This window comes from Eretmochelys imbricata, chromosome 3, assembly GCF_965152235.1.
Source record: "Eretmochelys imbricata isolate rEreImb1 chromosome 3, rEreImb1.hap1, whole genome shotgun sequence".
In the NCBI taxonomy this organism is placed as follows: Eukaryota; Metazoa; Chordata; order Testudines; family Cheloniidae; genus Eretmochelys; species Eretmochelys imbricata.
The window spans coordinates 140,729,537-140,801,625 of NC_135574.1; the positions used below are offsets into that span (position 1 = coordinate 140,729,537).

At 42.2% G+C, this 72,089-nt stretch overlaps 2 protein-coding genes across 3 annotated transcripts; one reads left to right on the forward strand and one right to left on the reverse strand.

Annotated features, from left to right (window-relative positions):
- Positions 1 to 21,710: 21,710 nt before the first annotated feature.
- Positions 21,711 to 31,899, forward strand: COX20 (cytochrome c oxidase assembly factor COX20). Of its 2 annotated transcripts, XM_077813487.1 has the most exons (5): positions 21,711 to 21,913; positions 26,475 to 26,519; positions 29,286 to 29,400; positions 29,544 to 29,607; positions 30,318 to 31,899. In XM_077813487.1, the coding sequence occupies exons 1-5, from the start codon at positions 21,881 to 21,883 to the stop codon at positions 30,457 to 30,459; spliced, it is 399 nt and encodes a 132-aa protein (XP_077669613.1). In that variant the 5' UTR covers positions 21,711 to 21,880; the 3' UTR covers positions 30,460 to 31,899. The 2 variants fall into 2 exon arrangements, with proteins under 2 accessions (XP_077669613.1, XP_077669614.1); XM_077813488.1 differs by lacking the exon at positions 26,475 to 26,519 and having other exon boundaries at positions 21,720 to 21,913; positions 30,318 to 31,897.
- Positions 31,900 to 46,583: 14,684 nt separating this feature from the next.
- Positions 46,584 to 63,436, reverse strand: HNRNPU (heterogeneous nuclear ribonucleoprotein U). The gene is made up of 14 exons (XM_077813489.1): positions 62,540 to 63,436; positions 61,384 to 61,498; positions 61,179 to 61,252; positions 57,204 to 57,343; positions 55,417 to 55,516; positions 54,035 to 54,147; positions 53,331 to 53,594; positions 52,902 to 53,021; positions 52,181 to 52,309; positions 51,622 to 51,790; positions 50,854 to 51,099; positions 50,134 to 50,327; positions 48,086 to 48,157; positions 46,584 to 47,706 (listed from the first exon to the last, which is right to left on the reverse strand). Exons 1-14 carry the CDS (start codon positions 63,246 to 63,248, stop codon positions 47,653 to 47,655), a joined length of 2,499 nt encoding a protein of 832 aa, XP_077669615.1. The 5' UTR covers positions 63,249 to 63,436; the 3' UTR covers positions 46,584 to 47,652.
- Between the last annotated feature and the right edge of the window lie 8,653 nt (positions 63,437 to 72,089).

Genomic DNA, 72,089 nt, shown 5'->3' on the forward strand with positions numbered 1-72,089 from the left:
TGCATGGGATTCTTCCGTCCTAAGTGGAGGACTCTGCACTTGTCCTTGTTGAACCTCATCAGATTTCTTTTGGCCCAATCCTCTAATTTGTCTAGGGCCCTCTGTATCCTATCCCTTCCCTCCAGCGTATCTACCTCTCCTCCCAGTTTAGTGTCATCTGCAAACTTGCTGAGGGTGCAATCCACACCATCCTCCAGATCATTTATGAAGATATTGAACAAAACTGGCCCGAGGACCGATCCTTGAGGCACTCCACTTGATACTGGCTGCCAACTAGACATGGAGCCACTGATCACTAGCCGTTGAGCCCGACAATCTAGCCAACTTTCTATCCACCTTATAGTCCATTTATCCAGCCCATACTTCTTTAACTTGCTGGCAAGAATACTGTGGGAGACTGTGTCAAAAGCTTTGCTAAAGTCAAGGAACAACACGTCCACCGCTTTCCCCTCATCCACAAAGCCAGTTATCTCGTCATAGAAGGCAACTAGATCCGTCAGGCACGACTTGCCCTTGGTGAATCCATGCCGACTGTTCCTGATCACTTTCCTCTCCCCTAAGTGCTTCAGAATTGATTCCTTGAGGACCTGCTCCATGATTTTTAAATCATTGAGAAGAACTAGGGTGACCCTTAGTATTCTCTTTAATGGATATGAAAAGATATGGGGACTTTCTGAAGTATTTGGTACTGTTTAAATAAAAAGTGATTGTGCTTTTAGTAAAAAGAAAAGGAGTACTTGTGGCACCTTAGAGACTAACAAATTTATTTGAGTATAAGCATAAGGAATGCATCCGATGAAGTGAGCTGTACTCATGAAAGCTTATGCTCAAATAAATTTGTTAGTCTCTAAGGTGCCACAAGTACTCCTTTTCTTTTTGCGAATACAGACTAACATGGCTGCTACTCTGAAACCTGTGCTTTTAGTGTCTTGCTGTGGAGTCTCAATTTGCCTGAGTGTATGTGAGACCTGGGAAAGACTCCTGGTAGTATAACTGACTGGCTGAGCTGGCAGTCAGTCACCACCTGGGGCAGGAATTTAGGATATGGATGGAGGACCACTGTGCCATTGTAGGAAATTGTGAAGGGTGGATCCATCACCGTGGCTTGTTACAGAACAGTGTTGTTAATTGCAAAACATACAACTACGGAAGCCGTCCATGTGATGTCACTACTCCAAATTTCTGTTTCACTCCACAGGCACGCATTCTCCTCACATAAGCAGTTGTTCCACAATCAGAAATAAAGTGGAAGAGTTAGATATCAAAGAAAAATATTAATAATTTGCACAATATTGCTATATTGTTTAATCAGACCCCCCCACTTAAACAGTTAATATAAACAACACATAGGCTATAACCAGCACCCTAAATGATTTGAAATGAGATAAAATCCCAAACATTATTAAAAATGATTGTCCTTAAATTATATTGTCCAGTATGTCCCTAAATTGTGTAAGGAAAGGAAAAATTGTGTAAGATCCTGGGAAAAAATGCCTTTAAAACTACTAGAAACTTGGGATCAGTGACACCATACCTGAATCAAGGCTCATGTTATTTGAAAAAGTCATGAACAGTCTCTGGCTCTTTGTATGTACCATTCACAGTATTATTATCCATACTAGTTCCCAACACACTGTGGTGTTTGACCAATTGCAGCTGTCCATTCAGTAGCTTACCTTGAAGACAACATCTGCAAGGAGCACTCAAACCGACCGCAATTACCGATCTCTCATCACCGCACATTGTCATGGAGGGCTCCACACGAGGCTTGTTTTTCTGTAAAGTGGACTAAGGTAAGGATAACTGTTGGGGGTGGCAGTAGGGTATACTGAGATGTAGGTGCAGTTAATCAGTGTAGAGAACCCATGTTCAAACAACTAAGTTAATACTTGATCAGGAGCCCCTCTACATTGTCCTCCTCTTGTCAGACATAGACGCTGCCTCACATCTCCTGATAGCAGGGAGCTCCACCAGTGGGTAGCAGTTAGGCTATAAGCCATACTCTACAGTCCACCATTTGCATCATATACCTGCTCCATTACTTATAAAATGACTCCTTCCCATTGGACCTACACAAAGTCAGACCACACTGACCTCTTCCCCAGGCCAAGCCCATCTGGGGCCACTTGGCTACAAAAGCTTTTATGCAGAATGGTGAGTATTCTACAGTTCTGCAGAATTTGTCATAGAATTCACTCAATGCTGCACAAATGAGCTCTGGAATGTTGTCTTTCATTTTAATAAAATATTCTTCTTCAAGTGCTTGTTCAAGTCTATTCCAATCAGGTGTACGTGCACGGTTGTTGGAAACTTTTTCCCTTAGCAGCTCCCGTTGGGTCGGCTAGGGAGCCACCTGGAGTGGTGCTTTCCTGGTGCTCAATATATGACCTTGCTGACCTGACCCCCCTTCAGTTCCTTCTTACCATCCATGGCGGCCGTTGGAACTGTGACTTGCTTGCTTTGCAAGTGCTCCCTGAGCATAGTTACCTAGTCTAGTTCTTCTTCTTGTTTTCTTGTTTTGTAGTTGTTAGTATAGGTGTTTGTGAGCGGGATCTTTCCCTATCCCCTTACCCCTTCTTGGGCTCCAGGGCATGCTGTGAGCCCAAGGCTTTAAGTCTTGCAGTGCATGCCACAAGCCCATGCCAAATAGTGACCTCCACAACTCTTGCCTGAGGTGTCTGGGGGAGGCGCATCAGACTGAGCACTGCAAAATCTGCAGGGCTTTTAAACCTAGGACAAAAAAGTAGTGGGATTTCCATTTGAAGCAGCTGCTCATGGAATCTGCACTTCGTCCAGCGGCTTTAGACAGCCAAGGCTCGGGCCCAAGTGCTTTGGTGCGGAGTGCTCCAGAATCGGTTTGCGACTCAGGGCCGAGGAAGGAGTCTAGTATGAGAGACCCTTGGCACTGGCAATCCCCGTCACCACAATGGGGAGCAGCGGCCCGGCACTGCTTTACTTCCTTGGTGCTCCGTAAGTGACATAAGAAGACTGAGAGAGGGCGCTCGCCTCAGAGAGCTGTGGGACTGCCAGGGGACACTTCACTGCCCCTGAGGAAGGACCCAGCTCCCAGACAGCGAGAGTTGGTGCCATTGATTCCAGCACCCCAGAAGGCACCGTCGAGTCTGGCACACAGCGACTCTCCGGCAGGGCAGTGTCAGGTGGAGGTGTTGGAGCCTCCCTCCACCCCAGACACTTTTGAAGCCGCAAAAGATCTCATAGAGATGACTGCAGTTCAGCCCCCAGTTACTAGGGACAAGCCTCCGGTACTGTTGAGACCAGTACCATCCAGAGGCAAGCCCGCCACGATATGGTGCTCCAGTGACTGGACTGGCACCATGCCCAGCATCGTTCCTGATCCCAGTTGCCATAACATCATTCCCCAGCATTGAGTTCAGCAGGAACATGCCCAGCATCAGGGACACGGTGATCTATCTCCCCGGCACCAAGGACGGATCAGCACTGGTCCACAACACCTTTGCAGGAGCGGCACTGACAAGCCGTACCGGAGCCCAGCAGCCAATCGCTGGCATTGGTCCCCATCACCAGATCGCCAGCACCAATCCTCGATGAGATAATAGCAGCACCAGTCCCCTGCCTCTTCCACTCGACACCAGTGGCCAGCACATGGGGCTTTGGCTCCGCTGTGGTCATTGCCCTCAGGCTCTTCAGAGTCTGATGCAGACTTGTATTATTTGAGGCGCAGTCGACACAGGTTGGGCAGGCGCCGAAGGGATGCGGGTGGCCTAGCAGCCACAGTGGCAACCCCCACACACAATGGCCCTTTTGGACCCCCTGGGCTTACCATTAGGGCTAGGGTCCCCCTGTCCTGGCTCTAGGTCTGTGACCTCGGGATGCTGCCCTTCCCAGTCACCTAGAGATACGCCTGCCTCTCGGGGAGCTGAAGCTGCCCTCTCCAGGCCACCCCCTCAGACTGCAGAGGCGGGGCTGGAACCAGCTCAGGATGTGCCACTAGGCCACCAGGCAGTTGCCCCTGCTGAGCCAGTGATGGAGCCTGGTACAGTCCAGGAGCAACCCAGGCAGATCGAGGGCCAGGAGGACCCTGTACCACCACTTGCCACCTCATCTTCCTTCCCCAATGAGGCGGTAGCAGGGGCATCAGCTTCAGGGCCCCCGCCTATTAAGAACATAAGAACAAAAGAATGGCCATACTGGGTCAGACCAAAGGTCCATCCAGCCCAGTATCCTGTCTACCGACAGTGACCAATGCCAAGTGCCCCAGAGGAAGTGAATCTAACAGGTAATGATCGAGTGATCTCTCTCCTGCCATCCATCTCCACCCTCTGACATACAGAGGCTAGGGACACCATTCCTTACCCATCCTGGCTAATAGCCATTAATGGACTTAACCTCCATGAATTGACAACAGGGCACACCAGGACCTGCTCCATCGCACTGTTCTCATTGTGGGCCTGCAGGCGGCGGAAGTGGTCGAGGCAGTGGACCCTATGGTAGACATCCTTGCCCCAGAAGGTCCTTCCTGGGTGGGGCTACCACTAATAAAGACCATCCAAAACACTAACAACACCCTGTGGCAGACTCCAGACTCCATTCCGTCCACCACCAGGGGCGTAGAGAGGAATTACTTTGTCCCTTCCAAGGGCTACGAGCACCTCTTCTTGTACCCACATGCTTGCTCACAGGTGGTCTCGGTGGTAAACAAAAAGGAGAGTCAGGGGCAACAGGTACCGGCCCCAAGCATGGACCTCTTCAGCAGGAAGATCTATCCCGCAGGGAGCCTCCAGTTGAGGATAGCCAACCAGCAGGCTATCGTCAGCAGGTACAACTTTATTTCTTGGACTTCTATGCCTAAGTATAAGGAGTTGCTTCCAACGGAGTCAAGGGTGGAATTTTCCACCATAATCGAGGAAGGGAAGGCAACAGCGAGGACCTCCTTAAAGGCCTCCCTTGACTCAGCTGATTCAGCTGCCCATACCCTCTCCTTGGGGGTGGTAATGAGAACTTCCTGGCTCCAAGTGTTCGGGTTACCTCCAGAAGTTCAACAGACCCTGCAGGACCTTCCCTTCAAGGGCTCAGGGCTGTTCTTGGACCAGACTGACTCAAAGCTGCATAGCCTGAAAGACTCTAGGGCAACTATGAAGTCTCTGGGAATGCACATACTGGATACCCAGCTCAAGCATTTCAAGCCCCAGCCACAGCAACAGAGGCAGTACCAGCCCCGCCCAAGGCAGGATTTCTACCGCCATAGGGGCAAAAATAACAGGCGCAAGCCTTCAAACCTGCCTTCAGGGCAGGAAAAGGGCCCGACCAAGCATCACTGGGCTCCAAACAAGGTTTTTGAAGGGACGCCCAAGGAGGGCATTACCTGCTGTGATGGCGGATCCTTCCCTGTGCTTCATGAATCGTTTGTCCCACTTCTACTGTGCTTGGTTGCAAATAACGTCGGACCGTTGTGTGCTCCTCATGGTAGAAATGGGATATTCTCTCCAGTTTTGTTACTGCTCTTCCTTCCACCCCCATTCCCCATCCCTCTTCAGGGACCCTTCTCACAAGCAACTCCTTATCTAGGAGGTACAATCGCTCCTTGCCATAGGGGCAGTGGAGTAGGTAAGACATTGAACCCCATAACGCTTTATAGAAATATGCTTAGAAGTGTAAATATGACATAACTGGAATATGTTTTATGCTAGATATGCCATGTAACACATCTTTGCAAAGGTTATGTTCTACTGAATGTATTCATCCTATTCGTATTCATGTATCATTTTTATATCTGAAGTTATGAGCGTTGGCTCTATGCTTCTATTTAAAGCTATAGAAAGTACCTAAGGCAGATTTGATCAACATAGTGTGAAGGGGTTATTCAAGTAAATGGAAGTACTTGGCTAACAATGGACCTTGATAGATGCCAATCCATATCTGAGCTTTCCTGGGAATGTTTGGGCTAACATGTGGGCAATGGCTTGGCCTGCAGAGAACTGAGTCATGCATGGACATGTGACTTGCCCATGTGACTCCAAAACTCCATCTGGTAGCTTTGATTCTACACAGGGGGAGAGAGGAGTTTCCACCCACAAGAGAGAGACTACATAAGCCCCTGGAAATTCCTTCATTTTGTCTTCAGGCTCAGCCTGGCTCAAGGGATAGCCTCTCCACCCGAAAGACATGCCTGAAAGGAACTGAAACAAAAGACAGTAACTGACACTTGGAGCCAGGAAAAAAAGTGAAGTAAAAAAAACAGGGGTGTGAGTGATTGCTGGACCCAGACTAGGAGAAAGTCTAGCTTTGCGAACAGGGACCGCTAACAGGGAGTTTCAAGAAGGAGTTCTCCAGGTGAAGGAGGAGCAAATACGGGACCCTTGGGGTAAGTAGCTATCTGTAGTGTGTGTTTGTGTTTGAGGGTTACTTGCTGTGTGCTGAGCTTGATTGTCTGTTTGTTTGCTTGTTTTTGTTTTGTTTGAAGGATTGTGTGCTGTGGCTGGCAGTTGGAAGCTGTGAGCTTCTAAACAAGGTTTGAAATCTAGAAGACTTTGTTCATTGGTTGAGCCTTAGTCAGGGGGCGGGGCTATCAAGAAGGCCAGGGCTTTATAAAGCAGTGAGCAAGCGACCAGGGACTGCTAACAGGGAGTTTCGAGAGGTAGTTGGGAGGGGGGCAAGGTATACTTGCCATTCTTTAAAACCCTTAAACTAAACTATAATCTATAATCAAAACTAAACTATAATCAAAACTTCTTGATTTAAACAAAACCCCTATCATTAACCTAGGTAACTGTAGGAGAAAATGCAGTCAGAAGCCCAGCAGCAGAGTGGGGGCTATCCTGTTTATTACACTCAGTGTAGCATGTATGATTACCTGCCCTGTGGGCGGGTGGCGTATGTGTGCATTTGGTGCAAGGAGCTCCTGTCCCTCAGAGACCGTGTACGGGCTTTGGAGGCCAGGGTGGCGGAACTGGAGGAGCTAAGGGAGGCAGAGAGGTATGTTTATGAGGCTTTCCAGGACACTGTAGATTTGTCCCACCTCTGGTCAGACAGCCCCTGCGCTGTTAAGGAGGATGAAAGGCCCAGAGAAGGAGAGCAGTCAACGGGAACAGAGGGAAACCTTCCCATAGTTGGGACCCTCCTTCCAGATGATGCTGGGGTATCCTCTCGCACTGAGGTTACCTCTCCGGGGGAGGGAACTCCAGTCACTAGGAAAAGGCAAGTGTTAGTAATGGGAGATTTGATCATTAGAAACATAGATAACTGGGTTTGTGATGACCAGGAGAACCGTATGGTGACTTGCCTGCCTGGTGCAAAGGTTGCAGATCTCTTGAGGCATCTAGATAGACTTATCTGTAGTGTGGGGAGGAGCCAGTGGTCGTGGTACATGTAGGTACCAATGACATAGGGAAGGCTAGGAGAGACGTCCTGGAGGCCAAATTTAGGCTGCTAGGAAAGAGACTAAAATCCAGGACCTCTATGGTGGCATTCTCAGAAATGCTTCCAGTTCCACGCGCAGGGCCAGGCAGGCAGGCAGAGCTTCAGAGTCTCAATGCGTTGAGACAATGATGTAGAGAGGAGGGGTTTAGATTTATTAGGAACTTAACACTTAATATTAAAAAGATTGCAGAGCAGTTTTTAAACTAAGAGATGGGGGAAAGCCAATTGCTGCAGAGGCGCACGTGGATCAGACAGAGACTTCTCTTAGAGGAGAGTCTATTGAAAGAGATTCTCTAGGTTTTAGTCAGGAGGTGAGGATGGAAGAGGATAAAGTATGGGCCAGATCAGACGAGAAACATTCACATAAAGAATCTGACACCTCAGAAAAGGGCAGACAAATAAATAGTAACAAGTTTTTAAGGTGCTTGTACACAAATGCTAGAAGTCTAAATAATAAGATGGGTGAACTAGAGTGCCTCGTCTTAAAGGAGGAAATTGATATAATAGGCATCACAGAAACCTGGTGGAGTGAGGACAATCAATGGGACACAATCATTCCGGGGTACAAAATATATTGGAAGGACAGAACAGGTCGCGGCGGGGGAGGGGGCACTATATGTGAAAGAAAATGTAGAATCAAATGAAATAAAAATCTTAAATGAATCCATATGTTCCATAGAACCTCTATGGATAGAAATTCCATGCTCTAATAAGAATATAACAGTAGGGATCTATTATCGACCACCTGACCAGGACAGTGATAGTGACGATGAAATGCTAAGGGAGATTAGAGAGGCTATCAAAATAAAAAACTCAGTAATAGTGGGGGATTTCAATTATCCCCATATTGACTGGGTACATCACCTCAGGACGAAATGCAGAGACAAAATTTCTCGATACTTTAAATGACTGCTTCTTGGAGCAGTTGGTACAGGAACCCACAAGGGGAGAGGCAACAATCGATCTAGTCCTGAGTGGAGCGCAGGATCTGGTCCAAGAGGTAACTACACAGCTTGGAAATAGTGACCATAATATAATAACATTTAACATTCCTGTGGTGGGAAGAACACCGCAACAGCCCAAGACTGTGGCATTTAATTTCAGAAAGGGGAACTCTGCAAAAATGAGGAGGTTTAGTTAAACAGAAATTAAAAGGTACAGTGACTAGAGTGAAATCCCTGCAAGCTGCATGGACACTATTCAAAAACACCATAATAGAGGCTCAACTTAAATGTATACCCCAAATTAAAAAACACAGTAAACAAACTAAAAAAGAGCCACAGTGGCTTAACAACCATGTAAAAGAAGCAGTGAGAGATAAAAAGGCATCTTTTAAAAAGTTGAAGTCAAATCCTAGTGAGGTAAATAGAAAGGAGCATAAACACTGCCAAATTAAATGTAAAAATTTAATAAGAAAAGCGAAAAAGGAGTTTGAAGAACAGCTAGCCAAAAACTCAAAAGGTAATAACAAAATGTTTTTTAAGTACATCAGAAGCAGGAAGCCTGCTAAACAACCAGTGGGGCCCCTGGACGATCGAGATAAAAAAGGAGCACTTAAAGACGATAAAGTCATTGCAGAGAAACTAAACAAATTCTTTCCTTCAGTCTTCATGGCTGAGGATGTTAGGGAGATTCCCAAACCTGAGCCGTCTTTTGTAGGTGACAAATCTGAGGAATTGTCACAGACTGAAGTGTCACTAGAGGAGGTTTTGGAATTAATTGTGAAACTTAACAGTAACAAGTCACCGGAACCAGATGGCATTCATCCAAGAGCTCTGAGAGAACTCAAATGTGAAATTGCGGAACTATTAACTATGGTTTGTAACCTGTCCTTTAAATCAGCTACTGTACCCAAAGACTGGAAGATAGCTAATGTAACGCCAATATTTAAGAAGGGCTCTAGAGGTGATCCTGGTAATTACAGACCGGCAAGTCTAACGTCAGTACCGGGCGAATTAGTTGAAACAATAGTAAAGAAAAAAATTGTCAGACACATAGAAGAACATAAATCGTTGCGCAAACGTCAACATGGTTTCTGTAAAGGGAGATCATGTCTTATTAATCTATTAGAGTTCTTTGAGGGGGTCAACAAACATGTGGACAAGGGAGATCCAGTGGACATAGTGTACTTAGATTTCCAGAAAGCCTTTGACAAGGTCCGTCACCAAAGGCTCTTACATAAATTAAGTTGTCATGGGATAAGAGGGAAGATCCTTTCATGGATTGAGAACTGGGAAGACAGGGAACAAAGGGTAGGAATAAATGGTAAATTTTCAGAATGGAGAGGGGTAACTAGTGGTGTTCCCCAAGGGTCAGTCCTAGGACCAATCCTATTCAACCTATTCCTAAATGATCTGGAGAAAGGGGTAAACAGCGAGGAAGTTTGCAGATATTAAAATGCTCAAGATAGTTAAGACCAAAGCAGACTGTGAAGAACTTCAAAAAGATCTCACAAAACTAAGTGATTGGGCAACAAAATGGCAAATGAAATTTAATGTGAATAAATGTAAAGTAATGCACATTGGAAAAAAATAACCCCAATTAAATATACAATATGATGGGGGCTAATTTAGCTACAACTAATCAGGAGAAAGATCTTGAAGTCATCTCGGATAGTTCTCTGAAGACATCCATGCAGTGTGCAGCAGCAGTCAAAAAGCAAATGGATTGTTAGGAATCATTAAAAAAGCGATAGAGAATAAGATGGAGAATATCTTATTGCCCTTATATAAATCCCTGGTATGCCCACATCTTGAATACTGCACACAGATGTGGTCCCTTCATCTCAAAAAAGATATACTGGCATTAGAAAAGGTGCAGAAAAGGGCAACTAAAATGATTAGGGGTTTGGAATGGGTCCCATATGAGGAGAGATTAAAAAGGTAGGACTTTTCAGCTTGGAAGAGAGGAGACTAAGGGGGGATTTGATAGAGGTATATAAAATCATGAGTGGTGTGGAGAAAGTGAATAAGGAAAAGTCGTTTACTTGTTCCCATAATATAAGAACTATGGGCCACCAAATGAAATTAATGGGTAGCAGGTTTAAAACAAATAAAAGGAAGTTCTTCTTCACTCAGAGCACAGTCAACCTGTGGAACTCCTTGCTTGAGGAGGTTATGAAGGCTAGGACTATAACAGGGTTTAAAAGAGAACTGGATAAATTCATGGAGGTTAAGTCCATTAATGGCTATTAGTCAGGATGGGTAAGGAATGGTGTCCCTAGCCTCTGTTTGTCAGAGGGTGGAGATGGATGGCAGGAGAGAGATGACTAGATCATTACCTGTTAGATTCACTCCCTCTGGGGCACTTGGCATTGGCCACTGTCGGTAGATAGGATACTGGGCTGGATGCACCTTTGGTCTGACTCAGTATGGCCATTCTTATGTTCCTCCCATACAGCAGCTTGAAAGGGAAGAACCCTATGGATTCCTGGGGCACTTCCCTGTACCACAGGTGGGGCAGGTACTTGTCCCAGTCCTGCGGATGCTGATTCATAAAAATCCTCAGCATCATCCTCAGGGTCCCATAAAATCTCTCCACCAGCCCGTTGGACCGAGGGTGATATGCAGAGGCTCAGGTAGGCCAGACACCACATTTCTCTCACAAGCCCCGGAGCAGGGCTGATATAAAATTGGACCCCTGGTCTGTAAGGACCTCGCTGGGGACCCTCACTCTGCTGAAGATGGTCAGCAGCATGTCTACCACACTGTCTGCCTCGGTGGAGGACAGAGCCACCGCCTCTGGATAGCGGTGGTGAAATCCATCACCCACCAGGATGTATTTCTTCCCTGACTGGGCGTCGCCTTGCTGAGGGGCCCCACCATGTCCATAGCCACCTTCTGGAAAGGTTCCTCTATGATGGGCAGGGGTCTCAAGGGAGCTTCACCCTTATCCTGGGCCTTCGCCACCCTCTGGCAGGGATCACAGGACCTGCAGTACTGCTGGACTGCATCACAGACTCCAGGCCAGTAAAAGTTCTGCAGCAGCTGCTGCCCAGTGCGCTACATCCCCTGGTGTCCTGAGAAAGGGACATTGTGGGCCAGTTACAATAGCCTGCAGCAGTACTTCTGGGGGGCCTCCAGCCGCCTCCTGATTCCCCACAGTTCTACTTCCCCTTGGGGAGCCCATTCCCAGTCCAGGAATCCCTTCTCCCACAGGAATCTCTTCCTGCAGCCTTCCCCAAGGGGGTTTGCAGTGCTGTGGCCAGCAAGTTCCCTCAGCTTCTCCAAGGAGGGATCTTTCTGCGGTTTGGTCTGGAATTCAGCTTCTGGGGAAGGGAGTCGAATCTTTTCCTTCTCGCTGGCTGGGCCTGGGGTCACAGCCCCGCTGAGCCCTGTCCATGGTAGCTCCCTCCCTGCTGTGCAATCACTTCCTAGAAGCACCTCTAGACAAGGCAAACCTGGTTGGCCGCTGTCCTGCCCTGGCTGTGTCCCAATCCACTCAGCTGGGGTCTCAGCTCCCACCATGCTCAGTGCTGCCCTTTTTGTCCCAGTGGGGGTAGGCAGCGAGCTCATGCTTTGGTCACAGGATCAGAGCCAGCATGAGCTCCCTCTCCGGTGTGCAGGGGGCGGGGAGCATCTCCTCGTCCCACTCAGCCCCAGGGGCTGGTTACAGACAGGCAGGTATCCTGAACCTAACAGCTCCCCCCCCCCCCCCGCCCCCCCTGCCAGCCAGGTCATTTGCATTTTCACTGACTGCTTCAGTCTCAGACGATTGGTTCCCTGGATTCAAATTCAAATCCTCGGCTGTTATAGGAGCAGGGCCTGGATCCCCTGGGAAGTCCGCTATGCCTCTCCGCTCCACCATCGCCAGTTCATGCTGCTCCTGCTGCTTCTCCTGCTGCTCTTTCTTGGGCTCTCGCTGTCTCTCACGGTCCTCTCGCTCTTCTCACTGTCCTCCAGCTCTCTCGCACTCAGCTCCAATCCCATCCATCTCTGATCCCCTGATGGGGAACCCGATCATGAAGACCCCCGTCTGGTTGGGGACAGGAATCTTGGGGATGCCTGGTTATCGCTCCAGCTGCTCCCAGATCCTCTTGTAGCCCCATTTGGGTCAGGAATCTGCTCCTTAGAGCAGTCATCGTCCTCCAGCTGCACGATTAACTCTGTTTTGGTGAACTTTCCAATGTGTAACCCTCTCTTTTTGCACAGGTTTACAATGTCCTTCTTAACGAGATGGTGATAGGCCATCACTTCGCTGTTCCCAAGTTGTTGTGGACTCACAGGCCTGTGTGCTCTCAGCTCCCCACGGTTTCCAGGAAGAACCCCTACTGTACCAGCCCTTCTCCAGTTCACCACCTCTCTTACAGGGTCAAGCCGCAGACTCCTCTGCCCCTGGAACCGCTCACCACAGTCCCCAGGGGGACCCCATTCCTGCAACAATCCTTCTCGCTGGTCACACACTCCCAGGGGTTAAGCGTAGCTCCTTCGCCTCCTGAAACCGCTCCTCTCTGAGCCTTCAGCACGCCCAGTTCTCATTAATCCCCCTTCGTTTTACTGCTTCCTAGTCACTAACTGCAGGAAGCGCCATCCACAGGGTGCAGAACATTCCACCTCTGCCACTAGTTGTCACAGAATGTTGGGGAGTCAAGGCCCTGCACCCCGCACTTCCTGCGATTCACTGTGACTCTCAGCCAGCCAGTAAAACAGAAGGTTTATTAGACGACAGGAACACAGTCAAAACAGCTTGTAGGTACAGAAAACAGAACCCCTCAGTCAGGTCCATCTTGGGGGATAGGGAGCCCAGACCCCGGTTCTGGGCCTCCCTCAGTTTCCCCAGCCAGCTCCAAACTGAAACTCCCTCCAGCCCCTCCTCTGGCCTTTGTCTCTCTTCTTGGGCAAGGAGGCCACCGATCCCTTTGTTCTCCAACACCTTCAGTTGACACCTTGCAGGGGAGGGGTCCAGGCCATCAACTGCCAGGAGACAAGGTGTCTGCAACAATCACGGACCCTTACCCCACCACCTAGATATTTAAGAAATGCATAGGGGAAACTGAGGCACCCACACAGTATTCAGAGAAAACATCAAGACCATTCCCATTTCATCACAGCTGGAATGCTTTTCCTGCAAGGTATGTGGTTAACTTCTCCTTTATGTGAGACAGTAGCTTCTTCATTGTGACATTGGAGATGTTCATGGAGCCAGTGATTTTGTATTGGACAGGTGCAATACCGTGAAGTCTCTTCTTACCAGTAATATTTGTAATTGATACATATCAAACACAAGGTAGATATCATCATAGGCTTAGTACAACACCTAGCACAATGGGGTCCTGGCCCATGATGAGGGTTCCTAGGATCTACAATAATACAAATAAATGACAATAATAACATTATTGTACAGTAGATGATACTACAGTATTTTAAAGCAAAAAAAACTATTTTCCCATTCTGTTATTCCAAAATAGTCACATTCTTTATTTCTATGCATCTAATCAGGAGTAACAGTTATATCTATTTTTCTTCATAATGGCATGATTAATATCTCAGAAATATTATTCTGTATAATTCCTTATTTCAGTCCTCATTGTTTGAAAAGGCTTTATGAAAATATAATTTATTTTTAAAAACTGAATTCATTTTAAAATAAAAGTATATATTGCAAACTTCTCAGGGCAGAGACTTTGCCATTTGTTTTCTGTTTAACATATTTTACCTGTAGTAAAGTGCCATACATTTACAGCACTATATAAATCAGGGCTTTGGAGCAGAGCCCGGAACTGGAGCGCGGAGCAGTGGAGCTGCAGGTTTTTGCCTGGAGCTGGAGCGGAGCCAGAGCACAGAAAATCTTGACTGCTCCAGCTGTGGTTTTTTTTTCATTTTCAATCCAAAATGAATTATATTTAGCAAGAAAGCCCTAAAGGTGCCAAAAAATTTCAGATTGTATAACAATTTATATTAACATTTACTTTACATAATACGTCATAGTTATTCTCACTTCGGCCGAAATCAAGATTTAATGTACAGATACAAAATTACAAAGTTTTTTGGAGATATGTTTTATTAAAGAATCAGATAATTATCAGACATCCGGCAACACTGCAGACTGCTCCCACTCTTGTGCCAAGGTTAGGTGAGTACGTACTCGCATAGAGTAGTTAGATAGATTACTATGTGTTGATACTGCTTTTGTAAGGGCTGATCAACGAGATGAACTGAGTGCTGTGATTATGGAAAAGTGAGACACAAGATGCAACATTTAAGATATCAAAAACAGGTATATTGCAAAAAAAATAATGTTTTTGTTTATTGATATATGAAGATATTGCAAGAGATATTAACCACTTAAGCTCATTTCTCACACGGGCTCCCGTTACCGGTACATTTGTTCATTTGTACATGCTCCTGTATCACTCTGGCGGACTTATTTTATGTATCATCTGTTCAATAGTCTTTTGATAGTGTTGTTTGTAATTTTAAATTTATTGAAAAAGTTGCGTGCAGCAGGCGTATAAATATACAGTATAAACATTTTTGCATAAATTAGGAGTTATTTTGGTGATATATCCAGAGCGATTGGAAAATGTCCATCACAACATTGGGGGTGAATCCTTAAGTCATTTTAAGAAAAACGTTTCTGTGAACACGTGTCCTAAAATTCTTCCCAAGGGAGCGAGAGTCCCTTCAAGGAGGAAATGAAAAGTTAATTTCTGATTAACAGCTCAAAAATATCTAATATAAAGTAAATGAAATTATGTCTGTGTCTTAGCGTTAGTATGTGCTACCATATTATCCAAAATTATTTAAACCATAGGCATCCGAAACTTGCGGTTGGTAATTTTTATTTCATATTTCAAGAAAGGCTTGTCGTTGACTGCCCCTGGCTACAAGCGATAATATTATGTTCCAGAATAAGTTAATAATTTTTGGTTATTATTTATTATTACATTTAAAATGTATGGTTCCAAAGTTGAAAAATAAGTAATAAGTAAAATAGTTTGTATCATTCTAAACATCTAAGCAGATTAAAATTTTTAAAGTTTTCTCAGAAACAGTTAATTATACAAAATAAATTAAGAGTACCATTTTAATGCATGTTTTAGCATTAAATCATATTCCAGGGTCGTATCTGTTAAATAGTCGAAGATTTAAAAAATATTAAATAAAATTGGCCCAGTCCCCCCAGTTTACGATGCCTGTAGTTTAAATAATTTTATTTAAATGATGTTGTATGATAGGATGTTGGAAATAAACTTTAACGGGAAAGCGGATTCAAATTGCAAGCACAGTCCTTTTAGTAAAGAGAGCAAATTTTCGGAAATACATTTTTCCTTCATCAGGCTGGAAACATTATACAAGATAGAGGTTCTATCTTGTATAATGTTTCCAGCCTGATGAAGGAAAAATGTATTTCCGAAAATTTGCTCTCTTTACTAAAAGGACAGTGCTTGCAATTTGAATCCGCTTTCCCGTTAAAGTTTATTTTCAACCTTGTAACGTGTAGCCTCGTTACTTCTCAACAATTAATGTTGTAGAACAGCGATAGCACGTACTAACGCTACAGCACATACAAATTTCATTGATATATCTATATTAAAGCGTTTTTGAGATATTAATTAAAAACTTGGAAAATATTTTGAATATTTTTACCACAAAATTTCACAAGAAAAACTAACTTGCAATTTATAAATAAAAATTTATATTAATTATGTATATTAAAATACTTCTTACTTCATTAAAACTGCAAGAAACATGTTAAAATATTAAAATATACTTTAATAATAATTTTGTGTAAAAAGAAAATGCGATCATTTTTGTCCAGAAAATCCAAAATAAATTCGAAGTACCTGAAGTGGTTAAGATATCACAAGCAGGTACATTATAAAAAAATGTAATGCTTTTGTTCACTGTTTTTCGAAGATCATAACAAGAAACATTTGGATGTGGTAGCAGCACAAGAACATTTGGCCATGGCTTCAACAAAAAAATCAAATCTGCCCCCCAAGATAGATAGCCGATTTACAAAAAAGGATCTCAACAACGTCTTTACTTTTGAATTTGAAAAGCCCAAATTTGGGCTTTTGGGAAAAGCAAAACAGAAATAGGCAACATGCAAGGTGGAAAAGGAAGTGAATGGTGAGCTCAAACCATGTAGCTTCAAGACAAGTGAAGCAAGTGCCGTGAAAAGTTTCAGCCTTTGGCTGCATGTAAAACATAACCATCCTGAAAACTATGCGGCTCTGGTTACAAAAAAGGACCAGGAAGATGAGGCAAAACAGAAAGCTGATGCGGCTAAACGACGTTCATCTGGCTCTTTTAAAACTCCTGGAGAAAAGATTTTTTGCGGCGCTTCATCTGAAAAGAAACCCAAAATTGAGCAAACAAAACTTGACTCATATTTGAAGTCCTCAAAGGTTACAGTCACCATGAATGCCAATACTTTCCCTGAAGGGCTGATGGAAATGGTTTGCTTGAGTTCAACACTGCTCACTACCTTCAGGCTCAAGAACAAAGGATTCCAAAAAACTGCAGGTGAAATGGGTCGGCAGCTTGGCGTTTCAACGGGGCACGATGCGGTTTGTCATTTAGTTGTCAGCACAGCTGAGTCTGGTCGCAAAGAGCTCAAGAAAGCTTTGGAGCAAAAATTGTGCTACCTGAAAATGGATGTGGCAACCGTGGAAGCAGAAATTTCCTTGCAATCAATGCTCAGTACTATGAAAAAGGAAAAGATAAAGCTGTTGTAAAAACCTTGGCCATAATCGACACTGAAGGGCGTCACAATTCTTCATACATGAAAAGTCATGTAAAAGCTATTTTAGAAAAATTTGGGACCAGTGAAATGCAAGTGCTGCGCATCTACGTTGATAATGCAGCAAACGTGACGTGTGCCGTCAAAAATTTCAGCAAGGACAATGAAACCATTTCTACCTCCTGACAACAGGGATGTGGACAGAACTGAAGCTATTTTGCCTGATGAAGGAACTAAAGGAATGGATGAAATCGAACTCAACATGGATGCTGCTGCGCAATGGGTTAATGACCCTAGCCTCATACTTCCAACATGGCTTCATGAGACAACTCAAAAGTCGAACTGATGAGGTGTGGTATTCACACTCTTCAGTTTTGGCAATCTGGGATGGATTGAACAAAGAACATGAGAAGAAATTTCTGGCAAAAATTTGACAAGTTGTTGTCAAACTACGAACCCCAAGTATTCAAAGTGTTCTGCTTGATCTACACGGGGTAACTCAATCACTGGATACTGGGACTCGCTGGGGTTCAACATTTGCGATGATTGATCAGCTTCTCATTTTTCAATCTTACTGTGAACAAGTGGCTGCTGCTGGAAGAAGAGAACTCAAGTTAACAAAAGCTGAATGGGACGAAGAGAAGAACCTGTGAGACCTCTTGGAAAAAACAAACCAAACAACCGTGAATCTTCAAGCTGTCGATGTAACCCTGGGAGTTTTAATGAAGGAATGGCGAAAACTGTCAAAATTCTTGCAAGAAAATGGTGGGCAAATTGCAGAAGGAATTCTATCCTCCATGCAGAAACGCGAAGAGAAACTTTTTGACAATATTCATTTCCTTGCTGGAGTTTATGTTGATCCACAGTATCGGATTTTTCTTACCTCAAGGGAAATACCAAAGGCAAAGAAAGGGCTCCTTGATATTGCTCGACGACTCAAAAAACAAAATCTATTGCTACATTTGAACTTGGTGAAAGAGGTTGAAGAAAACGAAACACAATAAAAGGAGTCAACAATCGAATTTGCAGTTTTGGAAAGTTCACATCCTTCAGAAATAGCAGGCTGTTCTCAAACTTCCATCTCCACTCTGAACTTGTTCGAGCATCCATCCCTCAGATGTCTTCAACCATCACAGGGAAATGGAGATAATTCAAGCACCAATTCTTCAGAAGATGACGCCTTCAAAAAGGAATTGGATAAACAAGAAAGACGCCGGCAAGTTTCTGCAATTCATAATTGTAATGAAGCATTAGTCGAGAGAAATTTTTGGGAAGATTGTGAAGCAATGGAGTCTATTGGTAGGCTAAAAGTTAAGTCTGTTTTTGAGGCCATTCACAGCTACCCACAATGCATTCAGGCTGCCTGTAGAATTGCTTCGAGCATGCCAACAACTCAAGCTAGTGTAGAGCAACTGTTTTCAGCTTTAAAGTTAATTTTAAATTATTTGCAGCAGGCTATGAAAGATGACTTGATTGCTGCAATAATTTTTTTACAGAATGAATTATGAATGATTCTAGGTTGTATCATTGATATTTAAATTGTTTTAAAAGTCTGAATAAAAATAATGTTTTTTCAAAATTACAGTATGCACTTTTTTATTTAGTTAAAAATTAACTTGAGTCAGAGCGCGGAGCGGAGCTGGAGCAGTCACTATTCAAAAATTTGATTGCTCCAAATCCCTGATATAACTAATAATAATCACTACTTGAAAATATTTAAAACTAACGTATACCTATCAGAATTCAAACCATACTTGTCTGTCTTGAATTGATTTTTAAGAAACTTTTAACCAGTGCATTTTAGTGATATACATTCCATTAATTCTTTCTGAGCATACTCTGTGGACAACAAATTAGTGAATAGAGCAAAGAGTAGACTACACTTTTAGTCCAGTAAAGAGACTCGGCTCTCAAACACTGAAAATTTAAATCAGTGGTATTTCCTCAATGAGGGAAGATTTTTTTTAAAACTGATAAGCAATATTACAAATATTTTGTTGAAACAACACAGTTCTTCATCACCAAGAAGGAGAGGATTCTATTTTTTTAAATGTCCTAAAATGAATCTCCATACAATTGTAGTGTTATAAAATGAATCCTCCCAACAATTCATTGTCTATGAGAGTGAACCTCTATTTTCCTTAAAGCAAATCCTTCAATATTTCCATTCTGTCCCATTGGAAAACTCTGTTCTATGTCATTCAACAGGGTTAAAAAGTTTATCTCCCCAAATACTACTGTTATTGTTTTCATATGTATGTAACCCTTCTGCCCGTCAGAGTTGGCAGCAACAAGGGCCGGGTTCAGTATCTAGGGGTTCCATTCCAATAAGACAATGCAAACTGGCTCGAGCCCCCACCCAGTGACCTGGGACAAATATATACCACCCCCGCTGGGCACCTCCAAGAGGCAATACTTCCCCTCTTGCAAGCACATAGTCTGAGTGTAGCAAAAAGCTTTTTAATAACAGAGAGAAACAATGTGGCATTATGTGGGGAAACACCACCAACAGGATTCATAACACTACCCATGAGCAAAAAACCCACCCCAAGCAAATTGGGGCATGCCCTTTTCCCTTTGGTTCTTGAGTCCAGCAACCCCAAATCACCCAAAGTCCCAAAAGTCCAATGACCCAAAAGTCTCTGTCCCTGGTCAGGACAGCCACAGAGTTCAAAAGTTTATCTGCAGAGTTTTACCTCCCAACCTGGGCGGAGATGGGGGGGTGTGGGGGAAGAGAGAGGTAAGGGGCACCTTACATGATCTGAAGCTGACCACCCCACAGTTCCACTCTGCTCCACCAGCTGCCCCACAAACTGCTTCGCTCAGCTCCGCTCCCCACAAGCAGCTCCCGCCACCCCACAACTGCTCCACTCCATGTCCCACAAGCAGCTCCCACTGTCCTATGAACTGCTCCACCAGCCTGTCCACAAGGCACTCCAACCATCCCGCAAACTGCTCCACAATATATCTTCAGGCTCCCCCACTACTTAACACAACACTCACTGATTTCAGCTCTTAGTCAGTTCAGCTCTTTGGTGAATTCAGCTTGTAGTAGGGGAGCCTCAGTGCTAGTGCACCACTAGCCCAAAGTGAGCTCAGCAGCCTGTAACTGTCCTAATGGAATCAGAATTAGCTCTGGTATTCCACAGTGGAGAGAGGAGGAAGTACAGTTAGCATGTAAGGCCCTCACCAAGGGGCCCTATGCCACCAAGTATTAATACTTGTCCCCAGCCTCTCTCAATTCACAAAGTTTTGGAACCCATGACCCTTGCCTAGCGAGTGCTACTTAGTTGATGGAGAGTCTCTCCATCATAACAAAAGGCCAAGTACAGTTCCAAGCACAGTTCCCATAATCAGGGTAATAACAATTTATTCTTCCTGCCCCAATAACAGAGACACTGGAGATCCCACAGCAGCCAAAGTGACCATTTGGGCAGCTATGGCCTCATTCTAGGCGGGGTGGGTGTGCCTATGCAAATGAGATCGGCCCCTGAAGTTCTTTTCTACAACTTGCCACACCTCACCACCAGATGTCAGGGTGGAGCTCATCCTGACACTGCTTACATGTACATAATGTAATAATAGTTAAGGATGGAAAAGACCAATTACAGTATGAACCACCTCATAACCATTTCCTATTGTACATTTGCTTGTATTTTGCCTAATTTAGTTGGAAAGTCCCAACCAATAGTACTTCAGCACTTGCCTTGAAAATTCAAGTTAAGAGTCTATTCTAGTAAATCTCATTGTCAGGATGCTTTACTTCATTCTGAAGGTACATTTTCTCTTCATCATATCCCATTATTCCTAGTTGTTTCCCATTGTAACCCTAAATAATCCCTCTCCTTCCACAGTGTTCACATCATTCAGTTATTTATATAGGGTTATGCATCACTTTCCCTCTTCCTCCACTTAGTCATTGCTCAACCAGCATATTTAGCATGTTTACTCTTTTGGGTTTTAGTGCCTCTTAACACTCTTAGTAATTCAGGTTGCATTGGTGGCAATAGGAGTTGGAGCTGGTTGTTAACTTGGGGCAAGGCCTAGCTTCATCTTATGTATTGTACAGCGCACCAAGCATATTACAAGGTCGTAATTACATAAACTGCAAATTAGATAACTTTGATGGCATAACTTCTACTGCAGGGACTGGGGCTTAGAGACCCCAGAAATGGGCCTTTGAGGCTGGAAAGGAGATGTAGAAAGGGGCTGTGTCACTTTCCACTCATGCCCTTGAGAGGGGTTGGAGGCTTGTCTCTGTTGGGGCGGGTGTGTGTGTCCAGAAATACTGCTGGCCGCTGCACCCCCGTTGTGAGGCGACACTAAACACTGGCCAATATTGGCCCCTAGGTCTGTGTCCCCGCCTCAGGGAAGGGCTGATCTCCGCCTTCCATTTTATTCTCCATCTCCCCCCTCCCGCAGCTCTGTCACGTCTCTCGGGGACACCAGCCCCAGCCCAACCCGCTCCCGTGCGCGCTGCCTATGTATGTGCGGGTGAGAGACTCAGCGAGAACGTGCGCGCGCGCGGCTGTTGGGCCGGGGAAGGGGGAGCCGCGCGCGTTCGCGCGCGCGCCCCCGCGCTGCTCCGTGACCCATTTCAGTGAACAAAGGATTTTGCTGGAATCTCTCAGCGCTATACCTAAAATGGCGCCCGGCGCGCTCATCTCGGGCACCATAGAGATGAGGCGGGGCGCGGCGGCTAGAGCGGCTCCGCTGGCACTTTTCTCTCGTTCTTTACACACGGCCCGGTTCGGCCTTACTGGTAGCGTGAGGAGGGCGCTGTGAGCACACAGCCATGGCGGGGGAGGGTGAGCCCGGCTCGGAGAAGGTAAGGGGGGGGCAGAGCAGAGCGGCGCCTTCTCCTCGTGGGTTGGGCTCGTCGGGAGCCGGCACCTCCCCGGAGCAAGTGGGGGAGGGGCCTTGCCCACCCCGCTAGTGGCTGTGTCCCCCCTCGCGCCCCCTTCCTCAGCGCGAGGTGGCGGCTGCACTGGAGGGCCGAGCTCTTCTCCCTCCCCCCCTCGCCTGGGCGGGTCCCTGGGGCCCCGGGGTGGGGCGTCGGCCCCCGGCGAGTGCCTGATTCTTGCGGAGTGAGCGCAGAGACAGGCGGCGGCGCCCTGGGTGGGAGCCGCGTCCGCTCCGTCGCCGCCCCTGCCCTAGAGCCGGGACCCCCCACCATGCAGGGCTGCAGCTCAGGGAGCCCGGCCGGGTGTCACTGCGGGTCTGCCGGGGCAGGCGCCGGGAGTGACGCGCCTCGCCCAGCTCCCACTCACCGCAGGGCTGCCAAAGCTAATTTTAGATCCTCTGCCCTTGACAGGGGTCTTCTCAAGGTTGTTAAGTCAGTACGCGGGCTCGGGCCGGCCTTTCCCCGGTTGCAGCGATCGCCTCCTACCTAGGCTGTCAAAGTCCGTGATTTGGGTTTTCATAATTTTGCCCGATCATATGGCTAGGGGTTTTTAAGCATTTTTAAAAAGTTGTATCTATTTAAATGTTCACAATTGCAGGAAATTAGGGCAGGCCCAGATAATTATTTTATGATGATTGATGTTGCAATTCAAAAAGTTAAAGCTTTGTAACTGTTAAAACACAAATTGTCAACATTGCATGGTAAAATAAACACAGTAAATATCCTCAAAAAGAAAAGGAGTACCTGAAATTAAACTGTAGTTCTCAAGCAGCACTTTTCATAATTTACTTAACTGTACATTTCAGTTATTATTGATGGAATTTTTTATCAATTTTTATGTACAGTGAAATCAATGTTTACTGATGCATACCAATAAAATCTACTCTTTCTAAGCCTATTTCTTATGCATACAGTTTATATGTGAATATTCTAAAATAACCAATAATACTAAAAAGCAAAGAAGGTACATGCTGGTAAGTGTCATGTGCTCTCTTTGACCTGACTGTCTTCTCCCTTAGATCTGGGTGTGGCTCTTTGGGTGACTGGGATCCTTTGTATATTTAATATATGTCACAGTCTCTGCTGTATTAATTATTTTTTCTGTAGAACATGCACTGGTGAGATACGTTGTAAGGTAAAGAGTTCTTTGTACCAAGGCTCCAATGGAGCTGCCCTACCTTCAAGATGCTGATGAGGTACAGGGCATCCCAAGGAGCCCCTGGAATCTGCCAGGTTTGGGACAAGACCTGGAGGGATGGTAACCTATCCAAAGGATGGTGTGTGTCGGGGGAAGACATGAATGAAGATGGCCAGATCCCCTTCCCCACAGATGTTTCTATGGGATGTGATTTAGGGTTCTTCTAGATTCTGAAGACCCTGGTGATTGCCATGATGCAGTGTCAACCATTGAAAAGCAGATGGGAAAAACTCATGGGAATTTGAAGGAGCTTGAAGGTTTCCTGTGATTTTTTTTTTGTCTTCTTTTTTAATGGATGGCACCATTGTGTACACATACGCAGCATATTGTTTACCAAAAATATTTTTGTATTAAAATGCATTACATTTTTATTGAAGCTTCTTACATGCTCTTAAATTTTACTTCCAGTTAATTTTAATTGAATATAACTACTCTAGGACAAAGGTTCTAAATCTGTGGTATGCTGAAGTACTTCCTGCTGAAATACAGAGGTTGCTAGGTCATATGGTGCTGGCTTTCATTCTTCTTTCCAGCTGGTGAAGTGTACTAAAGATGCTTTCCTAATATCTCTTTTCCACTTAATCAGGTGATTTAATTGTCACAGGAATGTTATGCAATCACAGTCCGTACAATTCAGAGTGGAAGGGGAGATGGTCCATGAAACTTATTGTGTGGACCACAACTATGAAAAAAAATTGAGAATCCCTGTTCTCTGCTTTAGGACTAGTTTCAGACAATGATTACTTTAACCTGAGCTGCAGACATTGTTTAAGCAGGCAATGTATAGTTGCAGTGGACCCTGAAAACAGCTGGTCTTGTCAACCAAGGCCCTGATCTTGCTAGCTGCTCTGCAGTCAGTGGGACTCTGATAGTCACAGGCCGCCACTTGTGCAGAGCAGCTTGCAAAATTAGGGCCTAAATGAACGTTCATTAAGAGGCATCCTCACTTAAGAATAGTTGTTAAGGGGACCTTTTAGGTACAAGTCTTTTGAAAGTTTTTTCACTGCACTGTGGTAACTTCAGAAAGTTCGGCAACCAATTCAGCTATTCAGGTCTCCAGAAACATACATTTAACAACTTAAAATTACCTTTTCCTGTCCTCTTTCTGTTTTTAATTAATTATTTTAATTAACCAAAGAAATGGTGGTCTCACCTTTTCTCCTACAGTTTTGAAGACCAGTATTTTTCATGTTGATATTTTGAGAATTTTATAGGTTTTTCATTGTGTAAGGCTTTACTGTCTGTCATATACAGTGATAGGAAAAGTAACACCTTAAAAATGTTATTTCTTTCTTCCCTTATTCTTTTTCCCCTTTTCATCTGTGTTGTAATCTGTGCTTCGTACTACTAGACAGTCTATTTCAGACTGTTCAAAAATCTGTACACTAGAAAGTTAATCTATTAAATTAACATGCTTTCTCTTTACTTTAATTCTTTACTTCTCTTGCATCCCCTCCGAATCCCCATCAAGAAACAGTTTCACCAAATTATTCACAGCCTGTCTTGAATTGGTTTTTCGATGAGCAGACTTGAAAGGCGGGATTAATATCAACGGCGAGTGGCTCAACCATTTCAGATTCGCAGATGATATAGTGCTGGTAGCTGAAAATACAGCCCAGCTTGAGAGAATGCTTAAAGAATTGAACGCAAAAAGTAGTCAATTCGGATTAAAAATGAACTGGTGGAAAAGAAAATACATGAAATCATATGTTCTGCCAAGAACCCAAATAACTCTTGGAGGAAAGCAGATCCAAGAGGTTGATAAACACATTTATTTGGGCCAGGAAGTTAACATGTGCCACGATCAGAAAGGCAAACTGTCGTGCAGAAAAAAAACTGAATAGTGTGCATTCAGTGACATCAAGGACATCCTCCAAGGAAAGATCAGCAAAACAACTCGTGCGAATCTTTTTAACTTGACCGTGCTTCCAGCGATGTTATATGGCAGTGAAACACGGTCGCTGACAAAGATTGAAGAACATCAATTGTCTGTCACACAGAGGGCAATGGAACAAACATTTTTGGGCATTTCACTCTGCAGTTATGTCCCCAACGATATAAGTAGGGAGCAGTCTGGAGTGTGGGACGTTTTTGTTGAAAGCAGGCTCAGCAAAATGCGGTGGGCGGGACATATGGCCCGACTCAGCGACAACAGCTACATGGACCGCAGCTATGTCCAAGTGGTATCCGTGAGAGCAGAAATGGCCACGCAGTCAGCCTCCAAAGAGGTGGGGTGATTTCCTAACAAGGAGATATGGACAAGCATGGCGAAGGATGGCCAGAGCGAGAGAAGATTGGAAGATGTGTTGTGATCAGCTCAGTCTCAACTGATGAAGGACCAACCGTCTACGCAGTCTACGCTTTCTCTTTGCCAAGAGAAATATCTGTAAACAGACAAAGCCTCTTAGACAAATTGTTTACTTCTCTTACATACAGACCTATGTAAAGCAATAATTTTTGTATAAGAAGTTTGTGTATTTGAAAGGTTTTTACTTTTTCTGTAGCATGTCCTCATTACAGAAAATCTTGTAATGGAAATTGAATGTCTTGATCCTGTGACAAGGAGTGTGCTCCTGTGAGGTGCTGACCAGCTCCCTTTGACATCAGTGAATATTGAGGGTGCTCAATACCTTACATAATGAAGCCTTATAGGGACATTTCTGCTATCCTTACCAATACGGTTCTCTTAGTAGGCCTACTGATTTCAGTGGAACTGCTTGTGGAATAAGGTACTAAACATAACTAAGGATGACCTGAAAAATGAAATAATAAAGATTTTTCCACAGAGCATTTTGTCATGTAAACATTATGTATGGGCTTGTCTCTTTTCATATTTTTTTTGGACAAACTGATCAGCTTCCGTAACATCCATACTTTCTGGTGTTATAGTTGGAGTTGTAAGCAAATTATTTCAGTATAACAGTAGTTGAAATACTATTTTGCTGCATGATGCATACTTTCATATACATAGTGTGGATACAGTCTTTGAAAACAACAGCAACTCAAATGATTTTTCCACATATGAGCTGTTGAAATTATTCCTGATGAGAATACATGAGTAAGGGCCAACTCCTTTTTATCTCAGTTGCATGAGTAGATTTGGTCCTAAATCAACTGACACTTATGTATTTAAACTTTCTGCAAAAAATTTTGATAGTTGTGTACAAACTCTAATCTCATATGTAAGCTGGCTGTCTAATACTACTCGTAAGTGTTGCGTAAGAACCTAAATTACGTCTCTCAAAAGTAATACAATAGCATAGCATCTTCTGTACCATCTTGTCACAGGATAGTTGGTTCCTGTGGAGGCCCAGCTCCCCTGGATCAGAGCAGGTGAGTCCAGTCCACCTAATTAAAGGGGGGCTTGAATACACCTGACCCTAAAAAACGCTAGTGGGCAGGAGGTAGAAGGGTGATTGATTGAGAGAGGGTGAAGCCACAGTGGGATGGAGCTAACTCCCATGGTAGGTCTCCTGGAGCAAAGAGCCAGATCCTCAGGGAGACAGCCCTGAGGCTGCTGCCCAAAAGAGGGGGCAGAACTGGGAAGCTGTGAGAGACCTGTGAGTGAGATAGAACTGAAAGTGAGGACTGAGGGAGTAAGACTGTTTTTCTGTTAAGAAAACAAAACTCCTTGAAAGAGATGGGATGTGGCATTGTATATTTTGGAGCTGGAATGAAGCCCTGTTCAGTGATATATCTAAAGTGTTCAAGAACAGTATCATTCCAAATTAAAAAATAACTTAAAAAAAAATAAAAACGTAAAGATACTAAGTGACAACATAGCTATTGGTCATAACATATGTAAAACCTAAGGATTTAAAAGCAAGAGAATTAATAAAGACAGAAATGTACCTTCATAATGAACAAACACATTCTTTATCTGCAGGAAATGCAGATTTCATCACAACAATAGCACCCTTAACTCTGAGCCATGTGTTTTTGCGGCCTTTTATGCATATTTTTTCATCTTGATTTTGATATCTAAATAGATATTTTTGGAAGAATACTATTAAGTAGGAAATACTATCAGTTAACTATATTCAGAGCAGAGGCTCTAGAAATGCTTGTAGAGGCTTTTATAAATCTGAAATAATCTATTGCAAATTGTTAGATGTTTTTCTTTTGGTAATGTTACTTCTAATTACTGTTGGAGAATAATGTAATAGAAAAGTGAATAGCTATCAGTTTTGGGTAAATTTTATGTATATGGACCAGCATTTGAGGCTAATCAATATTCAATAATGTTTATTGCTTTGATTTTTTTCAAAGGGATCTAAGAGTAGTAGGCGCTCAATTCCCTTAGAAACCCTCGGCTACATATATAACACTTTTTTTCCCCCAAAAGAATTGTGTTAATGATTACCGACAAGAACGATATTTATTTATTTATTTTTATTTTTGGTCAGAGTAAAGGTTGTTCTGTGGTTGAAATATGCATTTCTGTAAGAACGTATGTTTTAAAAACATAATTCTTTTTGGATTTTGTAAAAGACATACTATTGTTCTTTGTGAATGTAAATGAAGGTATATAGCTTTTTACAATTTTAAATGGGATGGACTGGTCATCAGATTATTATGTTAAAGGATTGTGGTGTGAGTAGTGCTGCTGAAACAAATTGTCTCCTGCAGTGCCTGCCTGACAAAGATACACATGTTCTCTGTGTGATTTAGTCACATGTTCATGTGCAGCACAACGTAACTAAAAGCTGAATGATGGTAAAATATGCTTTAAAACATCTCGGTAAATTAAGTGTCAAAATCAGGGTTAGAACCTTGGTCTGTTGACTAAGCATATAATGCTTACTATACTAGTTCTCAAAGCCCTCCTCACTAATTTTTCGAATTTCAATGCTTCAAGATAATGCCTCTGAAAAACATAGATCTTTTTAATCTGTACATCTCCAATCACTTTACAGAGTGGGTAAATATTCTCCTTATTTTGCAGCTGGCCAATTAAAGAAATATAAAGCAACTTGTTTGAGCCTGTATGGTCTGGTGGGTAGACATGAGTCAATTAATTTAGAAACTTAGAAATTGGGGTTCTGTTTCCAGTTCTATCACAAATACCTTATATAACCTTTAGCAAGTTACTTGAGGGCAGATTTTTTTAAAAGGTATTTAGGCACCTAAAGATGAAAATTAGCCTTGGTGGGTTTGGAGGATGACAAGAATATTCTTCACCGTTTTTTTTGTTTTGTTTTTTGCCATTTTTTTTCATGAAATAATCATTCTCTACCTTTTGAATTATACAAAACATTTTACTTTTCTTTTTCCTGAACGCTTCCTCTTGCGTTAGCCCATGTCCAGAGTCTACCTATGTCTCAAATTTTGTGGGGTAATGTGACTCTCTTGGGCAGGTAGGATGCAGATATCTCAGAATTGAGCCATTTTAAGTCTTAATCTCGAAAAACACTTCCTCAGTTTGACCACCTTTTAGTTGTCATGGAGACAACCCTAATCTGAAAGATACCGTGGCGCTGTGTGTGTGTGTACACACATGCACCCTTGCGCGCACATAAACACTAAAGGGGGATCAAGTCAGCCTTGTGATAGAGTTGAGACTGACGCCTCTGCATGGAAATGTATCCTTTTTCTAGATTTTAAATTGAAGTGATGGAACTAGTTAGCAAATGTATAATCACTTTATTAGCCCCAGTCTGGTTTTCGAAGGCACTGATGATTGCTTATAATGAATGAATATTGGTAAAACTTTCAGAGTTTACTTCATATCACTGAATTACATAGTGGGCCAAATTCATCCCTGACATAATTCAGTAGCAGTCAGTGGACTAACAGGATAGATTTGGGTTTAATTTGGCTCCGTCTACTTTCACAATCTCGTGTTTTGTATGACCAGTGTATTATTTGCACAAAAACAAATATAGCTGAAAATAATAAGTCTTATGGGGTATTTAAAATAAAACCAACAACAAATTAACTGTTTTGTGCTAACGACTGAATCTATAGGGGACCACTTTTTTTTGTTTGTTGTCTGAAAATTAGAAAGAGGGATGGAGAATGCAACTCTAATGTATTATTTCTTTTTTTAAAAATTATCTGAATTAAGATAGTCATAATGTAACTATTTTTTTTTTCTAGACCTTTAAGCTCCTAGGAATCCTTGATGTCCAAAATATTCCCTGTGCACGAGAGTCAATACTCTATGGGTCACTGGGTTCTCTAGTTGTGGGCCTTGGACATTTTTTAGCAACCAGTGAGTGTTTTTTATTGTTTTCCTGTAATTTCTTCAGCAAGAGAGATTAATTTTTCTGCTTGATTTTGTTCTGCTAGTTGAGAGAAATAAAAGTAGTCTGGATAATTGTTTTCATTATCTGTTTTTTGTTTGCTGTCTTTCAGGTAGAGTTAGAAGATCTTTTGACTTTGGAATGGGAGGCTTTGTTTTGACAACGTTAGGATGCTGGTATACAAGATGTTTCTTGAATTTTGACAGACCAGAGTTGCAAATTTGTACATATATTCCTGTGCTGTCCTCTGTTACCTTTCATACTCTTCTGGGAAGACCCTTCATGACTGTAGCCATGCCTCCTTCCTCTCCTTTAAATTCATTACCAAAACTTATTTTTGCAAGGATGTTCATAAACCTTAAGCTATTGGACTTCATATTTTTAATTAAAATTAAATTAAAAAAAGCATTCTGCTACATGTGGCTTAGTCTCCCAAGAGACCATGCAGTCCTCTTGTCCTTTCCTTTCTTCATGTCTGTTTCCTTCCACTTCCAGTTAAAATTTTAACTTAGGCCATAATCTTGTGAACACTTAAAGATGTGCTTATCTTTAGGTACATAAGGAGTCCCACTGAAATCAGTGAGGACTGTTCACATGTTTAAAACTATGCAGGTGTGCAAGTGTTTGCAGGATCAGGACCAAATCCAGATCTTTAAAAGTACAAAAGAATTATATGTTTAGGAACCAATTCTGTAGCTGCTTGCACATAATTCCTTGTGGAAAGTGGCTGTAGAACCATGCCTTAGAGAATTAGCAGCTGTGCTAATATTTACATAAATGCTTGTAAAATGTCCAGTTATGATGTGTAGAATTTACAGTTCATACATTTTTAACTAGCTGAACAGTTGATTTTTTCAAATGTACTTTGTTTTTTTTCTTCCTTAAGGATATATTGCAGATACAATCATGCAAAACTAAGGATCCAGCAAAGAATTATTCAAGAAGGGATGAGAAACAAGATCTTATATGAAAGTAGTGTGTTTGATCCAGAAAGAAAACAAAACAGCAATCGAGGAAGCAATTCTTAGCTTATCACAGAGCAACCCAACGGTCAAATACAACCTGTGGCATCTTAAAATGAAAGTGCAAAGGTACGCTCTGCCTGTAAGTGTGGGATGAGAACAAAACTGATAACCCACACAATATTTTTCCTGCTGGACTCAAACTACTCAGTCTGTTAAAGTAGGCCCTAACAAATGTTAGGGTTGTGTATAGATTTAAAAATTGTGTACATTTATATACAAATCAGTTATGGCCTTCCAGTTTCTGGCCCATTGTGTTTGAAAATGATACGTTTAATTGCTGGGGCTTAATAAGTGTTTCAGAATTGTTTAGAACAATGCTGTGTAGCTTTTCTAAAATGACTAGAGGTTTTGGCATTATTTTACAATGAAAGATTAATCTAGGCTTTTAATTTTAAAATAATTTTCCCATATCTAAACAAGATCTTTATAAATTATTTAAAATGAAATGAAGTTTATATCTCTATGCTGTTTCATGTTGTTTAATGTGAAAAATTATTCCTAGTAATTACTATAATAAAAAATATTAATCTGGTTGACTGAAACAAAATGAATAATGTAAAGATCCCTCTTATCTCTGTGAAACATACAGAATAATGGGCAACTTTTACTAGTGATGTTGGCTTTAAGACTATTAATAGACACTTTTAAATTGAGGATAAAGATGGGATGTTCTTTAAACTAAAAATGAAATAATTTACTAATAACTCTTCCAGAGGGCTATTTGCTACTCTTTTGTACCTTATGTTTGGGATACTTTATCTCATAAGTCCCAGTCTTCCTCTTAGAGCACTTCTTTGCTGTAGCCTGTACTATTTACAGTTTAATAACTGGGTAGAGAGGTACCTGCTTGCCTTGATTAATTACATAAACCACTGCTGGGTCAATAGTTTATTTTAAAATATGCACAATATATTGTAAAATTGGTGTTTTGAAACTGTACCCTCAATTTACATTTTTATGACATACAGAAATGATAATAAATTTATTTAAAAAAAAACCAACACTATGAATTGTTCTGTATTACAACCCCCTGGAGATGGTATTGCATTGTTTAGCAGTATATTGTTGAAACTTCGTTCTAATTCAGGGTTTCTGTTTGTTTGTACGCTGTGCTTATCTATATTCTGCAATTAATGTCAGTGATGAGGGTGCTTTGTACCTCATAGAGTCAAGCCCGGTATTGTTCTTTATAAAGTGCATTACCCCATAGACTGCTTTTGGTCCAAAGTAGTTCATCCTTTCTAGTGAGTAAAATGCACCTTTTTTTCTTATTACCCTGTAGACTGAAAGGGGTTTGGATTTATTTGCACCTCAGGGCTATAATAACTTTATAAATCGCTTGATCCTGAGGGAAGTTTTACACAAAAACCTTCTGGATGTTAACCAGTGCACCATTTTTTTTAATGCATTCTAATTCAGGAAACGCCTTGTCTGTGCCAAAGCACTTTTTTTCTTTAAAATTATTACCCGTGATAGCATTGACAAGCTTACAGTGTCCCTTACTTAAAATTAAAAATTAAGTAAACATAGATTACTCTCCCAACAGACCAAAAAATCCTATTTTTCCTTTCCATCCTTCTCTTCACTTCCTGTGTGGTTGAATTCTCCTGTTCTGATCCTGTATGGGAAAAATAACAGTAAAATGGATTTTATTCAGGAAGAGAGCTTTTTGTTTTAAGAGATTTTTGTATAAAGTACGAAATAATCTCTGCAGGACTCAAGTAACCTTTGCTTCCTTCCTTAAATCTTCCATTGACCAGAGAATCTGTACAAACTCATAAGTCAGCTGCCATACACAACTAATCCAGTTCAGAAAGGAAAGTATTTCCCCTGTAGTGGATTCCCTCCTGCCCCACCCCCCCAGTTTCTGTCCAACCCAGTTACCACATACAGTATGGCAATTGGGAGTGACACTGGGGAATTGACAGTAGTGAATAATGCTCAGCAAACTCCTATTTTAATACATGGCTGAGTTGTTCTTCCTCATCTGACAGAATAAGAATTGTGATGGAATTACAGCCTAATTAAGGGCTGAGCATGTTTGCTGGCTGAAAGATCATAAATGAGTTAAGAAAAAGAAAACAATCACAGATTACAATTTACACCTTTCTTTGCAAAGAAATGTTTAACTCCTTCTCCACATGCACGTAAGGGCTATCAGGAATGAACACACTGTGCCATCTGGAAGGGAAACCAGCAAAAACTTCAGTAGTAAAAGTAAGCAAGTTAAGATTCAAATCAAGGAAACTTCAAGTGTAGATTGACATTCAGTTCTGTCTTATGCTATGTCAGTTTAGGGACGTTAGACCCCGATGCTACAATGTAGGGGTAAAGAGTATTACACAAGACTGGTGTGTCAGCTCACATGCCTGTGTAGTGCAGAATTGTATCTTTTTTGGACTTGCCTTGGGTAATTGGTAAACATTCAGACTAAGGTTACATATTGCTGCTGTTAGTACTGTATTTAGTTCCTTTTTATATTTGTTTTAAAATAACTGACTTCTGTGGGGTTGGGATTTTGTAAAATTTTCCTCCACTAAACTGAAAATTATGTTTTACTAGAAGATTAACAGAAAATAGGAGGGAAAAGGAAAGGGAAACAAAAGGAAAACATCAATAGTTTTTCACTATTTTTGCATATATATCTATATTCAAATTTTGGGAGGAAAGTGGTGTTAATATTCCCTGCTGCCCTTTCAGCAGTGGTGTCAGTTTTAAACTGCTCATTTTCCTCCCCCAGATTGCCAAGTAGCTTTTCAGCAGCTGTCCATGGCCCTACAGCCATGATTTTATTATTAGCTGTTGTAAAAACAAAAACTGCAAACTGTTCAATGATCTAAATTTACTCACCTGAGTCATCCCATTGAACTCAATGTGGCAACTCAAATGTACAAATCTTGGTCAGATCAACACCTTCGTTTTCATGATGGATTATTTATTTGAATTACAGTATTGCTTAATAACACTTATGCTTCAGAGTAGTAGCCGTGTTAGTCTGTATCAGCAAAAATAACAAGGAGTCCTTGTGGCACCTTAAAGACTAACAAATTTATTTGGGCATAAGCTTTTGTGGGTTAGAACCCACTTCATCAGATGCTTGGAGTGAAAATACAGGAGCAGGTATAAATACATGAAAAGATGGGAGTTGCTTTACCAAGTGTGAGGTCAATCTAACGAGAAATCAATTAACAGCAGGATATCAAGGGAGGAAAAATAACTTTTGAAGTGGTAAGAGAGTGACCCATTACAGACAGTTGATAAGGTGTGAGTAACAGTAGGGAGAAATTAGTATTGGGGAAATTAAGTTTAGGTTTTGTAATGACCCAACCAGTCTGTTATGCTGGTTGCCTTGTAGAATTTACAACCTAGATGAGATAAAGGGTGGGGGGACCAGATGTCACATACAAGCTAATAGATCATCATTGTTCAGAGTGGTTGGTTATTTTTTTTTGTTTTTGTTTTTTAAAGGGGGGTTTTGCTGGGAGGGAGTTAGCTAAATGAAGTCGGAAAAGGAAGAGGGGACACACTGAAGAGGGAAGTAAGTGGAAAAACAGGAGGAGGGAGTGAAGAAAGGAAAGGAGCATGAGTTAAGTTGCAGTGAAAAGGGGGATGGTTTGGAACAGGCAGAAGAGGGGGAAGAATATTCAGAGTGAAAACTGTAGAAAGCAGAAAGCACTCTGACATCATCTGTGTCTCAAAGTGCCTGCTGCAGCTGTTTCTGTGTCAACAATAGAAAATAAACTGAAAGTGATTGGTCACAATGTACTGCTGCTGAAAGGGCTGCTGGGCTGAGGGACAGGAAGAGAGAGGCTGGAGGTTATGGAACCTATGCCAAAATACTTAGGAAGAGTTCTTTGTAAGTTCCCTATTATATCCTAATAGGAACTATTTATCACCATGGCAATTGATTAACTTTATTTTTCCAAAAAATACATTTAAAATTAATGAGCCACGCTCTTAACAGCTAGCACTAGTAACACACATGGTGTGTGCACTAGCAGCCTACTAATCCAGACCCTATTGTGCCTTATCTATTTAAGACTATGGAGCTAGGGGTCTCTATAATGAGAGCTAGCACAGCTATCTTTGTACAAGCTGGGGAACCTATTAGTCTCTAAGGTTCCACAAGTACTCCTGTTCTTCTAGCTCTACATGTAGCTGTAGGTTTTGTGTTGTACATGAGATCTGTTTCAAATGTCAATTCTGGCTGTATTAAAGCTATGACAGTTGTCATTCTAGAAAATCATTGGTTTCAGTGTCATGTTTGTATATGGGCTACCACATTCATATCAAGTGTGAAGATTTTAGCTTAAGTGCCTTCTACATCAAACATGAGGGCTTACTCAGTCCTGTCATCTTTACAGCTTTGAATCAAGTGTGCAACTAGTTAGTGACAGATGATTTTTTTAAAGATGTTTACCTCTATACACAAGCTAGTTATATTTGGTTAATATGATTGCTAACCCTGTTTTTTTTTTAATTGCCAGGGGCCTAAACTGATTGTCTTCCTGTAACTAGCCTGTAACACTTTTGCTATGTGAATAGGAGCCACTAGCTGTAATCTGCAGCTCATTTGATCAGTCCTCCTTCCCTAGAGCTCTCTGGAACATCCTATTTACTGTACAGAGAGTTCCCATAGGACATATACATGGTAACATGGGGCAATGCTCTGATTCCCACTGAGGCAATACAGGATAGCTGCCTGGATTTTGCCAGAACACACAAACACAGGCACCATGAACATGAACTGACACATGTCACCACCAAATCCTGCTACAGTAGAATCTTCAGCAGATGTCACAAATAGCCTGCTACCTCCCCCAATTACCCACAAGTAGCAGGATTCTTTTAGAGGAGGCTGCTCACAGGTCAATCTGTCTTTAATTAGAGTATATTTATGGCTCCCTGAAGCAGCAGGGATATATAAGTAAAGATCATCTCCCTGTAGATCAGTATAGAAAGGCTGGTCTTACTGTTAAGGCATTTGACTAGGATGCCAGAGATCAGAATTTAATTCCTGGCTCTGGCACAGACTGTATATGTATGACTGTAGGCTTGTGCATCTGTGAAATGGAAATACTGATACATGTAATCAGATAGGGCAGTAGTAATTGTGAGATGCACAAATGCTATTGTGATGCAGGGGAAGATCACCACTGTACAATCATCAACCCCCATGGAGACAATGGATGCCATCATACCACCCAAGGCAACCAAATACCATGTCACGGAAAGACTCAGGTACAGCAGAGGACCCCCTAGCCTTTCCCCTCCACAGCAATGCACAACACTCCTATAACACATCAGCAAAATTTGTCAGAAGTGTTGGGAATCCATATTAGATCCAGTCCAGAGAGCATGATTTTTGAATGCCACCTTGTACCATTCCACCAGATGTGGTCTGCCATGACATTTTGTACAAATGGGTCTAGAGGCTCATCACCCATGGCTACACCCTAGCCACCCACCCTTCCCCATCCCTCTTCAGGGACTCTTCTCACAAGAGCCTATTACAAACAGAAGGGGTCTTAATGCTTTATTTAGGAACCACAGAGAAGGTTCCATCAGAGTTCAGGGGAAGAGGTTTCTACTCCCAGTATTTCCTGATTTTAAAGAAGAAAGGGGTCTTCATCCTATCCTAGATCTGAACAAATTCAACAAATATACACACCGTCTAAGGTTCAGGATAATACTGTCTTCATTATTCCATCTCTCCAAGCTCAAGACTGGTTCATGGCTCTCAAGCTGTGTATTTCCATATAGCTATCCATCCAAAACCCCAGGAAATAGCAAAGATTCACAGTGTCCCAATCTTTACCAGCAGAGGGTTCTGCCCTTCAGACTCTCCACAGCACTGAGTATTCACAGAATGCCTGGCAGTGTATTTAAGGAGACGGAATCCACATCTACGTGTAACTGGACAACTGGCTGATCAGAGGTAGGTCCCAACAGGAGACTGCAGCAGCCTTGGAATGCATCCTTTCCCTGTTCTCTCAATTTGGAATCCTTGTGAACTACAAGTTTCCCTTGTACCATCACAGACAACAGAGAGCATAGGAGCTGTGACCAACTCCTGCTTGACAAGAATTTATCTCCCAGAGGACAGATTCTGGTTGCTCTAGTTGATGGCAAGCAACCAAAAATCAAATCCAACAACCGTGCATACATGTGAGTCTCGGACTCTTAAGCCACACATCAGCGTATATATACACACATAACCTCACTTGACAGACTTCACCTGCAACCTTTACAACTCTGGCAGAGGTCTATAGATTACACATCCAGACATCACATGATCAAGACAGTCACAGACCCATCTCAAGTCCTGCAAGAGCTCACTTGGAGGCTAGACCCAATGAACATACAAAAAGGGGTACCCATTCTCTACCCCCTTCCTGACAATGGCACTTATCAGACACTTCAGGAACAGCCTTGAATGCCCATCTGAATCATGGTGCATGGAACAGGGTCTCAGGACAGTCAAACTATATATGACAGGTTTCAGAGTAACAGCCGTGTTAGTCTGTATTCGCAAAAAGAAAAGGAGTACTTGTGGCACCTTAGAGACTAACCAATTTATTTTAGCATGAGCTTTCGTGAGCTACAGCTCACTTCATCAGATACATACCGTGGAAACTGCAGCAGACTTTATATATACACAGAGAATATGAAACAATACCTATAAAAACTATATATGAACATCCTATAGCTGAGAGGCATCACAGTGACCTGCATAGCATTCTTGCCTGCTCTGTGGAACACCACTGTGCAAGTCCCCATGGCCACAGTGCATTGTATAAACAAGCAAGGAAGTGCTCAAACTTCCCCTCTGCCAAGAAGCCATCAGGCTCTAGATATGATGTTCTCAACAGAATAACCCTGCTGGCACTACATCTCTCAGGCATCAACAATGACATAGCCAGCTTTTTTAGCAGAATGGATAGTTGTTGTGGAAGTCCATCATACAGCCAATATTCCACCAATGGAGGACTCCCATAATAGACTTGTTTACCAGAGGACACCAGCAAATGCCCAATTTTTGCCCCAGATGGGTGTGAACCTGGCTTTGTTACCAGATGCCTTTCTCCATCGGTGATCTCAAAAACTCCTATAACTTTCTGCCAATTTCCCTGATCCCCAAGATCAGATGGGACAAGGTTACATCATCCTGAGACCCCCCCCCTTATTGGCCAAGGCAGTTCTCTCTATCAGGCTATTGCTAATGTCCAGGAGGCCTCCCATTCACCTCTCAAGCAGCTCAGACATAGTATCTCTGAACCAAGGTCAAACACTGCCCCCAGACCTGCAGTCATTGCACCTGACAAATTGGGTAATAGCTGATTCAGTGCTATTGACAGAGATTGGTCCCTACAGATTCAGGGAGTTCTCATACAAAGCAGGAAACCTTCCACCAGAAAGACTCACGCCTTGAAATGGAAAAGATTTTCCACATGGGCCCCCCAAAACAATCTAGTACAAGTAGCAGACCCAATACTTAAGATCCCCAACTAGCATTTAACTCCTCAAAATTCATGTTGCAGCAATATCAGTGTGTCATGTTCTGGTACAATCATATTCGATCTTTGATCCACTAGTATCTAAATTTCTTAAGGGCCTCCTTCATTCTTGCCAGCTGGCTAGAGATTTAACTCCTACCTTGGACTTCAATATCATCCTCCTAAAACTCATGGAGTTGCTCTTTGACCCATTATTGGGGTGCTCAATACACCACTTGACCATCAACATGGTTTTTCTGGTGGCCATTGTCACAGCTCTCAAGGTAATTTCAGCTTTGACTCCTTCATGGCCTCATTGAGGGCACCTCAAACAGGTCTAAGGTCTCTAGCCATCACCTTTCTCAGGACAAGAACTCACATTCTTCTCCCTCCAGACCTGGGATTTAGGCTGTAATTCTTATTGCCCTCCAATGCAATCACCTCAGCAAATTTGAGTTTAGATCAACACTGGGTGTCCTCTCTCAGGGGGAAATGACCAACAAACCTTCATAAAACAGAAGATTTGATTTAGAATAAAAGTATGACAGAGAATACTTATCTTGAAAACAATGAACAGTTTATACACGTGCCTGTTTTACCAGATGCCAATCATCTTCCACATGGAGACCCTGGTTGGTTTAAACTTTTTCAAGCCCTTTCTGCAAGGTCTGTCCCTCTTGGTCACAGTATTGTATCAGTTCTTGGATTGTGAGAGACTGTCTCCTCTCTTCTGGATCAGGATGCCCACTTTATACTGTGGTCAGTTATTTGTTTGCTGAGTCTCTTGAAACTGATCAAAACCAGTACATGCAATTCCCTCCAGGGCATGATACTTCTATAGACTTGTTTAACAGTCTAGGGATTTGCATTAAGTCCCCCCACCCCAATGATTTTAGTTTCTGATAGCTCATTCATACCAGATGACTTCTCTTCAGTTGCTGTATTTCTTGTCTTGTGTCAAGAAAAGAAATTAACTTGGTCCTTTCTGTCTAGTAACAATACAAGATGAGAGAGAAAACTAAGTCACACCTACTGTTCTATAAAAACAAATTAAAAGTTTCTCAATTTGCCACAGCCATCGCCTCAGCAGTCAGTGAGCTTACTCCTCCTTCCATAGGGACACAAGTGGTTGAAACCACACTCAAGTTCATCTCCAAAATTGCCTCTGAATTCTACCTGAACTGATCAGTTACCTTGTCAGTCATCTTCCTGGAGCCACACTTGACACTAGGGTAAGAGAAGCTGCGCATACTGTACACATCCAGAGCTTTGCTCTAATCTCCCCATCTCTTTGTGGCTATAATCTAGCCCATCAAAAGGCCAAGCTATCTCATCTGAGAACCTCTAAGTGGTCCTCACAGTGCATTTCCAGCTAGCCTCTCCCTCTGAAATGTCACCAGGACACATGCAGCATCTTCTGCCTGCTTCAGGAATATCCCAAACTCTGAGAGCTGCAAGGCTTGCAATGTGAAGCAATCCACTGACTTCTGTTAAATTTTATGCGTTTGACATGACAGCCAGGTCAGATGCCAAGTTTGGGAGAGCAGTACTTCAATTGCTATTTGACTGATACAGCTGAAACACCACACCTTCCAGGGAGGTTACTGCTTGTCAGTCACCTACAGAGGGATCCACATTAGCATATACTCAAAGAACCAGAGTTACTGGACTGTAAATAACTGTTCTTTTTCCTGATCTTAATTTTTAAATTAGTTGTAGTAGTGTAATTCTTGCTGTATTATAGGGGAAGCTGGCAGAGATCCCTAAATTTAGGGGCCTAACACGTTCCATTATAGAAGATTCTTGGGACCTTTTTCAGAGGCCTCATTTACACCTAAAACTTTGGTCCACCTATGTATGTTAGTTAGTGCTTCAAAAATTTCACACCCTAAGAACCATGGTTAGGTTGACCTAAGCAAGGCATGGAGGCGGCTAGCTCAACAGGAGGATTCTTCTATTGACCTAGCTACCACCTCTCAGAGAGGTGGTTTAACTAGGACAGAAAAACTTCTTCCATCAACATAGGAAGTGTCTACACTATGACGCTACAGCAGCACAGTAGCTGTGCCACTGTCAGAGCACTAGTGTAGACATAGTGAGAAGCTCCAACATGCCATTGTTTGTAGCAGGTAAAGCTCTCCAGCTAGAGAAGTGGATTTCCTGTATCAAGATTTTGCTGAGATGTAAACTGCTGAAAATTGCCATTTTCCTTCTCTCACTTTACATAGTGTTGCTCAGGTGGTAGCAAACTGCCAAAATAATACTTAAACATTAATATTTCAAAACTGGGCTTATGCCACTACTAAAGCAGCAGAAGTCATTACACTGAGAATGCCTGGGAGCTGCCGGGCAGCTATAGCCGGGGGAGCCAGGGTGGGCTTCCCCACGATCCAGCACATGGCCGCAGCTGCCCTTATTCCATCCCTGAGGACACCACATGGGGCAAGATTTCCCTCAATGCCCAGATATTGGAGAAGAGTCATGCTAGGCCAGACTCAAGCCAACCACCCATTGGCCCCCAACAGTTGATTCCCCCACTTCACTCCCAAGATAACACTCTTCTGATGCTCCCTGTTAATGTTATTAGCCCAGTAGTTCAAGTATGCTAAGTCTGTGTTGCAATGCTGAAGATTCAAGATTCAAACCTTGACGATGATGCACAATAATTTTTTTTTTTAAAAGAAAAAAATAAAGACTGAAAATCTCACACAAGAAACTACACTAAAAGAATATTTTTGTAAAGTCAAGCCCTTGAAAGTTAGGAAATGCCAGCATTACAGCCCCCTTGGGCATTGCATTATAATAGTCACTAGTTACATGATCACATACAATCTTTCCTATAGGACCCCTGTCTCATTCACTGCACAGGATGGAGATGCAAAGGGCAGAATTAAAGATATACAGGCAACCATGAATCTGGCATTTCTTATCTTTCCAGTGCTTGACTTTGCAACCTAAATATTTCTAAAAATAGGAAGGGGTTTTTTTTTTGTACCAATAGTATATGATATCTACAAGCACACATATAAAGCCTGATGCTGCACAGACATGCAAAGCCAATGAGATTATTCAAATGAGCATAAGTCTGTTCCTAAATTTTTATAGGATCAGGTCCATGTTCTGGAAATAAAAGTTTGCCAGTTTAAGGGAGCTTATACTTTTGTCTAAGAAAATACTAAAAACAAAATTCAGTGGTGACTATATCCATGAGTTTTTTCCAGAGCAAAAGTATTTCTAACTACTAAAAGCAGCTGGTACATTTCTCCCCCACTCTTGTCATAAAAGCAAAGTTTTTCTACAGGGGCTGATGTATTTTACCAGTTTATCTAAAGATGAACAGCAATGCCTTCTTTGTAAAAATCAAATTAACAACAGAATATATACAGACTACTTATAAAGAAGTCCATATGAACAATTTCTTTTTTAGGTCCTGATTGTATGAAGACTTACACAGATGCTTAACTTTAAGCATGTGAGTAGCCCCAGGGGAGTCTATTCGGCGTATTCTGGGCACTGATTACTTTAAACTAGTCTTTCCGATACCCATGTTCATATCAGAATATTTAGAACATGCCCCTCACTCCAGCCTTGGTCTTACACCTGTCCCCTGCAAGTGTGTTTCCATAGGACACTGTGAAAGTTTTTGAGTGTGAAAGAGCCCATGGAAGAACGAATGCAGCTTAAAGCTACAAAAACTCTAATGCCACTTTATACTACAAAAAGGTATTTTTCCACCGAAGTAGCTAGCACATAAAATCCTACTATAGATGGGCCAAAGCATACACAGCTTTACCTTAATGTAGTTGGGGTGAGATAAACCCTAGACTTCCCATTATAGTTCACCATTACCAGCTACATCAAGGAAAAACTACAAGTAGCCCCATCAACACTAGAATTTTACAACATCTTAGCTCTCTTATTGTAAACTTCATCTATTTTTCCTAGACAAGGCCTCAGTTGGTGATACTCACCATGTGGAGACCCCCCCAGCACATGAAGGCACCTCTAGAAGATGCAGGGTAAGAGGCATCATGCCACTGAGGTGATAACCATACCCTTAGTCCCCATTTACCATCCAATGAGGTCCAAAGTAATTCTTTTTATACTGTGATTGCTCATCTTTACCACCACTCCTACCACAGTGTAAACAGTGGTTATAAAACATTTGCAAAGGTATTCTTTTTAAAGAAAGTTGTCAGAGCTATTTTATCTCATACAATTTTAATACTATTTACTTATTTTCAAAGAATTGGCTCAACTGCTTTTCCTCTCCTTAACCAGAAAGGATTAAAAAATGGCTTGTACAATATTGGGACAAGGAGTGGTAAAGAAGAGGTTACTGGGAAACACCTGTTGAAATGAAAAAGGGTTTTGTTCCTGGTGTTCCACTTTCAAAAATATCTATTAAGAATTTTACTACAGTAGCTACTTCACTAAGTGAAAGTGTTCAAGCAGCTGCTTGGTGTTTATTCCGGTGGTTTCCTGCCACTCCCAATGTTTGTGAAATGGAAGACTACAGGCAAGAGGTCAAATGAAAATTCATTACTGTCCACAATCACTTTTCCAGTTGGCTGATTCTGTACAACTGTTACAGCCCCCAAAAGGCCAGTGAATGGACAGCTGCTGCCTCAATCTCTGAGTGGATGAAGGAGAAGAAGCTATATAAAACTGGGAAGCACCATGGCTTAATCGATCTTGCAATAAAATACCCTCTCCTCCTCCCAACCAACCACATGCAACCAGTTGTGTAGGATTTAAGTGAACTTTGCATCACAAAAAAGGACTGTGTGCTGAAGAGCTAGCATGCTTCCTTTAACCCCACCATAGCTGGTGTGATAACACCTTTACACTGCAAAGCAGCACTCCTCAATTTCAACTTTCTCTCCATAAGCTTTTCCTGGCATCTTCCTAATACCCCTCTCCCCTCAAACTACCACTAATGGACTACATTACCTTTTGTTATTCTTAAAACATACTCCACTGGCACTAACCCAAACTAGGCTTCTAGCACACTTTTAAGTGGCAGTGGGCACTCCAACTTCAGGCTGCTACGCCTTGTAGTAATATTTAAGAAATACATGCTCTGTTATGGACTTAATTTGATTTCTCCTAACCGGATTTGAAGTTGTGCCATTAGAAAACATTAACTGAGAGATTCCTAAAGGGCTGGGATTTTAAGAAGTGGTATGGACTTCAACAGACATGTCTATCAAACCAGAGGACTCATGCCTCTTTGGGAGAGAGGGATTGTTACAATAAGTACAGATTTGAGATCGCAGAATTGGACTGAATCCACCCCTCCCCCCCCATTGAAGCAAGTGGGAAACAGACTCGCTCAAAAGCAACATGTTTTATGTATATTTCAGGAACCAACAAAGTGTTTTATACCAAAATGAAAGGTGTACTACATTAATTCCCACAAGTCAACTGAAGATAAAAGAAAAAGGAGAAAGGAAGAAGAGATTTGCTGCCATTAGGTATGCCAGCAAGCTTAGTCCTTATCTAAACAAGAAAACAAACAGAACTGTAACAGAACATTTAACCAGTAAGCATAGGCCAAGACAAACCCTGGTCAGTGAGCTATTTGTGTTTAGCTCCAAGTCACCTGAATTGTTTGCTGACAGCTATGCTCAGTAATGGTTCTATTCCATAGTGTATACAAGGCCCCAATAGGGCAGATGAGACAAACCAGTCTGGGTTGGGAGCAAGAGAGTGGTCCCAAAAAATCTAGTTTCCTATTTATCAGAGTTCAGTTAAAAAAGAAACACACACAGAGCTTATGTCCAAGTCAGGATTTTAAACAGAATTTCAAAAAGGCTTATTTCACACTAACTTCTACTAGATTTGCTATAAAAGTGTGGTGTAGTAGTACCACCTACCACTTCCCCAGCACGTTAAAGAGCGAGTAGTTTCTTAGAGCCACCCATTGTGAAATCTTCAGGGCACAGGGTGCCCACACCAAGTATTTTGGGATGTCTCCTACAATTGCTTTACCACTATGGCTGCATTAGAAAATGCTGGTGGCTGTCCAAGTTCTCTCTATATTGGCAATCCCAGTTTCTGACACAAGTGGAACTCCTCCATTGATGGTACAGAAGACAAAACCTCAGGGTACATTGAAACCAGAAAAGTGAGTGCCCATATTACAGCAGCTGGTAGCTACAGTTGAAGTGCTAGTGCAGAGAAGACTCCAGCAATTTTACCAGACAAGTCATTAAAGCTTGGACACTCTGTATGGTACCAGAACTGCTAACAGGTGTACAATGAAGCCTTGTCTACACACTATTAAGTATACCAGTTACACCATCACTGCAGCTCCAGTACTTTTCATGACATGGAAGTAAAATAGGAACCCATTTTATGAGTACTCACAACATAGCTAGCAGCAGTGCAACTGCTATAAAATGGGCACTGTTTTTTCTAGTGTAAACAAGGCCTTATAACATGCCGGTGGTTACTTAATATGCCAGATGGCAAGCCCTCTTTGGTGACAGCATACAGCTGTGGTTTATACTCTGCTGAAACACTATTACTTTAATCTATCGACCCAACTCCATACAAATTTTCTATTGCTTTTCCTTAGTCACAGGTAAGCGACAAATGTGTTTTTTGCCTTTTTTTTTTTTTGGCAAGTCATTTTGGAAGCAAAGGGAGGGAAATAATCACATTTTTGTAACCCAAGAGACCAGTAAATGGGAGGTGGGGTGGGGGAGTAATAATTACATTCTCTCTTTTCCATCTCTCATGAATTTGTTCTCTTTAATTTCTTTACTCAGACTAGAAATTTAAATGCAGAAAGTGTGGTAACAGTCATATGAGAAATAGTCTCTATGACCTAGCTATATTTAAATCCAACTTAGTTTCCATTCTCCCTCTCCAGTTAACATTCCAGCTTCATACACTACTTTAGCCAGCCCAATAAATGCATACACATTTTTTGAACTTTCAACAAGATCCCCTAAAACTATAGAAAAAGCCTCTCCTTTGCTGGCTAATAAAAATCTATTTAAGACTAGAACTTTGTAATCAAAGTAAAGAATGAATTTCTGTAAGTTTTAAACAAGTTTGCATTTTTTGATGGAGATTTCTAAAAATCTAGATTAATAGTGCAAATGGCACAGCTATAAGAATCAGAAGAGATGTCAAGAGTCAGCACCTCTTATACCCATGCTCAGATCTTAAGCTAATTAGAAATGTTTGTTCCTACAGCTCAGAATTTTGCAAGAATTTTTAGAGAAATCATTTTTACTGCATATGTAGTCTTCAATACTACTGAAATTGCAGCATGCTCAAAGGTATCTTACATAATCAGACTAGTTTTCTAAATGAAAACAATCCATATGTCTACTTTTAAAATACATGCTGATGTTTTGTATTTAAGACCAATAGAAGGAAAATCATATATATAGCAAAACATGGAGACAGAACAAGAAGTTAAACAGTACTAGAGAAAAATGGTTTCGTCTCAGACCACTCAAAATGCTTGATTCCCAGTCAATGAGGGATACTGTGGTTACAGAGTTCCCATTTGGCTTCAGTGACTAGTGTCTTTATGGGAAAAATTGGTTAATGATTAATAAATTTGTCTTCCCTCAAAGCAATTTTATTACTACTACTTACCACCACCTCAGGGAAGAGTGTGTGTGCGCACGTGTGGGGGGGTTATTAGTACTCAGTTGTCATCTGCTGCTATGGCTACAAGTTCTTAACAATGAAACAACTGAAGTATTTTCAAACTTCAGCATTACACAGGACTCCTTTTACTAGCCAAGTGACATTTTAAATTAAAACTGTTTTGTTCAAGTGCACCACACTGCCTCTACATGGGGACAGAGGACGTCAGTTTCTGCTATAATGGTTTTTAGTTTTAAACACTAGAACATGGTGATCCAAGTCCCTAGCTCTTTGTTCTAGTGGTAAGGTGTATTAATTCTAGCTTTAGGTCAATAGTATCTATCTTGCCCATATAATATGGCCTATGCAGGCCAAGAATTAGCTAGCAATAACATTACAACAATTGTATATATGCTTCTAATTGAACACAGCTGTTAGAGTTGGCCTTGGTTTTCTTCCCTCCCTATTTTCTATTTCACAGAAAGAGTGGGATTTCTTTAAACGGATTTACACAGCAGTCAGTACAATCCACATCAAAGGCTAAATCTTTACATATTAGTGAAGTAGACTGTGGAATTATACATGGGATGTATATTTTCCACATTAGGTCTCCTCAACCCCAGGACATTCAAATATTTGATAGACTAGTTAAGAGGCAGTCTTTTTTTAAAAAAAGACTCTTCCTTCAAGATCGGTGGAGGGTTTAAGGATCATATGGTAATGTTAGCTCGGAACAATTTACTGTCATATGGAAGTTTAATGAAAGACTTTGTCAGCTAGGTTAACATTTGTCTTATGAGACTGAAATGTAGTTCCTTTACAAGCAAGTTTACAAGCAAGAAAATCCCACTTCAATATTTCTACTATAGCAGCCACCAGTTTTCACTTCAGTGTTTTTAGAGTGTACAGAGTAAAGAATTGGAGCTGTCCAACAGAATAGTTTGTACATTTTCTTCTTCCTCTGAAGAGTTTTAAAAGGGATTTTAGACCTTGATGGCGAGAATCCCAAAACAAGAGTAAAATGAATTTATTTTATTGCAAACAAACGTCTAAAGTTAAATTTCTCCACCTACTTTTTTAAAGAGAAAAAGGAATCAGCAGGCTAAGGAGATACACCCATTTGAGAATTGACATGATTAAAAATTAGATATAAAATGGGTGACTCACAGTTTCATTAGCTTACAAAAATGGTGGAGTAACTACTACAAGCACACTAGGTATACAGTATTTTGGGGGAAAAGGGTTATACAGACACACAGCTAACTTCATATAGATCCCATTAGACAACTGGATTTACAACAAGTTTTGTTTAATAAGAAATGGGCAAAGCCAGCTTCTTTTCAGAATCAAAATGCAGAACAAATGGAAAAGAATTCATGGTGTTGTACCTTCACAAGTTTGAGCCTTCACAATTAATGCAACCAAGTTTTACACTTTAAGAGCTCTTCTACATGCACTCCACCTTCACTATTTAGCTCCAGGTTTCCTCTTTGCACCCAGTTTTGCTGAACTTCAATGTTATAAAACCTTTCTAGTTATTGCCAAAAACTTTTGCTTTCCCACTCCCTCTACCCAGAAACCATATAGAGAGGATGGAGTGTAATATGAGCATTACATAGTCTCATGATATCCATGAGGGCCACTATGAGCCTCCACATGAATCTGGTTGCTAACATTTCTATTCAATTGTGACAATGACTCACGACTGTTTCCTAGAAATTGGGGGAGGGAGGAAAAAGGAGAAAATTCTTTAATAAAAAGACACCAGGTACAAAGCAACGTTTTACTTTTGTTGTGGTAAAAAAAAAAAGTCACATTTTACAGATAAAATGTAGAACCCTGAAATACTGACACATTCTCTTATCGTGCACAATGCTGAGGTTCTCTTACGAATCACTTTAAAACTGCAATTAAAAATGTACAAAAAAAAGAAAAAGAAAAAAAATCAACCCACAAAGCTTCTAAAAAAGGAACCCGCAGGCACTTCCTCTTGTGGAATGTTTAAAAAGTTAGCCTACTAAAGAAAAACAGTCGACTTCTTGTGAAGGTTTTGGAGAAATATGTATCAGTTCGTTTATTTGGGTATTCAATAATATCCTTGGTGATAATGCTGACTCCATGGCTTCTGACCCCAGAATTGCTGCAATAGATGGGATAAATAATTAATTTTGAATTGTAACCAGACATTACTCACAGCTCACTTTCCTACATTAAAAATATTTACAAGGAAATTAGATGACACCTAACTAAACAGGGAAGATTACAACTTTTCAGTTAGCAGTAATATCTGAAATGTGTAAGAAACAGGAAGTTTCATATTGTTTAATGTAATGCCATATTGAGAAGAAACCAAATATACTGACAGACATGACAACCAATGAGCCACAGCTGAAATTCAAGATATCCTAGACTTTGCCCAGCATATATCCTAGACTTTGAGACAACTTTGCACAGCATTTTCACACATGTAAATGAGCCAATTCCTAAGGACTTAAAGAAAAGTCTCAGAGGTTACTTACACCCTGCTGCCACTGGTTGTAGCCCTGAGATTGGTTTTTGTAGCCACGATTATTTCCCCTTCCTCTGAAATTCTGTAACAAGAAGGTGTTTTAGAACACTACTGCATCTGTTGTAGGCCACATTCCAGAAGGGTATGCATGAGAATCCAAGACTTACCAATGCACCTGTCATGGTACAAACCTTGCAAAGACACTGAAAAGCTCTTAAAATGCTTACATTTCTCTCCATTGTTTCAGAGATTTATATTTGGTGAGGGTTTTGGATTGGATAGGTTTCATAAGCCAGTAGTTCTCAAACTGCTGCTGCTGGTCTGAAGAACTGACTAATCCAGTTTTGACTCGTTTCCAGCTGGCTAATTCTATTAAGACAACTATAAATACAAATAATGCTCCCATTCTTTCATGTAAGCAACTGTTGCAGTCACCACAAGGCTATTTTGTGATCAGACAAAGATATGGTTCATTTAATAATGAATGAATGAGAGAAAAGGTGGTGCACAGAGTTTGGGATACAAGCCACACACTATGGAAGTGTACTTAAGAATTTTCACTATATTGGAAAAAATGCCGCAATCTGGCTTAACATAAGTGTTTGGGAAGTTTGTCAAGTCAGTCTATTGGCTTGGGCTCCATCTGCTGGCTCTTTGACAGTCTAGATAATCCAACCTAACTTTTGAATGCCTCTACCGAAATTTGTCCATTAGAAAGAGTAGCAATTAAGTTCCTGGTGCTGTTCAGATCTCAAACAGCTATTAGGAGATCCTCAAAATACTTATGGAACATGATGTCTAGATGAGGAAGTTTCAGCTTGAACACCTGTTCTTTTGCTTTTCAGTTAGCATTTCATTAATACATTACAAGAATATCTGGATGACTTACTACAGCCAGACAATAGATATTGCTATTTGCCATTTGGAATAACAAGGAACCAATGCTTTCACTACTTATCCTCACTAACCTGCCTAAATGAATGCACTGTGCTTAACAGATGTATCATGTACTAGATCAGCCCCCAAAATTGGGATACATTTGTCCTCCCACATCATACAAGTGACATGGCCAGTCATAAGAGGTCCCATGGCCACCCCCCAAACCATGAGCAGTGTACACTTTGGGTTGTAGTGCTTGAAGCAGTTAAAATTTGTATTTCCTTTTTGCACCCCTTTTCTTAGTAAAAAGTTACTCTTTCAGTTACATTTCACTTTACTTGCAATAATGTGAGGAGAGCCTTGCATATCTGTACATCTCGGGAGCTACCAGGGACCGTGAAACATGGAACACAGTCCCTAGTGTTATTTTTCAAGTCTTGGTAGTCTGGATATGGTAGCTCCTGTAGTTTTGAGCCTACATATGCCTCCAGATATTCCATAAAGCAAGTACATTCATTTACTGGGTTACTGCTATTAAAGTTGTGAAAATGCTTTCTCAGTTATGTATGTTTTCAGGAGCATTTTACACAGGTGCTGTCCCTTTCACTTAGCAATTCTATGTCAACATTTCTATTAAATCAGTTAACTGTTACCTTTCCTCCTCAGGTGTGGCAGGGGCACACAAGCCATGAACTGCCTTAACTGCTGTTGGGCACCAAAGAACTAGCGGTGGAAGAGCAGATAGTGAACTGCTTAGACTAGTGCTTCTAGCTTTCACAACACATGGAAAAAATCTCGTGGGAACATAATGAAAAATTCTGCTGCAGTGCGCTTAGACTGCAAACACAAGAGCTCTAAATTTCTGATTTAACAGGAGCAAGCAAAGGCGTAAAGTCTTGCCAATTATACCAGATGCATTAGCTCTAAGCACATTTAATAAAGGTTTGGTACCATGTGTATTAGCAAGCATTCTAGATGCTTGCACCAATATTAAAGTAGACAGGCCTTTTAACACAAAAACTCACCATACCACTATCAAAGGAGAGTTGTTTTTAAAACTGTGAATCAACATGCTTCAACCTGCAAATTTGTAAATTACTACTGTAACCTTTCAAGTAAGAAATTGCCTTAAATACCTGGTAAGTCAGCTTTAGCACACCTACAGAATGCATTACCTACCTGGTTGTAATTCCCCCTGTTGGGCATTCCACCTCTGTTATAGTTTCCTCTGTTTGAGTAACCACCTCTGCTTGGAAAGACAGGACCACGAGGATATGGATAGCCAATTGCCCCACTGCCACCACCACCGCCACCACCTCCTCTCTGAGGCATATTGCCACCTCTCCTGTTGTATCCACCACGGTTCCCTGGGACTGTGGAAAGAAAAAATAAAAAACATGCATTTGTTTGACAGCTCTTTCTTATATGAGAACTATTGTCTGATATAGCTGACATATCTCAAATCCTATGTTTTACACCTACTACATTTTTAAGGAAGATTTGTTTTGCCTAATGGATTTGGATTTCAAGCCCACTGGCTTCAAATGAAAAAGAATGCCTGAATAGGAAATTTCTGATCTAATTGAGTAAAACATCTAGAGACACATCAATGTAGTACAAAACCAAAACACCAAATCCAAATGTGAAAATTCAGAAGCAGTGCCCTTGACAAGCCATATGAATACAGTATAAGATCTCTAGTTCCCTCTAAATTATGGACTAATGTAAGTTAGTTAGCAAACTCTTTTTTAAATGCCTTGACTTCCTCTTCAAGTGTATCTGGAGTTGGAGTTGAAGTCAAGCTTTCCCCAGCATAAAGGTAATGAAACAGCTACAGTCAAAGGTTAACACCAAAGCCAGAAACGCCTATAAAGTTAACAGGTCTGTTTCTAGGCCTACCTCCTCCTCTGAAGTTGCCACGCATGTTGAATCCTCCACGTCCTCTCTGGCCACCTCTGTTAAACTGATTTTTACCACTTTTTTTGTTACTCTTCTTTGATCCAGTGTTCTGTTTCTTTTCAGGAGGAAGAGATTTTTTACTTTCTTCTTTATATTGTTCCAAGAGCTTCTCAGCCTCCTCTTTCTGTAATTCTACATAGGTTATTTCATCAAAACATTCTGCTACCTCCGGCAGTGTGAAGTTTCCTATAAAGGAGAAAACCCTGGATGTTCAGAATACCCATTCAGATACAATAAAACCCTTTACTCACTCCTCCTACAACAGCAGGGACAAAATTCCAGAAACCGAATCACTGAATATGAAGACAAAACTGAGGAGTGGTAAGTGAAGCAAACAGTCCACCAAGAAGTTGCTAACACTATCCAAAGCTAGAAAATATTCTGCCTATTAATTTTTTGAACCCTGCACTCAGAGCAAACATCAATGTCTGCCAAGCATGTTTAATGTTTTTTTTTAATAGGGCACTTTATGCCACGACAGCTTTGTGCATCTGCATGGAGCATATCAGCATGACTGAGTAGTGTTAAGGACTGCAGCAGAGGGAACACACAATATAGTGTTGTCTTACAAAGCTATGATAGTCTTCCAGTTTCTAGGTTTTAGTGTAACTGTTTTAAGGTAAGCAAATTTGAATTCTAAAAATTTACATTATCCCTTTAAACAGATACTCAACATCCTAAAACACAGTATAGGATTATGTTCCATGCCTTTCATTTTGAGAACTGCATGCTCTGGAAGATCTTTTCCCTCCACCTCTGCCTTCTTTTGTGTTCTTTGCTTGTAGTCTTCATCTTTTGGGCAAACAACAACTGCTTTGCGCTGGAAGCCTGCAAACAGGCACATTTTTCTCCTCTGCGCAGCTGCAGACACATTTGTCTGAAAAAAATGCAGTAACTTACTACACGTAGCTGTCATTGTCAGAACTAAAGGAAGTTAAACTTATGGTGTATAAATTTCATCTCTACAAGAGCTTGCAATGACTTTTACATGTAAGTGGAAGGAAAGATGTAGCATGGTGCAACTTTACAAAATCTTACTCTTTTTGGATGTGAACACTATTTCCCTCAACACCCCACAATTTTGGAAAAATTGTAGATGATATATGAAGTGATTAAAAATGCTTGTCGTACAATTCAACCTTTGGCCTCCTCAATGAGGTAAGCAGGAAAAGTGGTAGAGCACAACAGCTGCTAGATTCTAAACCTGAATCCCACTTAGTTATTTCCATTCTAATTTAAAATTAATTTCATACTCTGTAGCTTATACCTGATCCAAAATGAAGTTCCGCTTCTTACGAGCGGCAATCTCAATGAACTTGCCAAGACACTGCGGAGCTCTCTGCAACAGTGTGTTAAGTTTTCCAGTGTCAGCCATCTGCCTCTTAAAACCTGCAACCTACAGAAACATATTTTCCAAAGTTATAGTAGTACCGATCTGGTTGCTGACCTATTCCTTTGTTAAGTGCTTTTATCTGACATTGAAGACTTAATTTTTTTAAGACAAGTGAACCCCTCAAAACTCATTTGAATTGGTGTTCTTAACATCATCCCACAAAAGGAATGGTAATTCTTTAAAAAGTGTGCTGTGGCAAGTGAGCAATATTTCTCTTTATAATCACCACAGACATCATGCAAAAGCAATAACTACTACATTAAATTCCATGTCAGAATTTAGAGGTGTAACCCACCCTCAAAAAGCAATACAGGACTAGAACAAAAATAGACAGACATTTCATAACTAGCAGGTCAACCAAAGAAATCTGATTTCTACTAAGAACATATACTACATAAGCTTTAGAAGCCTGCTGTAATTCATGCTATATTTACTTTGTTTAATCAAAATTCCTTAAGGCTCCCAAAAGGCAAGGAACTAGTCAATACTTTGTGAACTTAAATATCAACTAAATAGTATGGGGATGAAAAAAAAATCCAAGTAACCTTTCAACTTTTATAAGTCTACGACAGACCTCAGTCCTGCCACTACTTACCATCATTTTGTCCATAATAGTATTTGTTCCAAGGATATTGTATTTTCCAGGGTTTTCTGCTGCATGTTTGGAAACCCATGTCGTCTTCCCAGCTCCAGGCAAGCCAATCATCATTACCACCTATTATGACACAGTTTAGATGTTATAGTTTAAGTGGAAAGCCAAATTAGAAGCTGTGCTAACTGGCAGCTTATCAAAAAATGCTGCCATATTATGCCAATTATTGCTTTAATTGGTTCATTTAGTTAAAATATGGAGAAACATTAGAACGGGTCCAAACAAACTGGTAAACTTCATAGAATGGCCAATCGTAAATTACCCGTTTTAAGAACTAACATCCAAACAGATGGCCAAAATGAGTTGTGTAGTAAAATTTTCAATCTGATTACTGCAGTTAGATTAATATGCTTTAGAAAACATCACACTTACTTCACAGTCTCTCTTTTGTTCAGGTCCCTTTGGTCCTCTAACCCGATCTTCTAATGGAACCTTCTGGATGAAGCTATACTCTTCAGGTACGGGAAAGTAGGGTTCATCCTTCTGACCAAAGTTGAATTCAATTGCACAGTTATGGCAGAGAACATGTGGGAAGAGTGGTCGCCCATCAAGAACTTCCTTACTGATTTTGAATGCAACACCAAGATCCTGCCCATTCTTGGAATATGAGAGTTCCACTTCATCGCCTTCAAAATTCTGTTAATACATGAAACTAGTTTAACTTGCACTAGTATAAAGACCAAATTAGTAGGAACCCAAGTACTCTGTATATAATCACTTCAAGTTTCCTTTTATCAAGACTTCATGATGGAATCTCAGTTTCCATCTTTTGTCCGCAATACAAGTAACCAAACTTATCTTATTTAAGGTTTTGCTAGACATAAGAAAAATGCAGCCCTTAAGATAAACGTAGATAAAAATTATCAAACTTTGTATAATGTAAATGTCTTCCATGTAGAAAATGGCTTTAACTCAGTTAAAGCAGCATCAAGTAATGTACCAACACTAAGAAAATTAACCAGAATGTTTAAGATAAACTATCTTGCTCCATTTTTTTTGGAATCAGGTCAGTCCTTCCCACATAACTAAGCCAGAAAATTCAAGTTTCAAAAACACAGAAATAGTCGAAAACTTACAGCAAAACACGCAATCACATCATTTTCATCAAACTTCTCACCAAAGTCTTCAGTCTCACAATTGCATGTCTTTATTGCTTTTAGAGAATATCCGTAAGAAAATTCTTCTTCACCTGGTGAAAGACCAGACAACTTAGAGGAAAGCTACAGCAACTAGCTACAATCTTGCGTTCTAGATTACTTACTTTAAAACATTCTAAAAAAAGTTTAAAAAGAGTTTATATTCAAACGAATAGTGCTGTGTCTCATTTTGCAGGTGCTTCACCGTAGGCTATTATCTAGTAGGCGTTCCAAAATAAGAGGAAAAAAATGCAGCTAGACATCAAAACAAAGAAATCAGATATTCCAAATTACTCAAAGTCTGTCCTTCAGCATTGTTTTTAAATATTTCTAGTCTTAAAAAAAAATTTACACCATAGATTTTATTACATCCTTGAAGTTCTTGACCTTCTCTACTCACTCCAGGTACTGTAGCTTATTATTGAATTCTACCTTACGAACTGTAAAAATGGACTACACCTTTAGTTTTTAAAAAGATATTTGACTTTTACTGAAACGAATTAGGTGGCAGCTAAGAACTATCTTTTAGAAGGAGCCAATACCATCAACAGATACTGCTCCAGATTACCATTTGTTCAATAGCGAACATTTCAACAAGCACAGTAGACATAGGTATTAAAACTGGATCTTAAATTCTAATTGTTTGTGCACCAGCACACCTTTAAAAATATTAGTTTACAGCTGCTGCAGCAGAAACAGATGGGAACTCAAACATTATCTACAAAAATGGCACCTCACTAACAATAGTGGGTGTTTAAATATTTAGACAGCAGAATACTAGAAGAATAATTTCCTTTCATCCAGCAGAGTATTCTTTCCTCCTGCCCACTTTCAAAAGTGAAATAATTTTGGTAGAAACATCACAATTCTTTATTTTCCTATTAATAATTCTGAGTGTAATATCTGTGTTTCTTTCTCTGGACTTGTGCCAAGATACTTAGCAATCTGCTCTTCAAGACAATCTTGTGCTGACGGCACACAGGTTATACGCAGAGCAAAGATTATACAGAATTATTCTACACAGCTGATGTTTTTATCATTAAGAGGGAAGCACAGCTCTTGCAAAGTCAAATAGCCCTTACATCTATAATATTCAAAAACCAGCTTGTTTTGGCTGAAGTGTATTCTTCTTTCAAAGCCACGGTCTTCACAGAATCACTTGATACAATGCCTATCTTAGTGTGGTTAAGAGGCATCACCAACAGCAAAAAAGCCTACACAGATTCAGTTACTCCATAAGAAGTAAAGCAGTCATCAAAAACAGGCTGAATGCCTTTTAGATAAGTTTAAGTAATACTGACTGACATATTTTGAAGTCTTACCAAGCAACATTCCACTTGTACTCAGTGACCAGCCAACCCGCACTTCATGAATGTCAATGTCTTTTGTATACAGATGTTTAACAGGAATCTTCTCTGTAACCTGTTTTTAAACAAAAATTGATAAAGTGAAATGAAATATCAGGTTCAAACAAGACGAATTCCTGAAGGAAATATTTTGAAGCCTGTATTAAGAGGTGATGCAAAATATTAAGTATGAATAGGAGCATACCACATTTTCAGGTATGGGGGGGGGAGAAGGGGAGGGTTGAAGTGGGGAAGAGTTAAGTAGTCTTGAGTTAAAACGTTCTGGAACTACAAGTCAGCTACCAAGTACTTATATCTTCTGGCTAAGGACGTAAAGGTGTGTGTGACTTCAAGGAACTTTGTTTATGGGGAGGTTGGGGCATTTGAAGTACAAGGAGCCCTTTTAACTTTAAAATTAGTATTATGTTGAATACACACACACAATCACTCGACTCTTCTGTATGGTAATATGTCAGTACCCTGCATGCATAAGAGAGTGAACTAACATTACTCTAGCCAATATGGTACAGATTAAAGTGCAGTATTACATGAAGAAATTAAGCCAGTGTTTTGATACAACAAAACACTGTTGTACTGATACAAGGACAGTTTAAAGCTTAACAATATTTCTTTTATAGCAAGCGACTAATAGGCAAATGTTATCAACTTTTGCAGAACCTATTCTTTCTTTAAAGACATATTACTTTTATGATTACAAAGAAAAAAAAACACCCTTAAGTCCCCATAAATGTGTAGACAGCTAGCTGCCATATGTTTGCTGCTGCTCAGAGCTTTGCCAAGCTGTATCAAGTGAAAACCAACTAGAATCCTGTGCTCTTCAAAATCATAAGCAGAATGACACTGACTTGAAGACAGACAAGACAATTGGAGCTGGAACAGTAATGGCAATGGCAGCAGGCACCAAGAATAATTCATTAAGGGAGCCTGGGTAAAAGGAGATACCCACCCACCAACCCTTGCAGGAGCCAGGAGGCCTAAGGGCACTGGATGAAAGGAGAACAAAAAGCAACTAGAATTGTGCCTGGGGTGCATGCACAGAAAAGGCTTAAGAATTTAAGACATAAGCTGGAAGCAGTGAGCCAAGACAAGGACCAGCACCTGCTAGTAACTTCAGCACCCACCCCTTTCCCAGCAGGTGGGAGGTGCTGGCTTTGTACATGGTTGTGGACCATCTACAGCACTGCTGCTTCTTTCCCCTTCCCACTCTGATCAATGCTGGCTTCAGCTAGGAGACGGAGTCCCGACTATTAGTTGTCTGGTAAAGTTACCAACTCCTGTGGCAGGCATAGATGACTGGGTATGGCCAGGAATGAGATTGCTGGGTTAAATTACAATTAAATAGAGTACCATTTTATTCCTTCAGACTGTAGGTGGCATGAAGTGCAATCCTCTTATCTTGGCTAGTTGGCGTTAGATCTAAGTTTTTCAAGCTACACGTATGTAAATACATACGTTTACATAGCTATACGTATGTAAATCGCTGCATTCTGTAGACTCTTTGTATAAAAGGAAGTCATTTTGTCAGTTAAGTTATTTTTCATGTTTTAAATAAAAAGTTTTCTCTACGGACCAGAGGAACAATTTAAAAATCCCTATGCTTTGGATTTATCCCATCTGATGTAGCTACAATTGAATGGAATTATATTTTTGTAAAATTCCAGCTATACCAAGATGAGCAATAATTAAAGTCTTTACACATGCTCAAGATTATTCCCCACTAAAACAGTAATAATAGGATTTACCTTCATTTCAAAGCAGACTTTGCCTGTAGAAACTCCATAGGAGGCTCTCCCTCCAGCCCAGAGAAAGGCAAAACTTTCCATGGTCAGAGAGGAAGCACTAAAACGGTCTCTTGAGATTTTAAAATGTAGGTCGCAGTTATCTGTCAATATAATAAAAATCATACTTTTTACTGCTTTTCATATGTCGTCTGAAATTTAAACAGATTAGTTTAAAACAAATGTTGGGTACTTAAATAGGTGATCTGACTTTCAAAAGTGCCAAGCTGTTGATTACAAGCGGTCTTAGCACTCATGAAAGTAAGCCAATTATTTGGATGCCCGGATATGGCTTTCAGTGTAACTTTCAGGTTTCAAAGTAACAGCCGTGTTAGTCTGTATTCGCAAAAAGAAAAAGGAGTACTTGTGGCACCTTAGAGACTAACCCATTTATTTGAGCATAAGCTTTCGTGAGCTACAGCTCACTTCATCGGATGCATACTGTGGAAACTGCAGAAGACATTATATACACAGAGACCATGAAACAATACCTCCTCTCACCCCACTCTCCTGCTGGTGACAGCTTATCTAAAGTGATCACTCATGCTAAAAAGTTTCGGCATACACCTTTAAGTTACAATTAACTTCAGAAAGTTCTCAGTATTGTTTTCAGTATTTAACTTATTCAGTAAGTTATTCCATATGAGGCATGACCGGAACACAGCTCTCCTGTTCCTGGATATGGACACTTCGATAAGCCAACTGGCTCGCTGAATATTGGTGGTTCTTTCCCAGCTCAAGGTTTCAGATAGCTGATCAACTAGAAAGTCCTGAGGAAGCCTGATGAGTGTTACAAATCAGTTTTACACATCTATTGATGTTTCCCAATTTCATATAAAAACCTGTTGCTAGTGAGTCTACACGTCACCGTTTAATTTATTTCTATTTACCATATGGTGTAACAAAGTTAACTGTTTACAGGCAGACATCAAAAATAGCCTTAAACACGGATAGGTGCTAACAGTTTATACAACAATATTAAGATACAAACGGAGTACCAAAAGCTATATGTGGGGTGTGTGTGTGACTGGCTTGAAATTAAGATGGCTACTTGTTAGTAATGTAGACAATTAAAATAAAATACTCCAAATCAGATATAGGTAGCTTACACAGGGAGAGCATGGCAGGAGATGATCCTTCAAAATGAGAAAAAAGTGCCGGGGGAGGGGGGGGCAGGGAGGGAGAGAGAGACAAACAAAACACCACCCTGGTGCACAGTTGGAACCTCAGTCCCAAAGAGGATGTCAAAACTGAAGCCAGTAACACCATGGAAGCCTCTTGAGGGCAAAAAAAGCAGATCTTAAGCCATAACAAACCAATGTAACATGGGGATGCGAGGTGTGGGATGCAGCCCTTGAAGTGCCCAAGAATGTACTAGAAACCAGCCACGCTGAAATTTAGCGAATATATTATCCTGCCCATGTATAAGACTTGCCTTCCCCACTTCTAATTAGAACAGCACATAAGATTTAAAAGTTAACAGTAACCAGTCTATGCACACACAAAGGAACTGAACTATTTTACATGCTGCATCTTGTGATAATCTTAAAACTAAGAAGTCTCAACAGTACACATATACTTTAGGTCTAAGATTTAAGGTGCTTAGTATTATCAGAATTCTCGGTTTGTATGGAATGACCCTGTCTACTACTACAATGTTTGCAACTGAAATTTTGTACTACTAATAAATACTTTCATCCACGGTTCTCAGAACACTTCCGATACCCTCCACACATTATTGCATACAAACCAGAAAGTGAAACTGATTAGAGATAAGCTTGCACAGTTCTGCTTACCTGTTTTATAAAAACATTTACAATTTAAAAGAAAAGTTAACACCCCTTTGTATGGAAGTGTCCGGAATATATAATCTGGATCAATGTTGCCCAGAGGCTGACACAAGTAGAAATATAATGCAATCTAAAAACTGGTGGACTCTAGGAAATACAGGCCACCAATGCACATGTAGTGTTTCCTCACTCCACTGGTCATATTAAGTTGACATCTGTGTAAAATGACTGGACTTCAGTGGCATAACTACTTGTGTTCAAGAAAACTAAACCACTACTAGTGGTACAATAAAGCCACAGCTATTATTTAGGCACTCTGAAAGTTCTATCATTAAAAAACAGCTGCTTACGACTAGCAGTTTCCAATTAAGAAGGAAATCCTGTCTATCAAGAAACACTATCAAACTGAATTAACTGCTAGCACTTTCCAAAAAAAATAAATAAAATTATAAGTTTCATAAACTACACCTAACCCATATTGTCTGTTGAAGTGACCGTGAATCCACATTTTCCCAGTTTTAAAAAGTTTCTCCACAAAGAGCAGAAACTGATAAAATGTCGTCAAAATACGCAAACAAGCTGAAATATGAAACACTTCTATACTTTCAGCTATAGTAATCATAGGCCTGGTCTACACCGGGGGGGGGGGGGGGGGGGGGGGGAATCGATATAAGATATGCAACTTCAGCTATGAGAATAGCGTAGCTGAAGTAGACGTATCTTAGATCGACTTAGAATCACTTACTTTGCGTCCTCGCGGCGCGGGATCGATGGCCGCCGCTCCCCCGTCGACTCCGCTTCCACCTTTCGCCCTGGTGGAGTTCCGGAGTCGACAGAGCAATCGGGGATCAATTTATCGCATCTACACTAGACGCGATAAATCGATCCCTGATAGAGCGATCACTACCCGCACATCTGGCGGGTAGCGTAGATGTGGCCTTAGCATTACTTGTAAACTACTACTATGTATGCTACTTTTAGACAAGTGTGATCTAAACTGTTCTCCCTTTAATGAAAGTGAAGGATATAATTTGCAGCTGTCTAACAGACTGGATAAGGTTTCTTTTTAAATTGACACGGTAACTATCCATTGGCTCAAGGCACTGTAGAAAATATGGTACTGCTTTTCACAGAGACCATTAAATGCTAGTGACATATCATATCTGGAAAAACTAACCCCCCCCGCCCCTCCCCCCCCACACTTTACCCTTAGGGGCAGCACCAAGGGCTCACAAGTTGGTAATTCTCTCCCCTTTACAAATTTACTACTCTGCATAAGTCAATCACATACATGGTTGGAACTGGACATACTAGTGCTCAACCAATTCTGAGTCTAATGTACAGCTGACATTACAAATGACTGATAGGTAAGACTTTACAGCTGTACAAGGTTTGTACACAAGTAGGTAAGAATTCTCCATGCATACCAACACATTTCTACTTTGCACTGATGACTGACAACCAATCAGAAATCAAGTAATGGTTTGTTCTAACTTAATATCTACGCAAAGACTGCTCGTTGCAGAATAGGGCCTAAGCAAACTAAAAAGCAGGGTTACTTCATCACAATATGTACTCTCTTATCACTTTTTTTAATTAAGGTAAGCTGCCTCTTCCCTCCTAAGTTAGAATGGCTGTACAGTATAACAGAGCCTGTACGTACCATTTCATAATCAAGTTCTCAAAATAAACCAGCCCATTGAGTTTCTTTCCACTTCATTTATGCCTTCTCCCAAATTTTGAATCTCATTTGTTAACACCTGTCAGTAATTGGTGAACATTTTGGAAAGGTCTTAGTTACAGACCTGACGTACCCCTTTGCAATATACATCCTGAAACCCCTCCCCCCACTCCCTAGTTCACCAGCAAAACCAGGGATGATATTTTTTTTAAAAAAATAAGTTTTAAAAAAGCACCATACAGGGAATAAAACCAAGTAAAGCCTTTCTGTCTCTCTTCGTATATCATAAAAAGCAGAAGAATGGCACAAGCCAATTCTGAAGTCCTTTACAGGTCACTTTCACTGATGAGAATCAACCTGCATGTTCCTACTACAGTTCGGCAAGCTAGTTTTAAAAAAATAAGGAGGTGTGTGTGAAGAGGAGGGCAGGGAATTTGTCACTAGAGTCAAAAAAGCAGAAATACTTACAAGTATCAAGACAGACCATTGTGTCATCAAACTGTTCATCTTCCTCTTCAACGGGTGGTTGAGGTGATTTGGCCCTAAAAACCAACGTAATAAATTTTGGTATTTTCCTTAACAGTGGTTTTTACAAAGCGTAATTAATACCTAACTTTTAGTGCTTTTCATTGATAGACCTCTAATATTATTTAGTGGTTTGAAGTTTCTCTACCTGCTATACTTGTTTTCCTCAATGTATTCAAAATATCCCCGGCCATGGTCTTCACGTGGTCTCTTCACACCTCTCTTTTTATCACTAGCTTTTTGTTGTTCTGTTTTAGTATCTCCTACAGAAAGTAATTTAAATGAAAAATATGTTTAAGGTAGGTCCTGTTGAGAAATGCATTTTAATTTGTACAAGTTAGTATTTCCCTAAATGTTAGGTTTCAAATTAAAATTTAAGAGCACACAACCTAGCTGCCAGAAAATAATACCAGCGTCCTGCATAGAGATCTCTTAACATTATTTTAAAAAAAATTTAAAACAAAAAAAGCAGAGTTGTCCTAGCTGCAGCACTAAGCTTCTGACAATGATGTGGTCCGAAAATTATTGAAAATTACTTCATGAATTGTCAGATCTGTTAAAAAAAAAAAAAAAGGTGGCAAAAATAATATGAGCTCATTTATACTGTCCCTGCACAGAGAAGACACCTGCTGGGTTCAGGGCCCAGGAAAGTTAAGCAGCTAAGAGACCAGTAACTCATTGCATTCAATAGATCATTTACATCCTCCTTCCCCTCCCCCACCCCGTAGGGCACACTGGAGCTGCGCACAAGGGCACTACGGAACTGCAGCGCCTCCCTTTCCGCCTGGCCCGGCGCAGCTTGGCGGCGGGGGCCGCTCCGCATGGGGCCTGGCCGCAGGGAAGGGGATTCCGCCTCCATTGTACCCAGCGTTCCAAAAGCGCGATCCCGAAGAGCAGCCAGGCCGGAAGCAACGTCACGCCGCGAAGCGTTCGTTTGCACAATACAGCGCGCCCCAGCGGCCCCTCCGGAACCGCCCCTCCCCCACGGCGCGGCAACCCCTTCCCCCTCAACCCCCCGCCGCGCTCGCAGACTGGCGCAACGGTCCCGCGCAACCACCCCACCTGCCCGAGACCCCCGCCCCCAGCACGGGGCCCGGCGCAGCCGCCGCAGGGACACATGCGGCGGGGATTGGGGGGGGGGGGCGCGAATCCCGACCCCCCACCCCCCCCCATCGCCGGCGGGGAAGGGCCCGGATCTCGTGCTAAACTACGAATCCCTCACCCCGGAAACCGCCCCCCCCCGTCCCCCGCGCGCCCGGCCCCTCAGCCCCGGGGAGGCCGCTGCGGCCCGGCCACGCACTCACCCCCGACTGCCTGGGGCCCGGGGCGGCCGCCTCCGCCGCCGCCTTCCGCTTTCTTCTTGTCCTGCTGCTGCTGCGGCTGGTACTTGGCGGGGGTCGCCGGGCCGGCAGGAGCCGTTGCCGGGGGTCCCGAGGCGCCGCTTTTACCGGGCGCCTCCTTGGCGGGCACCCGCTGCTGGGGCTGCAGGAGCGGCGGCGGCTGCTGCTGCTGCGGGGGCTGCTGCTCCCCGTGCCCGTTGGCGTCGCCGGCCGCGGCCTCCTCCTCGTCGGCGAGCTCGTCCTCCCCCTCCTGGAAGCCCTGGTCGTCTCCGTTCTCATCCTCCTCTTCCTCCTCCTCCGAGCCGGCCGCCTCCTCCTCCATCGGGCCGCCCCCGGCCCCCGCCCGCTCGCCGTTCTCCTCGCCCAGCTCCATGGCGTCGCCATCGGCCGCCTCCATCCCCTCCTCGTCGTCGTCCTCGGCGGTGGAGGCCGCGGCCTGGTCGGGGCCTCCCTCCTGGCCGATCTCGGCCGCCTCCCCCTCCATGCTGCCGTTGCCGGGCTCGGCGGCGCTGCTGGCGGGGCCTCCCCCGCCAGCCTCCTCTTGGTCTAGCGCGGCCTGGAGCCGCTCCATGAGATCGGCCTTGAGGCCCTTGTCGGAGAGACGCCGCTTTTTCAGCTCCTCCTTCAGCTCCGACACCTTCAGCTTCTTCACGTTGACGGGCGAGCAGCTCATGGCGGCGGCGCGGTGCCTGGCGGCGCTGGGCTCGGTCGGGCGGCGGCGCTGGGTCGAGGCCCCGGTGGGACGCGGGTGGGTGGGTGGCGCGGCTGGTTCGTGCGGCTGCGGCAGCTGCAGAGCGGACCCGCCTGGCGCCAAATCCTTTCACCGAGCTCGCGAGGGAGAGACGCGCCTCGCGGGGCCGAGCACGCAGCTCTGCCTGCCCCGCCCGCGCACGCAATATACCCCCTCCCTCCCCATTTACCGTAAGTGCCGCCGAGCGCCTCTCCAACCCCACTACCGTAAATACCCGCCCCAGCGCATTCAACCTTGCCAACCCCCAGCTTTTCCAGCGCCACAAAGGGGCAGGTATGAACCCTTCACGGGGCAGCAGGAACCCGACTAGTGCTCTTAGCAAAGAGCTACTGATGTTACTTGTGCCTGTACCACTGGCTGGGTATGACCTTGGGCAAGTCCCTTCCCTGCTCTGTGCCTTGGCCCCCATCTGAAATATACAAAGGTAGGGAAGTATCATCATCCTTAAAGCACCAAGCGCCCTGGCCCCGAAGTGCTATATAAATAGTAGCTATCAGCACTAATTGATAAGGATTATAGACAGGCACAGTGGAAGCGTGGCTGACTAGCTAGTAAACTGCAGCCTACAATCCTGCAGTGTCCATTTAAACCTGACCTGTTGCCTAGCGGGGAAGGGAGGCTGTAGTCTCCCCTTCCAGAAGGGTGAGTTGGAGTATTGTCTCCCTGCCCCAGGAAGCTGTGTTGTCCCTATCTACATCATCCATTAGAATAAAGAAGAAAATACAGAGTTAGTCTGTCGAACTGAAGGCTCCAATCTTGTGAGCTGATCCATGTCCATGAACCTCTGTGCCTGCAGGGATGTCATAGAATCATAGATGATTAGGGTTGGAAGAGACTCGCAGGTCATCTAGTCCAACTCCCTGCTCAACCCCCCCAACTAAATCATCCGAGCCAGGGCTTTGTCAATCCGGGCCTTAAAAACCTTTATGAATGGTGATTCCACCACCTCCCTAGGTAACGCATTCCAGTGCTTCACTATTTTACTAGGAGGGTGATGTTTCAACCTAGACCTCCCACACTGCGACTTGAGACCATTGCTCCTTGTTCTGTCATTAGCCACCACTGAGAACAGCCGAGCTCCATCCTCTTTGGAACCTCCCTTCAGATAGTTGAAGGCTGCTATCAAATTCCCCCTCACTCTTCTGCAGACTAAACAAGCCCAGTTCCCTCAGCCTCTCCTCATAAGTCATGTGCCCCAGCCCCCTAATCATTTTCATTACCCTCTGCTGGACTCTCTCCAATTTGTCCACATCCTTTCTGTAGTGGGGGGGGGGGGGAAGCTGGACGCAATACTCCAGATGTGGCCTCACCATTGCCAAAGAGAAGGGAATAATCACTTCCCTCGATCCACTGGCAACACTCCTACTAATACAGCCCAATATGCCATTAGCCTTCTTGGCAACAAGGGCACACTGTTGACTCATATCCAGCTTCTCATCCACTGTAATTCCCAGGTCTTTTTCTACAGAACTGCCGCTTAGCCAGTCTGTCCCCAGCCTGTAGCAGTGTATAGGATTCTTCCATCCTAAGTGCAGGACTCTGCACTTGTCCTTGTTGAACCTCATCAGATTTCTTTTGGCCCAAATCCTCCAATTTGTCTAGGTCACTCTGGACTCTATCCCTACCCTCCGGCGTATCTACTTCTCCCCCCCAGCTGAGTGGGGGGAGAGGTTATTTAATTAGATTCCCTAAAGGGTCTGCCTGCACATATTGGCTCACAGGATCAGAATCCAAGTGCGGACTCCACAGGCTACACCTATTCAGTATGCAGAGCTCACACAAGCATGCTAGGAGCCAAGCTCCTGGATCTAAGACCTTGTCTACACACAAAAGTAGTACCCCCTTAATCATATCAGCATAGTTATACCAGGTAACCCTTTTTAGTGTGGGCAGTTATACCAATATGAAGGTGCTTAGTTTAGAGTTTAGGCCTTGTCTACACGAGAAATGTTATACTGGTACAACTCAGGGCTTGTCTACACTACCGTGTGGGGTCAATCTAAGATATGCAACTTCAGCTACGTGAATAGCATAGCTAAAGTCGACATACTTAGATCTACTTACCGCGGTGTCTTCACTTTGGTAAGTTGACAGCTGACGCTCTCCCGTCAACTCCGTTTGCGCTCCTCATTCTGGTGGAGTACCAGAGTCGACGGGAGTGCGCTCAGTGGTCGATTTATCGCGTCTTGACCCCTGCCGGATCGATCTCTGCCTGCCGATCAGACAGGTAGCGTAGACAGGCCCTCAGTCAGTTACTGTTTATTGATACAGTTATGATAGTATAACCCCTAATATGGACACAGTTATACTAGCATAAAAGTGCCTTATACTGGTATAGCAGATTTTCTTTCCTGAACTAGAATAAGCTATATAAGCTTTTATACCAGTGTCAGTGCATCCACTCTAAGGGTGTTGTATAGTTAAAACGGAAGTGGTATAATTAAAGCAGTACAATTTTTGTTTTTATAAAAGCCCTCAGATTACTGCTCTGTCTTCAGATAAATTGAGTCCATCCTGGTGGGAGAGGACTCTGTACCCACCAACCCAGCTGACTCAGTCAAAAGGCCTTGACATCATCCCCCCACAGACACGTTGAGGTGGCAACAGCAAGGGCCGGCTCCTTCACACACACAGTCTATAAAGATGAGAAAAAGATCAGGGCTACCACAACGTTTTACCCTAGTGTTGATGAAGGTTAATATATTTTACATCAATTTAGTAGCTCTAAGTCAATCCTAAAATGGGTGCCTTGTATTAACCTGGACCAGCTAAAGAGAGGTAAAAGGCGTTAGGCTGCATCTATACGAGGGGAAAGGTCATTGTTTGGTCAGGGTAGCCAACAGAGATAATCTAACCTTAATCTTTTCATCTAGACAAACCCAGGTACTCTGCTGAGGTAGTATTGGTGTGACACTACTGTTCTGGGGAAGGTGGTGGTGGGGGTTCAGCATTAACCTATTAAAGTGAATGGGCAGTTCAGACCTTACAGAGGCTATGTCTACACTACAAATTCCTTTGATATAATTTAAGTCACTCAGGGGATGTGAATAATCCACATCCCTGAGTGACATAAATTATACAGATCTAAATGCTGCTGTAGATAGCGCTATGTTGGCAGGAAAGCAGGAGCTATGTCTTCTCCTGCCAACATAGCTACCGCCTCTCATGGAAGCAGGAGTTACTAAACCGATGACAGAGCTCTCTCCCGTCAGCTTAGAGCATCTTCACCAGAAGCACTGCAGCAGCGCAGCTGCATCAGTGCAGGTGTGCCACTGTAAAGGATGTCATGTAGACATAGCCAGAGCTATTGTTTCAAATGCCTTCCTGAAGTTTGCAGACAACACTGCATCAGTTTACAAGTCATTTCCCGGGTTCTCTTTGCAACCAAGAATCGTAGAAACTTCTATAAAATGAATTAAGTTCTGATATCACATGACTCTATTGAGCGGGGCCCTGTAAACTAAAGCCATATTCATGTCCTAATCCGGCTGCCCATTTAAACACACAAATCATAGCTTCCACCAGGACTTTTACTCCGTAGCCTCAGATCCAAGCTTTACATATTGATGGGCTCCTTCTAGCCTAGGCTCTAGATCCTGCCTTAATCCACCCATCAGCACATACTTCTATATTTAAAAGGTACCCTCATTTTGACTTAGGGTATAGTCGTACACTGAAGACAATTGTAAAAAAGCATCTGCATTTCTCAAGATATCTGCTCCCTTTATGTATTCAATCATGTCTGCCAACTTTAGTAACACTTTCTTACTGCTCTACACTCGTGTAACCCTGGAGAATCAAAACAGCTAAGAGCTTTCATGCCCATCAAAAGATTTACTTACCCCACAACTTTTAAAATTACGTGTCTAAAGTTAGGATCCTAAAGTAATATTTAGACACACAAAGTCTAGTTTTACACAGATGCTTAACACATGCAGCACCCATTGGGAGGTGGGTTGCTCAGCACCTCTGATCATTGAGCCACTTTTACTTAGCCCTGGTCTACACCTAAAACTTAGATCAATATGGCTACATTACTTAGGGTTGTGAAAAATTCTGACCTAAATCCCCGTATAGACACCACTAGCTACTGCCTCTTGGAGTGCTGGATTAACTATAGTGGGGGGGAAAACCCTTCCAACACTGTATCCACACTATGTCACTGCAGCAACTGTAGCTGTGCTGTTGTAGTGTAGACAAGCCCTAAGTTTGGGCCAGTAATAAATGTAGGGTCAATTATGCCTTCAGTTACACCTGTGCAAAACGATGTTCAATAGATTTTCACAGGTGTAGCTGAGGGCAGGTTTTGGTCTACAGCACCTTCATTACTGGTGATTATGTCTGAGGAGAGAACCCAGTTTCATTTTCAAATCCCAGGTGATTGTGTCATTGGCAGTTGGAAAAGTTTTTTCCTGTAGAAACTGAAAAAATTGATATGAAATAATTGAGACAGACATAGAGCCCCATGTAGCTTTTTTTGTACTTTTAAGAGTAGAACCATACTGATGCGAGATACATTATTGCCATACAGTCATTTTGTTAAATCAAGACAATGTTTTTCCAAACCAAGAGACTCACTAGTCCTGAGTCCTGTAAATGTTTTAGAACTTTAGCCCTTTTTTGGGGTGGGGGGAGGGGGCACTATAGCCCTATTTTAAAAACAAAAAGTGTAATTAATGGGGAATATGCTTTCCTCATCCTTCTCTTCTGCAGCTCAGGCAGCTGAAAGGATTTTACTCAAGTTTTCACCATCTCCAGTTTCTGGCTGCCAAACACAGAGGTTTTCCTTATCCAAACCATTCACCTTTGGAAGATTATGAACCTCTGAAAATAGGGAGTTCTAGTAGAAACTGTTTTGCAACCATAAAACTTACAAAGTTACTCAGATAACATAACTGATATAAAAACGCAGCATCAGTGCTACTCACAAATCTCTGTATTCTAGACCTTATGTCCCATACCCTTCTGTTGCATGATATAAGACACTGCTGTGTATTTAAACTGAAAGGTGACAACCATCATACTCCAATTTCTTTCTGTGTCTATTATCCCCTCTACTTATTCTGTATTCATTTTTAAGGTTAGTTTATTTTTTCCTTCCCAGACACCCCTCCAAAAGGTACTTTTCGAGTCTTTTTAAAACTTATTTCACTCCCTCCTACAGTTCAACTGCTGCCTACTCCCATTTGATATTGCTATGTACACATTTATTCCTTTAGTCATTATTTCATTTGTCAATTTTCACTTCTCCTCATCTCCTTTACACTAAACTCCCTTGGTCTCTTCAAATTCCTCTCTCCCATTGACCGTGGGCCTTAGTTTCCATTGCTGTCTGCCCTCCATGTTCCTGGAAGGTCTCTTTTCCCCCCACCCAGCAAGAAACATGGATATGGAAGGAGTAGCAGGACATATCCAGTAGCTCTCACACCCTCATGTACTGTTTGTTAAGCAGTTCTTGCTTAGAGAGCCCAATCAATCATTCAATAGACTAACAAGTTTTAGACTGGACCCTAAGTGAATGGAAGCTATGCTGTCTGCTCAGCACCCTGTCCCACGCACAGCCTGGACTAGACAGATCCACGTTTATGTATGTCACTCTGCCAGGCACATGGCAGGGGTCATAGGTGTCCAGTAGCAATTCAATCCCCTTCTTACATCTTCCATACAGTCAGACAACAGGGGCACTTATCTATTTGGATGGCTACCATTTCTTAGTTCTGCTATCTCCCATCTACCCCACTTCCCCCCACCCCACCCCCCCGCTATTCTCACCTTTACCCTGCTTCCTACTGAGGCATTCAGTGATCACAGAGCTATGGACTCTGACACCGGTCCACTTCTTTCAGTGTCTGAGTTCTAACTGATCAGCATTGTTATAACGTGAGCCTCTGCAGAACATCATAACTGGTTCCAACTGGCTCTTGTCAGAGCATTTTAAAAGTACAGTTCCCCACACCTATTATCCTAGTTTCCTATTCTATCTTTGTACCCTTCCCGCCCTCCCCCTTGTCCTAAATTGTCTAATTTCAACTGCCTCCAAATATTGATAGCAACTTTCCCTTTAAAAGGAAAAATATTGTCCCCAAAACATCCTGCTTGCTTTTAGAATAGCAGGAATCTCCTTCCTCCCCCCTTACTATAATTGTGTGGTTTCTGTTATGGGTGTAACCTACTTTCCCTGTATTTAAGTACAGGCCACATTTTCCCGGTAACTCAGAGCCTCTAACATGAGACCGATCAAATTATGACCAAGAAAAGTTTGCCAGTTTTTCTTCAAGTAATCTAGGCCTGGTACGGTCAGGAGAACGAGATCCAAATCCACCCATCAGAGGGACCCAAGTTTCTCCTTTATGCAGGAGGGCTCTGCTCTTCCAACATCTGTAGCTTTTCAGGAATTAAGTGTCTCCCTTCAAAGCCCTCAGTTGTCCATGCTTCTGCCAGCCTCTACACTGTGTCTTTAGTGTTTCCTGTGCAAGCAGCATCAGCCAGCATTATGTAGCTCTCTGCCTCCAGGTGGCCAAAAGAGCGGCAGTGAAACTGTACAGGAAAGAACTTTATTGCTTAAAAAAGGAACGTTCCTTCAGGAATGCTCCTGACAGTGGCAGGTGCAGGGTATTGACTAGCTGGAACCAGCAGTTGGGCTGCAGAATAGAAGAGTCTGGTTAGAAGCCAGGAAAATGCAGAAGCCCCATGCAGTATTAGGGCCTTATATTTGTTCAGAGGACCTGGAGCAGATTTTCACTGGTGCTGAGTAATAACAACTCCCATTGATTTCAAGTGGAGCTGAGGGGGGCTTGGTAATCGTGAAAATCAAGCCCCTGGCTTTAATTTGGCACCAGTCTTCCCATTGCCATCACTTTCCTTTTTGTACTTCAACAGTTTCCAGTAGGGCTCAAGATGCACCAATCCCTTCTCAGGGCCCCATGTCACTTGGCTTTTGTCACAGTGGACTAAAATGAAGCTCTGGATCTGATTTTTCAGCTATTCTACCCAGCTCATTTTTGATAGATTTGTGTGTGGAATGGCTGCAGAAGTTATTAATGCTTCATGTTAGGAGAACCATGTCCTCTTTATACAAGTCAGAGTCACCATCACTCATGGCATCCTGTCAGAGGGCCATCAGGACATCACCAGCATCAGCTGGTCGTCTGCCACTATAGAGACAAGAATGTTTCCATTGTGAAATAATCTGTTTGGCTCAACAATTCTTCATGCTCTGGAAATAGGCAGAAGACTGACAGAGACTGTTTCTGGATTCAGAGCATTCTGCAAGGTTCAAGGACTCAAACAGCTTACAAGGCTGGCCTTGGAAAAATGTATGTCCTTTCCAATTATTTAACCATAATGGGCTTCTTGTGACTTTACTCAAAGCCATGGTACAGTAGCTTTAGCTGACAACTTCATATTATCCTAAGTACTATCACATAAGACTTCATGTGATGCCACATAACTCAGTGGAAACAGACACTAAGTTTCTTTAGGTCTTTCTGTAGTGATATTTCTACATGCTAACTGAGGCAGGGAGCCAGACTCGAAAGAATTATGTGGAATAACCTTGATGCTTCCTAGCTGTAGGATCTATTGGTAAAACCCTTAAACGGAATGGCAGTCTGGTGAGATAAGGTGGAGGCAGAAGAATACACAATGGGTCAGCTTCAAAAATACAGAACTGCCTTCCTGAGATCACAGACAGTATGAAGGAGTGGAGAAGTAGAAATTGTTTCATCCACTAGAAAGGGTGCCTAAATACCTTTGAGCTGACCCTATGAAATTAAAAAGCATTGGACATTGTGAAGGGTTAAATAGTCATAATTAGGCTTCAGAGTCAAGTGTCAGCTATGTTGTATGTCACTGTTCAAGACTTTAGAAGAAACATCTGGCTGCTATGCTTAGCTAGTGTGGCTGGAGTTCACAGAAGTTAAAGATGTAATGTAAGATCTATTAGGTCATCTAATTTAGCTCCCTCCCTAATACAGGAATAGAATTGTTCCCTGAAGCGTATTATGGAGTGCTTTTTTTTGGGTCTCTTTAAAAAAAAAAAAAAAAAAAAGCTCCAAAGCACTTAGCATGCTGTTAGCACTACTACCACCAACTAATAACATTGCCCAAACCTCAGCTGTGGGATTGTCTAGACTGAGAAAGTAAGAGGTGTTTAAAAAATGTGTGCATTACATTTTAGCCAATGGGTTTTAAAACTGGCTGTTTTCCTACTCTACATGTGCTCAGTAACCCAAGCAATAGAATTCCCACAGCTTCATATATTTCAACAGAAGGAAACTGATTTTTTTCTAGCCAAGTTTTTTTTCCGTAATTTCCCCAAGCTCTGGAGATGTGTAGGGCTGATGTAGGCAGCTTTACAAACTACTCTCCTGCACAGTCCCTCGTGTAGGGGGGAAATGTTCAGAATGAGAAGGAAAGTAGCTTGAGCACAAAAGTATTCTGATTATTCTGGGCTGTGCAACTCACAGGCAACCATGCAAGGCTGCAATAAGTTAGACCAGCTCTCTGGGGACATCACAACCCTAAGCAGCCCAGAATTAGGGAGGAGCAAAATCACCTTATACCCTGCTGTACTTTCCTGAGTCATCTTAGTGCACTTTTTGATAACTGCATCTCAGAATCTGATCCATTAATCCTAGTTACCTTCCACAACAGGTGTTGGAAGACAGAGAGACCTGACATATCACACACACGTCTAATGGTGATAAAAGCATAGATGGTATCAATAACACTACAAGAATCTATTTGATACCATCATCTTTA

Excerpts from the sequence above, each read along its gene's own strand:
- HNRNPU (XM_077813489.1), bottom strand. The coding sequence starts at position 63,248 with ATGAGCTGCTCGCCCGTCAACGTGAAGAAGCTGAAGGTGTCGGAGCTG. Across the intron at positions 61,253-61,383 it reads GAGGAAAACAAGTATAGCAG|GGCCAAATCACCTCAACCAC; the intron begins GTAGAGAAACTT and ends GTTGGTTTTTAG. Across the intron at positions 55,517-57,203 it reads AAGTCTGCTTTGAAATGAAG|GTTACAGAGAAGATTCCTGT; the intron begins GTAAATCCTATT and ends GTTTAAAAACAG.
- COX20 (XM_077813487.1), top strand. The coding sequence starts at position 21,881 with ATGGCGGGGGAGGGTGAGCCCGGCTCGGAGAAG. Across the intron at positions 29,401-29,543 it reads TGGACATTTTTTAGCAACCA|GTAGAGTTAGAAGATCTTTT; the intron begins GTGAGTGTTTTT and ends GCTGTCTTTCAG. Across the intron at positions 29,608-30,317 it reads TTGACAACGTTAGGATGCTG|GATATATTGCAGATACAATC; the intron begins GTATACAAGATG and ends TTCTTCCTTAAG.